This window comes from Gossypium arboreum, chromosome 13 (genome assembly GCF_025698485.1).
Source record: "Gossypium arboreum isolate Shixiya-1 chromosome 13, ASM2569848v2, whole genome shotgun sequence".
In the NCBI taxonomy this organism is placed as follows: Eukaryota; Viridiplantae; Streptophyta; class Magnoliopsida; order Malvales; family Malvaceae; genus Gossypium; species Gossypium arboreum.
Genome location: NC_069082.1, coordinates 7062132 through 7134220, shown reverse-complemented (window position 1 = coordinate 7134220; position 72089 = coordinate 7062132). Strand labels below are relative to the sequence as shown.

The 72089-nt window shown below is 31.3% G+C and overlaps 4 protein-coding genes across 6 annotated transcripts; all 4 read right to left on the bottom strand.

Moving 5' to 3' along the window:
• Nucleotides 1-21305: 21305 nt before the first annotated feature.
• LOC108463094 (zinc finger protein ZAT10-like) lies at nucleotides 21306-22522 on the bottom strand. The gene has a single exon (XM_017763037.2). It carries the CDS (start codon nucleotides 22294-22296, stop codon nucleotides 21496-21498), a length of 801 nt encoding a protein of 266 aa, XP_017618526.1. The 5' UTR covers nucleotides 22297-22522; the 3' UTR covers nucleotides 21306-21495.
• Nucleotides 22523-30441: 7919 nt separating this feature from the next.
• LOC108461867 (mitotic checkpoint protein BUB3.2) lies at nucleotides 30442-33418 on the bottom strand. Its single transcript, XM_017761836.2, has 9 exons — nucleotides 33187-33418; nucleotides 32978-33108; nucleotides 32782-32864; nucleotides 32089-32355; nucleotides 31825-31900; nucleotides 31594-31674; nucleotides 31121-31199; nucleotides 30937-31037; nucleotides 30442-30829 (listed from the first exon to the last, which is right to left on the bottom strand). Exons 1-9 carry the CDS (start codon nucleotides 33307-33309, stop codon nucleotides 30742-30744), a joined length of 1029 nt encoding a protein of 342 aa, XP_017617325.1. The 5' UTR covers nucleotides 33310-33418; the 3' UTR covers nucleotides 30442-30741.
• A 2713-nt stretch (nucleotides 33419-36131) lies between these two features.
• LOC108463890 (vacuolar-sorting receptor 3-like) lies at nucleotides 36132-41030 on the bottom strand. The gene is made up of 12 exons (XM_017763879.2): nucleotides 40362-41030; nucleotides 38843-39535; nucleotides 38638-38726; nucleotides 38451-38520; nucleotides 38296-38379; nucleotides 37956-38032; nucleotides 37793-37874; nucleotides 37389-37471; nucleotides 37227-37293; nucleotides 36974-37102; nucleotides 36767-36876; nucleotides 36132-36616 (listed from the first exon to the last, which is right to left on the bottom strand). The coding sequence occupies exons 1-12, from the start codon at nucleotides 40663-40665 to the stop codon at nucleotides 36518-36520; spliced, it is 1887 nt and encodes a 628-aa protein (XP_017619368.1). The 5' UTR covers nucleotides 40666-41030; the 3' UTR covers nucleotides 36132-36517.
• Nucleotides 41031-64227: 23197 nt separating this feature from the next.
• On the bottom strand, nucleotides 64228-69156 carry LOC108463892 (uncharacterized). 3 transcript variants are annotated; one of them, XM_053023833.1, is made up of 15 exons: nucleotides 68589-69156; nucleotides 67865-67935; nucleotides 67204-67333; nucleotides 66973-67053; nucleotides 66693-66775; nucleotides 66488-66597; nucleotides 66274-66384; nucleotides 66049-66155; nucleotides 65647-65908; nucleotides 65490-65567; nucleotides 65335-65388; nucleotides 65184-65273; nucleotides 64993-65082; nucleotides 64795-64875; nucleotides 64228-64549 (listed from the first exon to the last, which is right to left on the bottom strand). In XM_053023833.1, exons 2-15 carry the CDS (start codon nucleotides 67881-67883, stop codon nucleotides 64520-64522), a joined length of 1326 nt encoding a protein of 441 aa, XP_052879793.1. In that variant the 5' UTR covers nucleotides 67884-67935; nucleotides 68589-69156; the 3' UTR covers nucleotides 64228-64519. The 3 variants fall into 3 exon arrangements, with proteins under 3 accessions (XP_052879793.1, XP_052879794.1, XP_017619369.2); XM_053023834.1 differs by lacking the exon at nucleotides 68589-69156 and adding an exon at nucleotides 68035-68152; XM_017763880.2 differs by lacking the exon at nucleotides 68589-69156 and adding an exon at nucleotides 68030-68164 and having other exon boundaries at nucleotides 64229-64549.
• Between the last annotated feature and the right edge of the window lie 2933 nt (nucleotides 69157-72089).

The following is a 72089-nucleotide window of genomic DNA, read 5'->3' as shown; positions in this document are numbered from 1 at the left end:
GGCAAATTCAAACCTTATTATGCTTTTTAAGGGAGGGTGACTCCTTCAAAAGAAGTCTTTGAACTCTTGGCAAAGATGGGGGACAAAACCCTGATACGGGAGCAATACTTTCAATTGTTGGGAGACCGGACAATTACTTGGTGGACTACACTTTAATACTTCTCCCAAAGGAGTCCTCCTCAACAATGCTGAAAGATGAAAGAAATAAAAGTAAAATAAACAATTAAATTAAAAAGAAAAGCCTCTCAAAACGACAACTATAAGGTCAAAGAAGAGAAAGGGGGAGGGATCGAAATTATATTTATATCAAAAGATGAAAGAAAAGAAAGAAAAAAACTGCTAAACAAAAAAGAAATAGCACTACTTGTATCTTTATAGATGGGTTTTGTGTATAGGAATAATACACGGTAAGTGAGTTTCATATATAATCAATGAATAATAACATAACACTTCATTATTAGGTAAAATAAATAGTAAGTTTCAGCGTCATCAAAAAATAAATATTATTAACTTTATTTAAATATAATTAGATGTTAATTATAATTATTATATTTTTTTCGAGTTTCAAGTTTATGGGTTAGGGTTTATATCAGATTTCGAGTTTGAGTTTAGGATTTATGGTTTATATCGAGTTTTAGGTTTGAGTTTCATATTTTAGGTTTAAGATTTATGTTCAAATAAAGTTCTTAGTATTTATTTACAAGGCCACTATTTTTCTTTATTTCACTAGTGATGAGGTGTCATATTATTATTCATAGACAATGCATGAGTTGAGGGTGCATCAAATATTCACCCATGTATAAACTAAATTAACAAGTAAATAATGATAATAACTATTAGTGAAAATATTAAGAATAAGCTCAAAATTCTAATATTAGTCCCATACTACACGTAAGTTGTGGATTTGATCTTTGTGCTTTAATTAGGTCATTTTAAGAACTTGTATTCTTTTTTTTTGAATTTTAATCTTGACTTAAATTATAGGCGTTAAATTAGTTAAATTAAATTATGCTCTTTCCTAAATCTTATATAGTAAACATATTAGCATATAAATAGTCCAACTTGCTATGTCCATATAATATTTACAAAAACAAAAAGTCACACTATTTTAATTAATGGATTTAACTATTACCTTCCGAGTTAAGACTAAAATTTCAAAAATTAAAAAGTATAAAGACTATAAATGATCAAATTAGAGAACAAAGACCAAATCCACAACTTAAGCATAGTTTTCATCTACAGTTTGGGTCAAGACTAAAATTTTAAAATTTAAAAAGTACAAGTATTAGAATTGACCAAATTAAGATACAATGACTAAATCCACAATTTATATATAGTACATGGACTATGTAACATCCCTAACCTGTATTCGTCGTTGAATTAGGATTATAAAGCATTACCGTACAAATGAAACATTTAAACATACATTTCATTCATTAACATAAACATATTAAAACTCAATCATTCACATTCATATTGTCCCTAAATCGAGCCTTCGAGGCCCTAATTATACCTTAGAAACAATTTGGGACCAATTTAAAAACATTTAGAAAGTTTATGAAAAAGTTACAAAATTTTGACTACAGGGGTTACACGATCGTTTGGTCAGGCCATGTGCCTCACATGGCTAAGACACACGCCTGTGTCTCAAGCCGTGTAACCTTCGAACTAGGGACACGCAGCCGTGTCCCAGCCCGTGCCCTCACTAGTGTAACTCTTTGAGCAAGGTCACATAGCCGTGTCACACACCCATGTGCTAGGCCGTGTAACTCACTGACTTGAATGCAAATGAACCAACAGGGGACACACGCCCGTGTCTTAAGCCATGTAGACTAAAATCTACCTATAAACACCATTTCGAATCCATTACATGCATAATCATTCAGCCTATTTTAGCACACTTTAAAAAGGACCTTAAACAACATCAACACACAATTAAACATGCACAAAAGCATATCAAAACAAACATCTTAAGTGTCTAACCAATGTGCCTTCATTGACACCAAATTTAATTCATCCATCAACAACCAATATACCATTCATAAGTACCTCAAATAAAGTTCAAACATTCAAATATTTGAATATGATAAATGCATAACCTATATTAATCATTCCCAACGAAATTATCAACCAAAAATATGAATAATTTTTTCTTCATTTACTAATCAAGCACCTCAAGTATAATACCAAAATGACCAATTCAATAAAGCAAACACTAAGTTAAAGTATTTCATAACAACTCCAAACATGTATTTACAATCATTTAGAACTTATAAGACTATATTCTCTAGGATTTACTAAACAAAATGACATCATCTTAATATTGACATTTTAAGTACATGCCAAGAGTCAAAAAGAAATACATCACCAACTTTGAGTACGGGATTTGTCGTGGATGTTGAGACGTAGACTGTAACGCCCCCTTTACCCGAGACCGTCGCAGGAGTCGAGCACGAGGCATTACTAAACTTATTTGAGCACTTAAACAAATTCAAACAATTTATATCACACTTTCCAGACAAGCTGTCCAACTGCGTTACAGATGAAAAAAAATCATATCTCAAGTTACAAAACTCGAAATCCAAATCCGTAAATTTTCCCAAAATCTAGGCTCATATATCTACTTACTAAATTTTTTCTAGAATTTTTGGTTGGGCCAATTAGTACAGTTTATTAGTTGAAGTCTCCCCTGTTTTAGGGTTCAGCTACTCTGACCCCTGTTCACTACGAACCAAATTTCTCCATGTACAGAATTCAAATAACCAAGAAATTTATTTTTCTTAAAAATAGACTCAATAAGGAATCCATACATATATCGTATGACTCCTAATTAATTTTTTACAATTTTTAATGATTTTTACAAATCAGAACAGGGGAGTTCAAAATCACTCTGACCTTGTCTCACAGAAATTCAAATATCTCCTGATATGAAAGCCTTTTGCTTACACCGTTTCTTCTATGTGAAACTAGATTCAATAAGATTTAATTTCATATTTTATTCAACCTCTAATTAGATTTTCATGATTTATGGTAAATTTTCAAACTCAAACTACTGCTACTAACCAAAAACTATTTTAGTACAAAATGTTGTTAACTAGTTTATAACATCTTTACTTCATTTCATTTAAACTCTATACATGCCATATAAATCTTCAAACATAAAACAAAAGCTACCGGAATTGATCTGGATAGTGTGCTTTGTTGTGTTGATCCGATCTACCCACTTCACTTCAAGTCAATCTACATAAAATATTAAACACACACAAGTAAGCTTATTGAAGCTTAGTAAGTTCATAGGTTAAAAGTAATACTTACCAAACATAATATTTCCAAACAATACCAAAACATTTACTAAAGTTTCCTGCGATTCACAACCATTGTTATAATAACTCACATAGTTGAGCTCAACAAGAATAACTACTCAATCTCTTTCATTTGGATCACTTCTCTTTGTTTCTTATAATCAAATTAGGAAACGGCTTACGAAATTGAGTACGTCGTTGCTCAATGCCACGATTCACAACTCAGTATGGTTTTCCTCATTGAAATACCATACCTACATTTTTCAACTCGGTATGGGAAATGCCATACCTACATTTTTTAACTCAAGATGGATTTGATAATACCATACCTACATTTCATACTCAAAGATGGATAATACCATACCTACATTTCACAACTCAAGATGGATGATACCATACCTACATTTCACACTTTTCCATGGAACGACCATGGTCTTATCCACAATTCATCACACGCCACGATACAAACGTACTCAATCCTGCTTTTCCTAATTTGCATTTCCACATTTATTCTTTCATTAACAAAATCTACACAATCCCACAACAAATTCAGTATATAATAACACATTATAAACTTCAATCATTCACAAATAAACATCTAATTCCAACCATATGAACTTACTCGCTAATTTGTAGAAGATATTGAAATTTAGGGACTATTCCGCAACTTTTTCTTTTCCTCGTTCTTCTTTGGATTCTTGATCTATAATATAAAATATTTCTACTCATTAGCATTTATTTGATTTCTATTTCACTTCACAATTTATGCTGTTCAAATTTCGAAATTGCACTTTTACCCCAAAATTTACAGCTTTCACAATTTAGTCCTGCTCAATTCACCCATCAATTGAACTAATTTTTCTCAATTAACACTTTATTTTATCATTATAAACTATTTCAAAACCTTTTATATTCTGAATTTCAACAGCAACCTTCAATTCACAATTTTTTCACAATTAGGTCCTAAATATCATTTCCTATCAAAATCACTTAATAAAACCACCTTAATATGAAATTAGAACTTAAATTTCATAATAATTCATCATAAAATTCCCTTATCCATCCAGGGTAACTTCCAATTTCACCCATAAAATCAAAAACTAATGAATTCTACAAGTGGACCTAATTGTAAAAGTCATAAAAACATAAAATTATCAAGAAAAAGCAAGAATTAAAATCACATGATGTAAAAATATGAAAACCAGCTTTCTCCAGACCTTCTATGGCGTTTTGGCTGAGAAAATATGAAGAAATGTCTAGATTTTTCAATTACATCATTATTTAACTATTAACTTTTATCTATTTCCAATTTTGCCCTTGTTCACATTGTTTTCTTGCTTATTTCATACCCAAACCGTCCAGCCATTAACCTTTGGATCTAATTGCTCTTTAAATCCATCTTTTAAATACTTAAGCTATTTACTCACAATTTAACAAATTTTGTGCTATTTTCAATTTAGTCCTTTTAATTAGTTAGCCATCCAAACGTTAAAATTTTCTAACTAAATTTTAATACTAACTCAATGACACTCCATAAATATTTATAAAAATATTTATAGCTCGATTTTAGACTTTGAGGTCTCGATACTTCATTTTTGACCCGCTTGACCTAATAAATTCTTTTAATTCACTAATTTCACCATTTCACAAATTCTTCTAAATTCTTATTTGACTCATAAATATTAAATTACTATCTTGTTCAATCTTATTTGTCGAATTTAGTGATCTCAAATCACCATTTTGACACCATCGAAAATTAGGTAGTTATAACTCTCCCCTTTAAAAATTTCGTCCTCGAAATTTGTTACCTGAAAATAGATTTGGATACTGTGATCTTATTGACTCCTCTGTTTCCTAGGTTGCCTCCTCCATACCATGTCGATGCCATAATACTTTAACCAATGGTACTCTTTTGTTCCGCAATTCCTTAACTTCACGAGCCAAAATCTTCACTGGTTCTTCTGAATAAGTCATATCTGGTTGAAGCTCAATTTCAGATGGGAATTACGTGTGAAGGATCTGACCTATACTGCCTTAGCATAGACACATGAAACACATTATTAATCTTCTCAAGTTCCGGAGGTAAAGCCAAACGATAAGCCACAGGACCAACCCTTTCCACAATTTCATATGGCCCTATGAATCTCGGACTTAATTTTTCCTTTTTACCAAATCGTAACACCCTTTTCCATGGTGAAACTTTTAAAAATACTCGATCACCCACTGCATATTCTATGTCTCTTCGTTTTAAATCCGCATATGACTTCTGACGATCTGAAGCAGCTTTTAGACTATCTCGAATAATCCGGACTTTCTCTTCGGTTTCTCGAATCAAATCAACCCCAACTATTTTTGATTCACTCAATTCAGACCAACACAATGGAGTCTTGCATTTTCTACCATAAAGAGCCTCAAATGGTGTCATTTTTATACTAGACTGATAGCTATTGTTGTAAGCAAACTCAGCCAACAGTAAATACCTTTCCCAACTGTCACCAAACTCGAGTATACAACATCTTAACATATCTTCTAAAATTTGAATCACTCGCTCGATTGTCCATCTGTTTGAGGATGAAATGCAAGACTAAAATTCAATCTGGTGCCTAAAGCTTCTTGCAATTTATTCCAAAATCTTGAAGTAAACCTCGAATCCTTGTCTCGAAATGATAGATATTGGAACTCCATGTAGTCTCACAATCTCGACACATACAATTTCGCTAACTTATTAAGTGAAAAATGCTCGATCGAATAAAGTGTCTTGACTTTGTCAATCTATCAACAATCACCCATATTGAATCTTTCTTTCTTGGAGTCACAGCAATCCGACACAAAATCCATTGAAATATGCTCCCACTTCCATTCAGAATCATAATGGGTTGTAATAAACCCGTTGGCACTTGATGCTCGCTTTAACTTGTCGGCAAATCAAACATTTTGCAATAAATTCGAAATTTCTCTTTTCATACCAAAGCCACCAATATGTCTTTTTCAGATCACCATACATTTTTGTACTACCCGGATGAATAGAATACATACTATTATGTGCTTCAGAAGAATATCATTCTTTAAATCGAATTATTTGGAACACAAATCCTATTATGATAGCGCAATATACCTTCATCATCAATATTGAACTCGAATCTAAATTATCCCGAACCATTTGCCGTTTTCAAAGACCAATTTTGGATCTTCATTCTGCAGCTTCAATTTGTTGAAGAAACATTGGTTTTACCTTCAATTCTACTAATACAACACCTTCTTCATTAAGAGCCAAATGAGCATTCATTGCCCAAGTGCAAATAAGGATGACTTTCGACTCAAGGCATCAAGAACTACATTAGCTTTCCTGGATGATAGTCAATAACCAAATCATAGTCTTTCAAAGAACTCTAACCACCGCCTCTGTCTTAAGTTCGGTTCCTTCGAGTCACTAAGTATTTCAAACTTTTGTGATCTGTATACATATAACACTTCTCACCATATAAATAGTGTCTCCAAATTTTTAAGGCAAAAACAATTGCAGCTAACTCAAGATCATGTGTAGGGTAATTCTTTTCATGTGGTTTTAATTGCCGTGAAGCATAAGCCACTACCTTTCCCGACTGCATTAACACACAACCCAAACCACTTAAAGATGCATCATCAGACACAACATACGGTATACGATTCGGTTGAGTTAAGACCGGAGCTTCATTAACATTTTCTTTAATCGATCAAAACTCTCACGACATTCATCGACCACATAAACTCAACATTCTTCCGTAATAAACGAGTCATTGGTGAAGCAATCATGGAAAAATTATTTACAAAACGGCGATAGTATCCTCGCTAATCCCGAAAACTTCGCACTTCGCTTACATTCTTCTGTGTTTTCCAATTCACCACCGCCAAACTTTACTTGGATCCACACGAATTCCTTCAATGATATAATATGACCCGTAAATCCAACCTCATGAAGCCAAAACTCACATTTACTAAATTTCGCATATAACCGCTTTTCTCTCAAAGTCTCAGTAGTACAATTCTCAAGTGTTGTGCATGTTCGGATTCGTCTTTGAATAGACCAATATGTCATCAATAAATACCACCACAAATCTATCCAAATAAGACTGAAAAATTCGATTCATTAAATCTATAAATGCAGCAGGGCATTCGTTAAACCAAAAGGCATTACCAAAAATTCGTAGTGACCATACCGAGTTCGAAAAGCGCCTTTGGCACATCACACTCTTTAACCTTCAAATGATAATACCCGGATCTAAGGTCTATTTTTGAGAACACTGCAGAGACCTTTCAGTTGATCAAACAAATCATCGATACGAGGTAATGGATATTTATTTTAATTGTTACCTTATTCAACCGCTCGTAATCAATACACAATCGCAACGAACCATCTTTCTTTTTCATAAATAAGACAAAAGCGCCCCAAGGTGATGTACTCGGTCCGATGAACCCTTTATCCAATAACTCTTGCAACTGCTTTCTTCAACTCTTTAACTCACCGGTGCCATTCTATACGGTGTTATTGATATTGAGCTGCATCTAATTACATCAATTGTGAATTCAACCTCACGATCCGGGGTAAACCGTAATTCCTCAGAAACACATCAAGAAACTCATTAACAATCGACAATTGTTCCATCTTCAATTCGAACCCTAGTATCAAGAATATAAGCTAGAAATGCTTCATTACCTTTCCGAATCAATTTTCGAAATGTAGAAGGTGAAATAATTTTGACATCATTCTTTTATCCCCAAACTCACCGAAACTATTTCCCTGTCGACATTTTAAATCAATCCGTTTTTCTCTACAATTCACTATGGCATCGTGTTCAATCAACCAATCCATTCCAAGAATAACATCAAATTCTCGGAAAGGTAACAACATTAAATCAGCAGAGAATTCACACCTTGTATTTTCAAAGGGACAATTCCGACATATTAAATTAACCAACACACTTTGCCCTAGTGGATTAGTGACTTGCAATTCAAGGTCGATGGACTCAATAGTCATTTTCTTTTCTCGACACTAATGCAAAGGTAAATATATGAATGTGTAGATCCGGGATCAATTAAAGCATACAGTAATCATCAAAAGATAGAAATTACCACTATCACATCCGGAGCGTAGCTTCTTCCTTGCCCGGATAGCATATGTACGTGCAGTACTCTTGTCTCGATCGAGTCATAGATCTCTCGTTCCCGAATGAACAGTCCTAGTAGCACTACATTGACCAACGCTTACCTTTCGAGGAGTATTTGCTTGCTTCTCCCTTGTTCTCTATCTTCTTTAATAATTAAGGACAATCCCGAATAAAATGATCGGTTCCACCACATTTATAGCAAGCTCCGCTCTTCCCCAACACTCACCAATATGAAATTTACCACAATTTTTACATCTAATTCTCGAATATTTTGCACACTACTAACACTAGTCGCTAGTTTCTTAGTTACTCCGACATCTTGTTGAGTCGTTTTACTTTTATTCGATCGTTCGGATTGTAATAGGTCCACTGAATCATCTCCGAACTTTTGGCGGAAAAGTCGAAGTTGGTCTAGAGAAACTTCTTTTGTATACCTCTTTACCTCTTCTTTCTCTTTGCATCTTTCTCGTTATACACTTCTTCCATCTTTTGAGCTCGATCGATGAATCACAAATTCTCGAATCTCTGTACCTCCAATCATCATTCGATTTCATCATTAAGCCCTTCTTCAAATCTAATGCACATTTCTTCCTCTGTCGGTACAACATCCCGAGCATATCTCTTGAGATACACAAATTCTCTTTCATATTCGCCATTGTTTTATTCCCTTGTCGAAGATCAAAAATTCTCTTCTTCTTATCTAAATATCTCTTTCCCACATACTTCTTCTTAAATTCATTTTGGAAGAATTCCTGTAAGTTTATCTGCAGTACCACCGCCTCAATGGTTTCCCACCAATTATACGCTTCTTCTTTCAATAGCGAAACCGCACATCCCAAATAGTCCTCCTGAGAACACATCATCTGCTTAAAACTCTCTCCAAACTCTTTAACCAATACTGCTTTTAACCGGATCATCGTCCGATCTCCCTCGAAATTCTTCAGCTCCAAACTTTCTGAGTTTTTCAATAGGTGTTCTTTTGCTAGATTCATCTATTAAAGGAGGAGCAACCGGAGTTGTAACTGATGGTACAGTAGGGGGAGGAGGAGGTTGTTGTGCCTGACTTCTTCCTTGTATTGTTTCATGATACCACTGATTCATTAATCCGTAAATCATATTTTTAAGTTCTTCCTCTCTCATCAAAGAAATCGGGACATTCCACTTATTCCCCTTTCGTAAGTCTCAGATTCTACTATTAACTTCCTCTTCCGACTAGCACCATCGGTCTATCGACATCTTTACAATCTATAACAAAAATTAGTAATTAGATCGGATCATTCACATCACACTATCACGATTTATATGGCATGTATTTTTAAACACTTTACACATCAAATTCGTTCGAGAATCGACTAAACCAGGCTCGATTCCAATAAATGTAACGCCCTTTACCCGAGACCGTCACGAGTCGAGCACGAGGCATTACTAAACTTATTTGAGCACTTAAACAAATTCAAACAATTTATATCACACTTTCCAGACAAGCTGTCCAACTGCGTTACAGATGAAAAAAAATCATATCTCAAGTTACAAAACTCGAAATCCAAATCCGTAAATTTTCCCAAAATCTAGGCTCATATATCTACTTACTAAATTTTTTTCTAGAATTTTTGGTTGGGCCAATTAGTACAGTTTATTAGTTGAAGTCTCCCCTGTTTCAGGGTTCAGCTGCTCTGACCCCTGTTCACTACAAACCAAATTTCTCCATGTACAGAATTCAAATAACCAAGAAGTTTATTTTTATTAAAAATAGACTCAATAAGGAATCCATACATATATCGTATGACTCCTAATTAATTTTTTACAATTTTTAATGATTTTTAAAAATCAGAAGAGGGGAGTTCAAAATCACTCTGACCTTGTCTCACAGAAATTCAAATATCTCCTGATATGAAAGCCTTTTGCTTACACCGTTTCTTCTATGTGAAACTAGATTCAATAAGATTTAATTTCATATTTTATTCAACCTCTAATTAGATTTTCATGATTTATGGTAAATTTTCAAACTCAAACTACTGCTACTAACCAAAAACTATTTTAGTACAAAATGTTGTTAACTAGTTTATAACATCTTTACTTCATTTCATTTAAAGTCTATACATGCCATATAAATCTTCAAACATAAAACAAAAGCTACCGAATTGATCTGGATAGTGTGCTTTGTTGTGTTGATCCGATCTACCCACTTCACTTCAAGTCAATCTACATAAAATATTAAACACACACAAGTAAGCTTATTGAAGCTTAGTAAGTTCATAGGTTAAAAGTAATGCTTACCAAACATAATATTTCCAAACAATACCAAAACATTTACTAAAGTTTCCTGCGATTCACAACCATTGTTATAATAACTCACATAGTTGAGCTCAACAAGAATAACTACTCAATCTCTTTCATTTGGATCACTTCTCTTTGTTTCTTATAATCAAATTAGGAAACGGCTTACGAAATTGAGTACGTCGTTGCTCAATGCCACGATTCACAACTCAGTATGGTTTTCCTCATTGAAATACCATACCTACATTTTTCAACTCGGTATGGGAAATGCCATACCTACATTTTTTAACTCAAGATGGATTTGATAATACCATACCTACATTTCACATTCAAGATGGATAATACCATACCTACATTTCACAACTCAAGATGGATGATACCATACCTACATTTCACACTTTTCCATAGAACGACCATGGTCTTATCCGTCAATTCATCACACGTCACGATACTGAACGTACTCAATCCTGCGTTTTCCTAATTTGCATTTCCACATTTATTCTTTCATTAACAAAATCTACACAATCCCACAACAAATTCAGTATATAATAACACATTATAAATTTCAATCATTCACAAATAAACATCTAATTCCAACCATATGAACTTACTCGCTAATTTGTAGAAGATATTGAAATTTAGGGACTATTCCGCAACTTTTTCTTTTCCTCGTTCTTCTTTGGATTCTTGATCTATAATATAAAATATTTCTACTCATTAGCATTTATTTGATTTCTATTTCACTTCACAATTTATGCTGTTCAAATTTCGAAATTGCACTTTTACCCCAAAATTTATAGTTTTCACAATTTAGTCCCTGCTCAATTCACCCATCAATTGAACTAATTTTTCTCAATTAACACTTTATTTTGTCATTATAAACTATTTCAAAACCTTTTATATTCTGAATTTCAACAGCAACCTTCAATTCACAATTTTTTCACAATTAGGTCCTAAATATCATTTCCTATCAAAATCACTTAATAAAACCACCTTAATATGAAATTAGAACTTAAATTTCATAATAATTCATCATAAAATTCCTTATCCATCCAGGGTAACTTCCAATTTCACCCATAAAATCAAAAACTAATGAATTCTACAAGTGGACCTAATTGTAAAAGTCATAAAACATAAAATTATCAAGAAAAGCAAGAATTAAACTCACATGATGTAAAAATATGAAAACCAGCTTTCTCCAGACCTTCTATGGCGTTTTGGCTGAGAAAATATGAAGAAATGTCTAGATTTTTCAATTACATCATTATTTAACTATTAACTTTTATCTATTTCCAATTTTGCCCCTTGTTCACATTGTTTTCTTGCTTATTTCATACCCAAACCGTCCAGCCATTAACCTTTGGATCTAATTGCTCTTTAAATCCATCTTTTTAAATACTTAAGCTATTTACTCACAATTTAACAAATTTTGTGCTATTTTCAATTTAGTCCTTTTAATTAGTTAGCCATCCAAACGTTAAAATTTTCTAACGAAACTTTAATACTAACTCAATGACACTCCATAAATATTTATAAAAATATTTATAGCTCGATTTTCGACTTTGAGGTCTCGATACTTCATTTTTGACCCTTTTGACCTAACAAATTCTTCTAAATCTTACTTGACTCATAAATATTAAATTACTATCTTGTTCAATCTTATTTGTCGAATTTAGTGATCTCAAATCACCATTTTCGACACCACTAAAAATTAGGCCGTTACATAGACCAACCATAATACCTAACCTGTAGTCAAATAAAAAAAATTCAAGTAGTAAGCAACTATTGATCTCAATAGAACTCACTTTCAACTATTAACTAGAAATTTACATTTCACAACATATAAGTCATCTCATAAATTTAGTTATCTTACCAAAATTTATAATCCAACAAATGGCATACGGTGCCTAACGGTTAGATCGTGAATAAAGTTTTGTGCCTAGCGCTTGTCGTTTAACTTGACAAGATCATTGGTGTGCCTAGCACTAGTCGAACAAATCGACAAATTATTGTGCCCAGCGCTAGTCGGATAACCAACAATAGTTGTGCCTAGCACTAGTCGAACGAATCGACAAATTATTGCGCCCAGCTCTGGTCAATAACCAACGATAGTTGTGCCCAGCACTAGTCAAATAAACTGATAGAAGATTTGCACCTAGCGCTAGTCGGATAACCAACAATAGTTAACCAAAATTCCAAATATTACATTCCTCACTCAATATCTTTTTTTTATATAAATCCATATACTTCCATTCACTTGAATTAGCAATTATGTTAGAGATATAATAAACATGAAGTAGCAACTAAATTAATTAAATCAATTTATAAAGTTCGAGTTCAGGGAATACAAACTTACCTTAACAAAACAGTCGTAATAGTAAGGCCGATAACTACTCTGTTACTTTAGTTTTTCCACGGTTCACGTCCGATCGATTTGTTCCTTGATCTATGTTACAATTTCATTCAATTAATACTATTCCATCACTTTAATAAATACATTTATACAATTAAATCCTTCCATTATTTATTATAAAAGTTTTCCCGATATTTTCTCACTTGCACAATCTAATCACCAACACCAAACATAGAATTGAACAACATTCAATCATTAAATTTCCATAGCTAACCAATAATTTCCAGCCAAATAACAATCCACCAAAAACAGTCCCTAAACTTCACAAAATTAACCATTTAACCCATAATTCTATCAAAACAATTTCAAACATTAAAATTTTCCAACAATGGCAACTTCCACAAATATCATAATTTCTCTAAATTTCCACATTGGTAATCTACTACATGATTTTAAAGTTCCAAAAATATTAAGTTTAATTGAAAATAATCAAATTACACCAATAAAATTAAGCTTAAAAAATGAAACTTAAAGGCCGAATAGTGCTTACCCTTTTTTTTCTTCTCCAAATCGGCATGCAAAGAGATGAAGCTTTAATTTTGTTTCTCTTTCCTTTTTCTTTCCCCACGACTTTTTTGTTTCTTTTATTTTATTCATATTTTCATTTCATTTTTATTATAACTTAACATATACATATACATATATATATATATATATATATATATATATATATAATTCCCCCATAATTATCCACTAACCAAAACTCATCAAATTAATGGACTATTTATTTAAATAGTCCCTTACTCTAATCCCGCTTTTAAAGTTAATACTAATTACTAATTTATCACCCACTTAATTTAGTCATTGTACTTAATTGAACACTAATAATTAAAATTATCAAACTATCATTCAAATCACTACTAAAATAACTCCAAATAGAATTTTTATAAGCCCGATCTACAAAAATGAAGTCCCAAAAATATGCTTCCCGACACTCTTGACTTACAGGTCATTATAGACTAACAATAAAATTTAACCTAAAAATAATTTACTTAAATCTTTGAGTCACATATATTTTTTGTTCAAACACCCATATATGTAGTGTATTGTACTGGTCAAAATAATGGTCATAAAACATGCTCAAATTTGTCCAAAGCTGACCAAATATTGTTTGCCTACAAATTACAAATGCCACTTGCACATAAATTTTGCCAATTTGCTGAGGCAGCTTTTAGATCCAAACAACCACAAGCATCCCAAAGACTTGGTCGATTCACCTTCATTTTGCTTATCCTTACCATAAACTAATACTTTAGGATAAAATAACAATTAGCCTCTAGACTTAGACATCTTACTTAAAATTTGGTCCACATTAGTTTCAGAACTTGACAATTTTCTTTTCTCAATTTAATCACTAAATTTAGATTTCTGAATTATTTTTAAAAACTTTTTGTATTCTTTTAAATTTTATATATATTTAAATTTTCAAATAATAATATATAATAATCTCATAATGTCACATCATCACATTTAAAAGATAAAATTAAAAAATTACAAGACTAAATGTTAGTTTATCCTTAATAATTTTATTAAGTACACTTAGCCACTTTGTTTAGCCTGCCAAACTAGAATGCCCACTTTTAAAATATTAAATATAGTGAAGATGAAAACATTAATCTATTATATTATAAGCTTTTGTGTAACTGATGCTGCTAATTCTTTAATAATTCATTTTTGGCAATAAGCATAGATATTAGGTATTGATAGATACCTTAGCCAAAAGGGTGAGATAAGAAAAACAAATTTATACTTACTTCTATCAATTGGGCAACTTGAATTGAGTCAATTTGAATTTGAATTTTAAAATTTTCAATAAATTTAAATGCAGATTATTTCGATTTTTTATCATTTTAGTTTTCTGGAATCAGATCATTTTGGATCAATTAGTATGTTAAATTAATTCAAGTTATTGATATTTTTATTGTCGAATCAGGTTGTGTCGAGTTTAAATTCTAATTGACTCAGCTAAAATTTAAGGCTCAAGTTAAGATTGCGAATTTAGTTATACTTCATTAATTCTAAACGTAAAGCATGAGATATTATGTTATTTCATTCTCGAAATATGAGTATATGTTTAATATTTATTCAATTAGTTATTTTATAAAAATTATATTTTCATAACTCAGAAATATAAATATTTTTATAAAATTTAATAATTCAAACAACTGAATTAATTAGCTTATAGAGAGTCGGTTATTAGTTGAGTAATACAAATCAGACATCACTGAATTAATCAAATACTTAGATTTATTTTTTATTAATAAAAGATAATGTTAATAATTTGATTGGTACATATAAATTAAAGTTTTAATGTAGAAGTAGCGGACCATATCACTTATATAATGATTTATTTATTCATTCAATTTTATAGAAAAATATTTTATTAATTTTATTTAATTTTTTGTTTTTTAACCTTTTAAACTTGTATTTTTTTATCAAATTACCTCAAAATGGATGCAAAAATAACTTTTTAACTTTGATAATGTGATATACATGTAGATTTTCATATGAATGACACTTCATTATTTAATTAATTTTTTAAAATTTTAAAATTCAGATAAATTTATAAAAATATTTTCAAAAATTATAAATCAGTGAAATTATTAAAATATGAAAATTATAAAAAATATTTTTCTAATATTTTTAAAAATAATTAAATAATGAAGTGTTATCCATGTAGCAATTCACGTGTATGCCACATCAATAAAGTTAAAATATGTTAAAATTTTCATTCATTTTGGGGTGATTGACAAAAAACACAATAAAAATTAAATGGAGGATTATAATGATATTTTTATAAAGTTAAAGGATAAAAAAATTATTATTCCTTTAAATTTTGATTGTAGTTGGCAAATACAGCAATGTATGAAAACTTGGATAGCTGCCATGCCATCCATGACCAGCTTCCCCACACACACACACACACACACACAAGCATTATGGGGTATGGTCTAAATTTACTTTATGTAAGTGTTTATTTTTTTGTGTGTTGCGTTTAGTTTTTTTATTTTATTTTATACAACAATATTGTTACAGTTTTTAATTTCACCATCACAATTATTTTTATATTAATCATAAGTAAATGCATCACTCGTTCAAAAAGGTCCTAGAACGTGTTCTACTCAAGGCATCTCATGTTCTTGTATCGTGGCTATGCCTTCTTTTCTTTTTAATAAAATTTTTCTTTTATGCCGTCTCCTCCTTAATTTGTAATCTAAAAAAAAAATCTTGGGTAAGAAAAATCAAATATCAATCCAAATCAATGTGTTTTCATCCAGAGGCAAATATGAAGGGACAAGTCGGGGCTTTGGCCCCAGAAATGAAAAAAAATTCAATTTAGTTCTCTTATAAATAGAGAAATTATGAATTAATATATTGTGAAATTGTACTTTACCCCCCAAAATGAAAATTTTTAATTCAGTCCTCTTATAAATAAATAATTTATAAATTAATATATAGTATGAAAAATCCAAATCTAAAATCCGAATTATCATGAAGAATTTGAAATTTTCAAAACACGATCCAAACTCACCCATAACTATATCGTAAATGTAGTAGTAAAATATTATGATTATTACATAGATTAAATTGTTTTATTTATTTTGGGTGAAATTTTATTATATATAGACATTTTTTATGAAAGTATCTATTAAATTTTTCGATTATAGAAATCAATTTAATTTAGTCCCTTTATTTTTAAATGAATTAATTTAGTCTTTATACTAGTAAAAAATATTAAATTAATCCATGAACTAGTAAAAAATTAATCAATATCTAATTTTAATAGAGTTAACAATACCAAAGTATAACCCTATACACTATTAAGATAACCACAACCTAATACCTCATGAGGTGAATATTTATTTTTATTTTTAACTTCTTTAAACATTTTTATTTACCCGTTAAAAATATTAAATATTAAGTCAATTAAGTCGATGGATTTAGTTATGTAATTCAAAAATTAATAACCGACTGATAATAGACTATAATCCGGGTAAAGCAAATGTCGTTGCTGATATTTTGAGTAAAAAATCTCTCTTTTCTCTCCGTTTGATGAATGCTCAACTTAAGTTAGAACATGATGGATTTATTTTATCCAGTTAAGGGCTAAACCTTTGTTTTTATAGAAAATTTGAAGTTACAATTTGATGATCCGAATTTATTGACTAAATGGAAAATGGTTAAAAATGGTCAGATAACTGATTATAATATTGGTACGGATGACAATAACAAATTTTGTGTCCCTGATGATTCGTAACTGAAACAGAATATTTTGGATGAAGCTCACAATAGTGTTTAGTACAAAATTATATTGTGATTTTACAATCAACTTCTTAACTGATTAAATTGTTTTGGTTGGTCAAATTGGTGAAATCAATTCTAACCGGCTTATGCTCTCCCCTACTCAGAGTTCCTAACTTTTGTACCAATCATGTTATTCATTGTTTCACGCATTTAGTCGAACACTTAGATTGTATTCTCAGCAAAAGTTTCATCCACATGCTACTTCCATATTTGTTCTATCTTTGTACAAAAATGCTCGAGCTCCTTGCATAGTTTTGCTATTGCCACTCTATGGACCGCTGTTTTGCCATTATCGAAGACCGTTGGTATAGAAAACCAAATTGATACGACCATGTGTTTGAGATTTATAGTTCTTCTCATCAAAGGGAGATTGAAACCTTTCGACTCATAAAAAGGAAACTAAAACTTTAAACACTCATTAATGAGAAACCCATGTGTCTTTTTTAATGTATAAAAGATTATAGGGATAAATCTCAAAATTATGTATCAACTTTGATTCGATGTGTAATTTGATATATAAACTTTAATTTGCTATAATCATATATAAATGTGAGCAAAACTTGATTCGATAAAAAAAATTTTAAAAAAAATTCAAATTTCGAGTTATTCAAGTTAACTCAAATAATTCGATTCGAGTTTCTAGTTTGTGTTGAGTTGAATTTCACAATTCGAATAACTCGAATAATAATAACAGAGTTGTGTAAATACCCTTTTGATTCCTGTCAACTTTGAAATAAACAAATTGTTCTTACTATCAACAAAAATTACAAAATAATTTTAAAAGTTTCAAAATAATTTTAAAATTAAAAATATTTATAGAAATTTCAAATTTTATATTTTAAAAAATTTTAAAAATTCTAAAATATATATAAAAAGTTAAAGTTTTAATTTTTTCTAAAATAATAATTTTGAGGACCTAATTAATTATTAAAATTTATCATACTCAAGTATCTTTTTTTTATTTGAACAATTTTCAAATATATATTGTTTCAAATTTATGTACTCGACATGGAATTAGTCATATCAGAACAATATTTTTATTTGACATGTTTAATTTTTTAATTTAACTCGAACAACTTTACTCGAATTTTATTTCACTCGACCTGATTCAAAAATTTCAAATTGAGTTAGGATGATAAAATAGAACTCGATTAACTCGAAATTTTTTCACTTAATTCGATCGAACACTCACCTCTAAATTTATACATACGAAACTTTGATTGTAATTCAAACGTATACATGAACCTTTAATTTTGATTCAATCATACACATTTAAAGAAATAAATACACTGATTTATTTTTATGTTGGATAAATATAAATATTTTTGTATGTAATATATAAACATAAAATGATGTTATATCAATAATTATGTTAATAATTTATAAAAATTTAATCAAATCAAAATTTCATATATAAAATTACAGATTAAATTAAAATTTATGTATAATTTTAAATTTATTCCTTAAATAAAAAACGTGTAAAGAAAACTATGTGTGATATACGTAACATTTTCCTCAATGTTTATTATGCCTTCCCGGCTTGTTAATGCTTTAATTAAAAATAAATAAACACATGTTGGCACACCTTTTTAAATTTACACACATTGTTAAACAAACATTTTACACATAACCAACTTATGAGCCTTATTTAATTTCCTCCCACACGCAATAAACACTAAATCTATATTATATTCCTCGAATTCAGTCATTTGATATTTTTAATTCCAATTTTCGTAATTTTATGCGGTAAATATATTATTACATGTATTATTATTTTGATTAATAAATTTAATAATTAATTTTTAAAGTAGTAGAAATTAAATCCACAGTTCACGTATAATTCAGGGTTAATAGCTATTTAATTGTTATTGTTGAGGATCGACTCGATTAAGTAACGAACAAGTAAAAATAGCGAAAAAACGAAGAGTACAAAGATAGAGATAACAACTAAATCCCGAAATTCACAAAACCAAAGAATTCTCAAAACGTAAACACAAGATTCTCTAAAAATATTATGAGTTCTAATATCTAATGAGTGTATTTTCTAAAGTTGTAAAAGAGTCTATTTATAAGCTAAATTCATAGGTCAACTAATAATAAAATAATCTAGACTAATGAGAATTTGATTGAAACAAATAAATAAAATTTAACCGGAAAATTATTTCTCAAATTTGACTAAAATAAGAGTTATACTCAACAGTTATCGTTTTGATCAAAACTAAAATTTTGAGATTCGAGAAGTATAAGAACTGAATTTGACCAAGTTATAGATCATAGAAATTAAATCCGTAACTTACAAGTAGTATACGGACTAACAATGGAATTTGCTTTTTACAATTTTTTTCGTTTTTCTTATTCGAGTTCCATAAAAACTATAATTTTAATGTTTAGGTTTAAGATTTAGGGTTAATATGAAAAATCTAGTTAAAAACTCCGGTCCAGCATGCTCACTATCCGATCAGGGAGAAGTAGAAGAGTTCTTGAAGTTGAAGTGTGTTAACGTAGAGAACATACGGGCGTATAAGACAACTGGAAATTAAGGATTGTTTTATTATTTACGTAGAGAAGTAGAACAGACAAACCCTAAAAGTAAACGTGTCTACCTTGAATGTTTCAGTGTTTTGTGTTTGGCCATGTCAGAATATTCAATTCCCTTTTTCCCCAGTTTTCCCCAACTTAGTAACCCCTTTTGACGGCCGTGTTTGGTGGAATAGAAAATGAGAAGGAAAGTAATCACGAAAAAGAGAGAGGGACTAAGATAAGATCGAATTGAAAATACAATGCTTTTTTTACCCTTTTTCTTTTCAAGATTAAGGGTATGAATTTTAATGTTATATTTTTTTAACAATCTCATTATAAGTTCAGATCATATCTTTATTATTTTTTCTTAATTACATTTAGACTTATTTGCGTTTACGTTTTTCTAGCTAATAATATTCATACTAATCGAATTAAAACTCAATCGACAATATTATATTTCATGTGTAAGTGTTTTTTTTCAAAGAGTGTTGTATTTATCTGAATTTTCAAAATACAATCCTACTAAGTTAAGTTTTAAGCTTGGAGGTGATGACTTAACTAAAATTTAATAGCGAGTATCTAATATGTCACGAATGTCAAATCACCTAAGGCACGCAAAAGGCGGAGCAAAAAAAAAAAGTATTATTAGGTGTAATTGTTGGTTTAGTCCCTTTGTTATACTTAAATTCAATATTTAGTCTCTATATTTTTTAACAGTAATAAAGATGAGGAACGAAAGTGATAAGGTTGTGAACCCAAATTAAATGAACATTAAACATTCAACCGATTTATAAATTTATTATTGATTGAATCACTATAATTTTAATTTTGCAATTGAATGACAGTTAAAAATTATTACTTTAATGATTATCGATAACATTATAAAAATAAAAGAATTAAATTATACAAAATTAAAGAGACTAAAACTGTAATTAAATAGATATGATGATGATGATGATTATGATCCACTGATCGTGCCAACATGTGCATTAAAAGCATTAAACCACATGGGGATGGGGTCGAATGATAGTTAGCCCATTTTTTTTTCAACTGTGAACTATATCTTCCCTAACACGGCTGCCTACCTCTCTTGCCCGCTGTCTCTTCGCTGTGTTCACGCGGCAAACCCTTCTCAATTTCCGGTTGGAATCTTATCAATAGAGGGAAGCAGGAATCTTGGCACTGAAAATCGAAAATTTATCTCTTTAATAAAATTCTGAAGAAGTTTAGTTCTGAACCCCCAAAAAGTTCTGGCATAGATTGACTTTTTCCTTTTCACGGCATCCCTGGGAAAATTGAAAAATAAATAAAAGATTCATTCACATCCATAATCGTAAATGCGAGTTTCAGAAAATTATTTGTTTATATATATGAAATGAACCAATGAATTGGCAGCATCTGACTACAATATGGGGATAGATAGATCATAGTTCATAAACAAATGAACAAATTCACTGTACATAACAAATTCATCGAAAAAAAAAACAAATCCCAGAAAAAATATTGAAAATTAAAAACAAATGATCTGAATTTTTCAATTTAATTCTAAATCTTGTGCTAATGAAGAATCCAGTTTCTCTTTCTTGGCGATCAAGAAACGTGGTTTCTTGGTCGGCAATGGGCTTTGGACCTCTTCTTCATCTGGGTACATTTGACTGAACTCCGGCAAGGCTGGCAAGTTGAGGTCAAAGTCAAAGTCGACTGCACGGTGGTTGTGGCTCAACGCGCCCCCATCCGAAGACGTAACCCCGCTAACGCTAACGCTACCGCTGTTGTTGTTATTTTTGTTGTTGTTGTTGCCACCTTCGTAGTGGCAGCGTTTATGACCACCCAAGGCTTGGCCCGTAGGGAAACTCTTGTGGCAGATGGAACACTCGTGAAGCCTACCGCTGCTGGTGATGGTGGTGGCGGTGCTGGTTGTTGATGGGTTATCGACGTTGACGGCGGCGGTGGTGGTAGCGGCGTCGGCGGAAAGGGGTTTGCGGTGGCTGGCTTTATGACCGCCCAAAGCTTGATAAGAAGGGAACGCCTTGTCACAAACACTACACTTGTAAGACAACTTCAAAGCAGGCGGCGGCGGAGGCGGTGACGACGAAGAGGAAGACCGACGAATAACATCACGATCAGCACCGGAAGAGCCGCGAGCGAGCATGATGAGACAAAGAGCGAGGTACTCTTCTTCGGTGGTGGGTTGAAGTTCAACAGCAGCAGGAGAGTCGCCGCGTTGGCGCTTCGAACGCTTGCCTTTCTTCCATGTCTCGACGTAATTGTTGTCCACGTCATCGTATTTGTTGGTGAAAGGCGTCGCCGGCGAGTTCAGAGCTTCAAGCGCCATATCTAATACTTCCGAATCCCTTCGAGTTTGAGAGCAAAAACAGAGTGCTAAAAGTAAGCTTTTTTGGAGGGGTTTAATCTGTGAGGTGGGGCGTGGTGTGAGAGACTGAGTGAAAAGGGTAATATATATATAGGGAAGTGAAGGTGGTAGCTAAGAAGGAAGTGAAGTGGGTCAACTACGAAGAAAAGGGGAGGAGGGTGTATTGGGTGAAATAGTGTGGGGGGATGCTCTCATGAGGTGGAGACTATGATTTCATATGACTGCTTCCAAGTCAATTCAATGCTACTAGTAACGCGCCTCCCCTTATTAATTTCCTCTAGAATTAGTGTCTAAATAAATTACATGTGATTTTAACTATTAATATTTAAATTTAATTTGATAATTATTGAGATGGATTACTGTATATTACAATTTTATATTTTTACCCTTATTATATAAAAAGAGTTTAATTATAAATGAGTTTAAATTTAAATACCTTAATTATATCTCAAGTATTAAGTCTAAATTTTAAATCAAGCTCAAATTAGTTACTATACAAACTCGTCTCTACTTAATTACACCCTTATTTGAGTTTGAGTTTGAGATCACTCCAGCCCCAACAATCAAAGTCTAACTAATGGATGTAAACTTAAAGTGAAGAATTGATTATAACCCAATTGGGGTTAACTTACAATTTAGGGGGTACATGTGTAATTAAGCCGCCGCAAACAATTTAGAAAGGGTAAACGAAACCGCTCGAGTACGGGGGGTCTGTTAGTGCGTGTCCACCACGACTCATTTGGTCAAAATCTGATCTCAATTTGGCTTGTAAGTTGCAAGTGAGTTTCAAACTCTTTCCATATTAATTTTCATAAATATCTTGCCTGTTTTACTTTTGGCGTCTACTTTTCTATTTATTTAAATTTATTTTATATAATTATTTTTTATAAACTTCCCAAACTATATTACCCTAAATTTTTAATTGATTATTTATTCACTTAAAAAAATTAAATAAACTTTGAGTGAAGTTTTTAAATTTTATAATTAAGTTAAATATTAATTCGTAACAAAATGTCTAACTAGACGTGAACCTGACTGAGTAATCCGTAGCCTATTTAGACATTGCATCTACTGCCATATGCGTCGTCCTTAGTATATGCTTAATATCTTGATTTGAACTTGCTAACCCCTCTTCATCCCGTTACAAATTTTTAAAACCACCTTACGAGTCCCCACCTTCCTTGTTCCAAGTATTGAATCCACCGCAATCTTGTTATCACTCTTAACTAACAATTGACACACCCTCTTATCCCACGCTATTTTGACCCCATCCAAAATCGCTTGAAGTTCAGCTTCCAATACCAAGCTCACCCCTAAATTACAACCATAATCAACCACCCAATCCCCCTTATGACCTCTCACCAAAACCCCAGCCGTAGCATTACCAGACTTACCATGAACCCCATCATCCTTAATCAATTTAACCCATCCAATCAGAAGTTTTTCCCAACACAAAGAATTTTGTTGCTGTAATGTCGCACCCAATTTCATTGACACCTTAGCCCAAGACCAACTAGTCATGACAATATTATCTGTGCTCAGATGTTGGTCAGTTAATACCACCAAGTTCATACCTTTCCACAACCTTCATACGACATTAACAAACATAACTTCTCACCTTACCACCTTAACTAACAAATTTATCATAATTCTTGATATTTATCATAAACCAATGCTCAAAATCAAGGGTAATGAAACCATTAGACAAACCATCGGAACTAACATTTTCCTAGCTGCTTGCGCTGATGGACAAGTTCTTAGAGCGTGGTCAATATTTTCTAACACATTGCCACACATATAGCATGACCCATCATCGGATAATACCCTTTTGTAATTGTTATATATTTTAGCCTCGACCAAAATCGCATATAATTTATACAATATTATAAAAATAAAAAACATATATATTAGTATAAACTTGTATAAATATATTTAAAAATAAAATAATATCAACTTTTTTAATTTTACTTGTGAAACTCTCGGAACAAATTCCAATAGAAAAAAAAAAGAAATTCGTTATAACTGTAAAACCACTTGTCTTAACATTCAAGAAATCTAATTTGGCAGCAGCATAAGTTCTTTGTTTCAAATTATAAATAAATAAATAGGTTCCCATTTCTTCTTAATTTCATTTTCCGAATGATTCTCCATGTTGAAGGGTTACTGCATTACTGGCCAACCAAATAATATTTAAAAAAAACAAGGGGTGTTGATGACGTGGCTAAATTTAATTGGTTTAGGGTTAAATTGTGCTAGATTTTGGTAGTTTACAATACATGGCTGGTTGGTGGCATCTAGAAAGACAGCAAAATTAAAATCCCCAGAAACATCCATAATTAGCCACGTGTGGGATCTGGAAAACCCATCTTCCATGTTTTCTAGAATAAACTAACCTTCCTTCTATTTTACCCCCTTTTTGAATTTTCCAATCTTTTTCCAACATCAAGAAATTTCTCAATTAAAGGGATAATATCATTTTTAGTCCCTTAATTTGATGACTACTTCATCTTTGGTATTAAATTTGTCAACCACATCCATTTTGATTCCTAAATTTAGATTATTCCTTCAAGATTTAAAAGAATAATTTTTTTGATACAATGCTTAAAATTACTCATAAACTCTTCTCACTCGTAATAGGAGGATAAACGCGCTCGAACTTATGTCATCCTACCCTGTTAACAATGTCGTTCTAAATCGAGACAAAATTTCAGAGTACCATATCATCAAACTTTTATATTTTTCAAGTTCAGAAACAAATTTTGAATTAATTGCTAAGTTTAAGTACCAAAACAGACAAAAAAAATACATATTTTTAAAAAATTGTTGGTATGTATTTTTCATAAAAATAACTTGTTTAATATAAATTTATTTTTAAAAAATTAGATATAATTTTTTAATTTGGATTTTAATTTTAAGGCTAATTTAGTGTGATGGGTATTTATGTAAATTCGGAGAGGAGTGGAGCTAAGTAGAGTGCAGTAATAGAAGAGAGTGGGGAGCAACAGTGGCTTAACAGAATGCGAAACCGACATGCCATACGGCACGCAACGCGCTTTGATTGGGTGAGACTTACACGTGTGTTACCTTTTTAGGTTCCTTTTTGAACTAACTTTCACATGTTTAAGAAAATACTAAATAATCATCACATAACCGAACTACTAAATCTTTCGATGCCGTCCATTTATTTGGAATCTCTACTATCACGCCACGTGGATTTCTAATTCTTCTATTTAACACGTGGCATCTCTATCCCCCATTCTTAATTTCGGCTATCCACCCCAAAACTATGTTCTAATTTTTAATTTGGTCATTCAATTTCAGAACTTTTTAATTGAGTTCTCAAAACATTAATTTAAGTCCTTGTGTTAGATCAGTTGCCAATTTGAGTATTGAGTTCTAGCTCGGCTTTGGCATCAAACTTATTTAAAAAACACATGAATCAAATTTTAAATACTTATATACTTCTTTTATAGACAAGTTGTATCTAACATATTAAAAAGTCAAATTTTGTTATTAGTCTCTATATTGTTTTAAATTATTGATTTAGTCTTTGTACTTTTGAATTGATCAATTTTTATCTATATTTTTTTAATATTAAATTTTCAATCTTGATCCAAACTGTAGAAGTTAAAACAATTTCACTTATATATAATATATATTATTTAATTCGTTAATTAACTAATTTAAAATTAAATTAACGATATTCAAATTTTAAAAAATCTTTAATCGGCCATCGGCCGATTAATCTAATTAGATCGGTTCTGTCAGTTAATTCAGTTTTAACCGAACTACGAATACCCTTAACTTTAATAATTCAATTAAAATATTTTTAAAGTTTATAAATAAATTTAAAATCTAAGTCATAATTTGAGGACCGATAATGAATTTACCCCTTTTTTTATTTGCATTTGGAAAGGAAGTGAGAAGTGGAGAATTCTAGCGGCTCTAAAGTGTGTTGGATTGGTTTTAAGTTGACGTGTGAGTTTGGCAGTGACGACTTATGTGTAAGTTGGTATAAATAATAGGGTTTATCCAAATTACTTCTATTTCACACTGGTATTAAAAATTAATAATTTTCTAATTTGATCATCGATGAAATTAAATTGGGATTTTAAATTGTGATTACATTTTCATCATCTGAAATTTAAAGATTCATATAAAATTTAAAAATTAAAATATATATAAATTTTATATTTGTTTAATTTTTAAGTGATGTCATGGCATAATTTAAAAATATCCATTATCATATTTTAACGAAATCTAAATTCAGTGATCAATTCGAAAGAAAACTATTGAATTTCAAGAATAATAGATCTAATTATCAAATTTATTGAACAAACTTTACACTAACCCTAAATAATAGGATGAACTTTTGAAGTTTTTATTAAAAATTATGTATTTGACTTTGAATTATGTAAAATGGGCAATTAAATAGATAAAAATATAGTAAAATCAATAAAAAATATTTTAAACATTTTGTGTTGAAAATAAGTGAAATTCTTAAGATTCTAAAGTATGAAAACGTTTTTAATTTTAAATACAATGCCTTACGATATGTTTTTTAATCATATCTTTTTTTGACATAATGCCTAAAATTATTTATAATCTCTTTGTAACTCATAAATAAGAGAACAATTTGCTTCAATGCACTCAAACTCACGTCCTCCTATATTGGTAACAATACCCATACCAATATACTAAGAAACAGAAATATAAATTAGCAATAAGAGTAGTTATGAAAACAAATATACACTTTTATTTATGGTAGGATATAAAAGTAATGCAAAAATGATAAGATATGGTCCACATAGACATGTTATAATTTCAGTGAGTTTTGGCCAATTGGATCAGCATTAAGGAAATATGAAATGAATGCCAACAGGGTTACACGTAAATCAAACTGTGTCTTACCTCCATAGTCTTTAAGTTACGGCATCTATGGCCTCAAACAACAATAAACCATACCATAAAGCATTGCCACTTGAGATATCTTTTTACATCTTATTATTTTTTTAGTTTTGGGTTAATATAACATTTGGTACTTGAATTTAGAATTTTTTATTCGAATTTAATACCTAAATTTTGTTAGGCCCAATTTGGTATCTAAAATTTACATTTTTTTTTAATTTGGTACCTGAATGTGACATTTTTTCCCCTAATTTGGTACGTAAATTTATTAAATGTTATATAAATTTCACAAAACACTAACGGTGTTTTTTTTTTTTTTTGTTATGCTACAAAAATATTGTCAGGAGAAAATTCATGTTAAAAAATAGGTATTGAGCTATGCTTAACTAATTAATATTAAATATGAAAAAAAGAGTTTTAAAACTCAAATTAAAAGAAATTCATTATTTTCAATTAATTAAATAAATAAAACTAAAAATAATTGAACATATAATACCAAGAAATATTATATCGTCATCATATGTCAACTATACATTGATTATTTTTGCTAACTCATAAAAAGATAACATTGTTAGTATATTGGAGCAATTTGTATAATGTTTGACAAGTTCAAGTACCAAAGCAAAAAAAAAAAGGATTAGGTACCAAATTAGGAAAAAAAAAGTCATGGTTAGATACCAAATTGGATCCCAAAAAGGATTAAATACCAACTTAAGAAAAAAATGACAAGTTTAGGTACCAAATTAGCAAAAAGTGTCAAGTTTAAGTATCAAATTAGGAAAAAAGTGTCAAGTTTAGATACCAAATTGGGCCAAACAAAGTTTAGGTACCAAATTATGAAAAAGTGTCAAATTTAGGCACCAAATGTTATATTAAGCCTTTATTTTTCTAGTATTTTGAAAATTTAAATTTAATAACTATATTTTAATATGATATAATTAATTTTTTATTTTTATAATTTTATTATTTTTTTTGGATTCAATTTGATAACACTATTTGTTCTTGTTGTGAAGTTGTGGCGTTTCTTTTTTATTTTTTCAAACGGTTTTAAGAATTTAACTGACATGTGATTTTATCATTATTATTTAAATTTATTGTGACCCAGATCGCGTCATTGAATAAAGGTAAAATAAAAACTCACATCATCACTTTAATGGCAGCAACTAACGGTACTATCAATTTCGAATCATTGATAACATTATAAAAATGGAGGAATCAAATCACACCAAATTAATGTAAAGAGATCAAATCCCAAATTTTAATATAGTAAATAGACTAAAACAGCAATTAGACATTTTTAAATCTAAGCCTTTAAGTAATAAAAACAATAATTTAGGTCGGATCCCATTAGTCTAAAGTACCAAAAACAAAACCGCCCAGCTCTGGTCTAACAAGAATCGAGCTTGGGGTGTAGTAAAAAATTGAATTTCAAATTTTTGAAAAGGATTACTCTACAAATTTGGGATTTTTGACAGGACTAAACTATAATTTTACCATCTTTTGAAGCCAAGATCTTTGATCGAAACTAAAGGAATTATGGGAGTAATGAAGAAATGTAGTAGTCAGCAATGGTTTGGAGTGAAAGCATTAGAAAATGTATGAAGCAAAAGGTGATGAGGTCATTCCTCACATAATCACTTGCATCACATGTGAAACCTAAAGAAGAATGGGTTGCTAAAGTTGATGGGTCAAAATGTGAAATTTGAATTTTAGGGCAATGGGGGGGGGGGGGGGATGGAGGCTTTTGGATCCATAGACTTTGACCAAATGGGGGGTTTTGTTTAATCGGGTTTTAAGGAGACCTTTTTGGTATTAATTTGACTAAAAATCCCATTGGCATGTTATATTATATCCATACATAATTTACTTGTACAAATGAATCTGTTTGAATAAGGGAACACCACCCATCTTACCCACTCTACGTTAAACTTTTCCTATTATAGTTCTAAATCACAGGCTGCTATGCAATGGATTTGATCTAATGTATTATTCTGTACTTGGGTTGAATTTTAAATTAGTTGAACATGTTCAATGTTAAAGCTAAAGATTAGACTAATAAAATGTCTTGATTTGAATGATAATGTAATTTGAGGATTCAATTGAAAAGTTTTGAAATTTATAAATCAATTTAAAATTTAAGAGAGGGCAATTAATGGTATAAGAATATTATTTGATTATAATATACTTTCTAAGGTGAAACTAGAGTACAAGCTCCTGTATTGTACGTCAATCACTTGAAAATTGAGCAAAACGATTATTTTATATATTATATATCTGACCCATTTACCCAAACCCATTTCTCTTATAAAATATTCTAAATATTTCTAACCTCTTTCACATTTCCCTCAAATGTGAAAAGGATGAAGACACAAGGAGATAATTGAACCACACTTCTTGCTCATGGTACTTCGAGAATTTAAGTCAAACGTTTTAAAGTTTATGTATTAATTTAAAATTAAACCCGTAATTTAATAATTATATATGCAATTAACTTTAAAGGTAATAATAGTATTAAAAAATTTAAGATAAACTACACTAATAATCATCTTATTTATGAATAAGTCTCTTTTAATTATTTAACTAAAAATATTATAATTTTGATCACCAACATTTTCAAAATTATTTTTTTTTATCACCTGATGGTTAAGTGACCAATGAAACTATGATGTGATTAGATCTAATAACAATTTAATCCTTAGCTTTTAAATAATGAAGCCTTGACTATGTTGAAAAGGTTGAGGCTCGAAGATTTTTATCCAATTTTATAAATTTACCATGAGTTAACTTTGTCCAAATTTACTCTAATGTAAATCACACCATGTGTGAGTCTTCTACTTGATTTTTGACTTCCGATTTGAAGTCAACGAATTTATTAGTCCAAGCAATATTTGGGGCTACTAGTTTTAGACGGTTAGGGTTAAAAAAAAAAAAAAAAGCTCGTTCTCATTGTGGTTAAAAATATTCGCTATTTGGCTTGGTTTTTTCTTTAATTTATAAAAAACGTGTTCAATGAGAAATTAAAAAATTATCAAAATGTGCTAGCATTCTTCTTTCTTTATGCTATAAATCAGCTAGTAATATTTTTCAACAGAAGTGGAAAAGAAACAATAGCCTATGATTCAAAAAAAAAAAAACTGGAATTTTTTTTATGTGCTTGGTAAGATTTATGAAAAAGTGAAGAAAAAAATTAACTCTTGGTTGAATTAAAAAATAAGATTTAATTTCATTTAAGAAAGATGCACGCTTTAATCTCACTAATTTTCTCTCCTCCTATCATTCCAATTATGGAATGATTTGCTTTTACACGCTTCGATGAAAAATAATAAGTTCTCCTTTTTCTTTCCTCTCACTTTTCTTCTTACCAAGCATACTCAAAATGTATTTTCTTTCTACTTTTTTACTTGACCAAACACACTCTAAGATCATCGAAGACTTACAAAGTATTCAACATATCACATTTCTCAAATTACCATAAATTATATAGAGATCCTTACTTGGCTATGCTGGAGGGTTAGGGTACACTTTTGGTTTTGGCTTGACTTCTATTTCGTTTACACTTCGAACGAAAATGGCATCCGGTTCATGTCTGCACACAAGAAAAAGGATATTAAATTAGTGCTCAGATATGTCTGAATTATATGGTTTACTTTGAGGTTTTTTTGCATTTGAGAGAGTAAGTGGGAGTTGTCTTACGGCTTCTCCCCCTCTTCAAACGTGTAACTTGATGCCACAGCCAACAATCGTCCATCTCTACTGAACGAAAGAGCTGCAATGCTTGTTGGGTACTTTGAGTACTGCAAAAGATCATTTAAAACTGGTGGTAAACTATCGGGCTTTCACTGTGAAAATAAAACTACAGTTCAATCCAATCACTTACCTGATACAGCCTCTTCTTATTGTTTCCATCCCACACATTAACAAAACCATCACAACCTCCAGTTGCAAATGTACCATAGCTGCAGGTTGAAAATCAAAGCAGAAATTAGCAATTGTGCGTGTCGGAAGGAGCAGATATTAATTATTTTTCGAGATCAACTTTTAAGCTTTCAGAAAAATCGCTTAGTTGAGCCTAACTCGAAAGCATTACCAATAAACTGTAACCTCGTGTCTGAAATGCTAAAAGATTGGAAGTTGCTAGTAATACAGATTTGCATTTTATTTATTTATTTCTCAGCAATATTTGAATCAAATAAGAGAAAAATGATCAATCTGTTTTGAACGCTTCCAATTACTAATTCTCATCTGTCCATGTCAGCTACTCAAACACAAACAACGGAAGGACAATACTTGCAACATCATGTACTTTATACCATCTTAGCATACAAATTGAGGACTAATACAGAAACTTACACGGGATGGAATGCAATAGCATTTACTGGATATACAATGTCCCGTCCAGCCTCAGATTTCCGATGGCACTTAAAGGCATATCTACCAATGATCCAAAATACCCATTAATAAAAGCAAAAGATAATGAAAAGTGGGTAGGATCAGCTGAAGAACAGTTCCAAAGTTCATGTTATACACATAACCAGCATATACCTCAATATATACAGCTAAAAGGAAAAGACAGATACGTACTTTTTGGCTTGACTGGCCTCTGAAATATCAAAGAACTCCATTGCCACCCGCCCTTCAACCGAACTAAGAGCGTATCCTGCATAAACTTTTCTAATGAGAAGCAACTTTACCCAAAATAAAAGTGACAGAAGAATAAATGGATTACATATCTAAACATCAAGGACTAATGATTTATTTCAATGCTTGTAAAATCTAAGCCTTCCTTTAAATAGTATTTCCTACCTTATAAAAATTTACAAAAGTTTTAGAGGTTATAACTAGTACCTGTTCCATTCGGATAACATCTCACACACCTAGTTTGATATTTCAATGAAGATTCTCTTCGTTGCTCAGGTTGCGACATATTCCGCAGATCGTAAACATTTACTTGTCTTCCTGCAGTTGCCACAACTAAACGATTTCCAACAAGAGATAATGAGTAAACTCGCTCAGGCTGTGGGTATGTGCCAACAAGAGTACGCTCCTGGCCACTTGTACCTCTTGGATCCCAACATTTCAATGTCTTGTCCCAACTGCCTGTGATAACTTGTCCTATAACAAACAGAATAAAAGATTAAGGATTCAGATATCTCTTAAATGAAACAAAAAGCTCTCCTGTATAGTACATTTAGTACATTTCCACAACTTAAAATCCATAGGATTAGTTTGATATTCTAAATGAGAACTCATATGTTCATTCATACCCAACAGGATTGAGTGGAATTTGCGATTAACATCATTCAATTACGATTCAACTTGCACCAATCCTTAAAAATGAACACTTTTCATCCTCTCATTTTCTTTTTCAGTTAAACCGAAGTATATAATTCTATTTTCTTTTCGACAAACTTGAAATTTCCGATGCACATTCTACTAGCAGGTATAAAAATCCTACTTTGAAGGGCCAAATCAAAGGCAAATTATCTTGAAATCCACATTAAATGAAAAGAGAAGAGAAGGTTTGTAATTTTAACCAACCTGCTGCATAAGAGTACTCTATACAACGCACGGGAGCATCATGTCTACCTAAAATATCCTCCTTTCCATGGCTAAACACTATCCTGCAAAGCTAACAGCTCAATTTTAAGCTTGATTCCAAAATTCATTTTCCAAAACATTCTCGAGAATCAAACAGAAAAAGAAAACGGAAACAGCCAAAGCTTCATTAACTAACCTCCTAACCGTATTATCAGCGCTGGCACTAAATCCAGAGGAATCATCATGGAAGCAACAATCGAGTACAGGCCCACCGTGCATGAACTCTCCTCGTAATGAATCGGCACTCGCGTCATACAATCTCACAGTCTATTATTAAAAATCTGTTAGCTGGAAATTAAAGGAAACTTTAAAGGTTTGAAAGGTATTTTGATGGTGAGGGAGCACCTTATCCCATGAGGAGACGAGTAGGTGATCGCTGTGGTTGGAGAATCGGAGGTTCGAGATCCCATCAGTCGGAGGATTGGAGAGCTCGCGTCCCGGTGCCGGCGGCGGGTGGGCGGATGTCATCGCTTGATTGGGCCGTTGGAGAGGTAAACGGACTGACGGGTGAGAGCTTTTAGGGTTTCAGAGAGTGTGCAGTGTGCAAAGAGAGAGGGAAGGAGATTTGAAAATAAACCATAAATAAATAAGGGTTAATATAATATTTGCCCCCTAAACTTTTAATTAGGTCGATTGTGGTCCTGTATTTTTTCTTTCACTTTGGTACCTAAACTTAACAATTAGACACATTTTGGTTTTGAACTTGGATTTTAATTCATCGAGTTTTGATGATGTGGTACTCTTAACTTTTACATCTTCCGAATCTAAAGGCCAAAATAAACTTAATTGTCAAATTCAAATACCAAAATAGATAAAAAAAAATTGTATAATTTCATGTGAACTCTAGACAAAAAAATGTATAATTACTGATGTGAATTTAGTTTAGGTTCTAAGGTCAAAAATTACATTAGTGCAATAAATAAATATATTTAATAAATTTATAAAAGATCCCTGTACTTTGCGTTTTGATTTATTTAGGGTCAGATTTGTATTGCTTTTCAAAAGCACTTCTGGCTCCAAAAGTACTTTTGGAAGAAAAGCTGTGCAGAACAAACTGCTTTTGGCTGAAAATTTTACCTTTTCAGAAGTGCTTTTGAAAAGTACTCCTAAAATAGAGAAGCTAAAATTTTTAGCTTTTCCTCTCCCAAAAGCATTTTTAGTGCTTAATTACTTTTTTACCCCTCCAATAATATAGTATTTTCTTTTTTTCTTGATACTTAATTACAAATGTGTTAAAATCATTAATTAAAAATAAAAAATATTTTTAAAATACTAATTACAAATATTTAATAATTATATTTAAATATTTAAAATATAGTTTATATATTCTAATTAAATTTTATAAATAATTAATATTTAAAATTTATATTTTATATTAAAATATTAACAAAAGTTATAATAATTTTTTATATTCTTACTAAAATATAATAATATTAACTAATTTAAATATTATTTAAATGTATATTTGTTACTTGATAATAACATGTCTAAAATGGATATTTTATTTCAAAAGTATTTTTGGACAGTAATGCTAAATACTCAAATTTAAAACCAAATTTTTCAAAAACACTTTTCCACAGTACTTTTCAAAAACACTTTTTAAAAGTATTGTCAAATTAGCCCTAGTCTTTGATACTTTTTGAAACATGTATCTAGTGTGGAAGTCAATATTTTTTCATCAATTCTATCAAATAATTTGATATATATATATATATATATATATATATATATATACGTGGTATGTACATGTCTTATAATTATATTAGACCCAACACAAAGATATTGGAATAAAGTGAAATATGATTTGGGTAATCTCCGTGACACATCTTATATGGGCTTATTTTTCCCATGTATATCTTTCTAATCCTCATAAAGCTTGGTCACAAATAGATTATTTTTTTTACATCGCCGTTTGTAAAGCAAACAATAATTTCTACTTCATCTAACCATTCAGAAATATTAGCTTTTAAATACCTTTGGGTACAAACTATGATTCAACATATTAAAAAAACAGGTGGATTGTTTGCTGAAAATGGCAGGCCAACAATATTGCATGAAGATAATGCTGCATGTATTTTACAAATTAAAGTGGAATAGGACTAAATATATGTTTTTTCAAAATTGAAAATAAGTGTCAATTTGTTCACAAAAGCATTGCTAACTTCAATTTTCAAGAAACTCGTACATAATAACTGGTTGCATTTGAGGAGAAAGTTCTTGTAAATATTATATTTTTTTCCCTAGTTAAGTTTATTAACCCAGTTTAATTTCCTGTAATAGAGTTTTAGCTAGACACATTCATAATAAATAATCATAACAACATGATTTATACAAAAGTATGATGAAAAGATTATTAATATAAACTAGTTATTGAAGAACTAGATTTCCACAAACTTGCTTTTACTTTACTCCTTTTGTTCACAGTAGTAATTTAGATAATAAGGATTAAATTTATCATATAATATTATAATATAAACAATAAAATATATTAAATTTTCATATTTAATAAAAAATTCAAAAATATATAAAATTTTAAATTTATTTATTTACAAATATAAGTAGATTAAGTAACTTTAAACTAAACCATAAAATTATATTTTATAGTGATGTTAATGCTATATAAACACATTGGTAAACTATAAAGATACTCACTTTTATTTACCTTAAATTATATTTTAGTCACTTACGTTTAAAATGTTACGTTTTAGTCACTCACGTTAGTATTTTGTTACGAAGTGGTGATTCTACTGTTAAATTATATTACCTCCCTAACAGTAGTTCTACGTGACAATCCAAATAGATTTTAAATGTCAACTTGGATATCTAATTGCTGTTATAAAAATAAATTTTTAATTATATAAATTTAATTTGGATTCTATGTAGGACATCCAAGTTGACATTTAAAATCTATTTGGACAATCACATAAAATCACCGCTAGGGAGGTAACGAAACTTAACAATAAAGTGACCATTTCATAATAAAACAATAACGTAAATGATCAAAACGTAAACATTTCAAACATAAGTGATTAAAATATAATCTGAGGCAAATAAAATTGATTATTTTTATAATTTACCCTAAACAAATCAATAAGTAATTGAGAGAAGTAAAAGTAGATTTCATCCTCAAATATTTGACCGAGTCTTAATCGTGAAATTGACATTATTAAAAAAAATTTACTTAAATTCAAAGCATAAAACAGATGAAAAAACCTAACCATATATAAACCAAACAAAAATGTGAAAACCTATGCTTGTAACACATTTTAAAGATCTACAATGGATCCATATTCAACTAGAAACAGAACAAAAATGGATTCTATCATTAAAACAAAAACAGGGCACATGTTACAGATGCCTTCACGGGCAAGACACATGTGAAGCATAAGCCACAAGAAGTCAAAAGCACCAAAGATGGAAAGGAAGACAAATAACCTAAACAACTTTCCTTCAAAATAAAAATACAGCAAGAACAAAAAGCTCAGTTAAACCCTAAATGGCACAAAATGCATTACAAAGTTGCCACAAATGCTCTTAAATTACAAGGAACAAAGACCACCTTTCTAATCCCAATTTCTTTATCGTCCCATATATTTTACATATCAATACTGTCGGATGCTTGAAATCCAAATGAATTAAGTGTATAACAAGAACCACATCGATTTGAGTTGTTTGTTCATGCACGATCTTCACTTACGTGGTTTGGAACTTCGGATTGACTATCCAAAGGCATGTATTGTGCCATTATAGCTCGGATTTCGGAATCCATGTACGACTGCAAAAGTAACAAAACATTAGAGGAAAAATAAAATATATGCTAAAGGGGTAGCTCAGGTTTGCCTATCAAAACCCTCTATTCGTGGCCTTGAATCGAAGCCAAGCCTCCCCATGGCTTATTTTATAATATAATAATGGAACAACTTACCCTTAATCTATATTTGTAAACAAGATATGCACCACCACTAGCCATTGCCAAGCCAATTAAAATGACCCAAACAGCAGCCCATGCCGATTTTACTTCAGTACCACTCTTACCTGTGGTAGAGCAAGGAGTCAACGTCAAAACATGAACCAAATATTATATATTTGAAAGAAAATAGGTTTCAAGCAAGTCCTAGGATCATCAACTCACTTATGCAGGTATCGTGGTCCCTGATATACAGAAGATCTCCACTGCAAGTGCACTCATAGCTTCCCCATGTGTCTTTGCAGCTACATTCAGGGCACTGGCAGGCTTTCTTCTCTTTGCATTCATCAATATCTGCAAGATGGAAAAGGCGAAACCATTCATACTCGAAGATCCTAGCTATTTGTTTGCATTCGAATACATTAGTTTGAGTCCCTAATAACATATTGAAACATTTATTAATCGTTCGGGAACTCACCATCACAACTGTTGATACCATCACCTCTAAACCCGGGAGGGCACTGGCATTTAACATCTCCAGTATCCTGCTCAAAGCCTTGTTTAGAACATAAACTTATTTACGGAAGGACAGGAACGAAATAGTACGAGGAGCTTAGAGTAAACAAAGATTGCTACTAACCACGCAAGCAGAGTACGTGTGTCCGTCTTGTGATTTATGCCAACAACCTCCATTGTTAATATTGCACCTTCCAGGGCCACTAGCTGAATGGCAAAATGAAAATAGCATGTGAGATAATGTTACGCAGATATAAGATGATTGAAGATGGAAACAAGTGAGAAGTCACGTTTCAAGGAACAAAGTCTATTGCCTCTAGACCAGTCAATTCTGACCTGAATCCAAAAATCCATTCTGAGTAACCCAAATTCGAGCATGACTCAACTCGATTTGACCATAAAAAGTCAACAACCCAAACCCAAAAAATGATCCAAATAAGACCATAACTTTGTGTTCTAAACATTAACTTAGAAGTAAAAGCTAAATCAGGTAAAATGAAATTATTAACAACGAATCTCAATCCTCACCTTCACAGTGACTATATCCATCTCCTTTGAACTGCAGACCATCAACCAAGGGACATTCACAGACTCTCCCTCGAAATGTATCCTAAGCATATCAATATATTGAGAGAGTTAATGCAGTCATAAGCAAGTATAGCAGGTCTATCAAAAAAGTTTGAATTAATACCTTGCAAGCTGTGAGATTGGCTGCTTTATCTTGCCAACAACCACCATTGTTATCCAAGCATTCATTCGTCTCAACATCTGCAATGGAAGAACTCACCATCACTCTTGTTTCAAATAAAAACAGGACCATAAGTTGAACCACTAGACTTTGTCACATCTGCCAGAGCAGGCTGTGGAACTCTAAGAGCCCAGCCATCAGTAATTTCAGCAGGAGTGAACATCCCACCACACAAATTCACTCGATTTTCTCTTGGAAGCTCAACATAGCACTGTATGATGGCCCTTAGAGGGAACAGACCAAAATATTTCACTTCTAAAGAAATGTAATGGGAAAAACATACCATCGCTCAAACAAACAGCTGGTTCAGTAGTCTCTTCGAAACCAGAACAGATGGCCTTCAGAACAGCACCTTTGGCCAGCTTTCCTGTATGCTGATATGTCAGAAGGGAAAGCATTCAAAATGGGATCTTTGGAAATACAGGCATGAATACGAACCTCTGTATTGGCGATTGTTGACAACAAGCGTAGGCAATATAGTAACATCACCTCTAGATCCTTTCCCCACCTATGGACAACTTTCTATTAATTAGCTTCCCACAATTAAGAGCACCGGAAAGACCAAGGATGACAAAAAAATATAAAAGAGTAATAAAATATAAACATCTAAGCACGAGATAATTACTTGGGCATTTTGTTCTTCTTTTAGAACAGGATTATCTGCATCAGCATTAGGGTCTCCCATACACTTTTCAATCTTTTTACTGTCAAGCCCTGAATGGATGGTATAAGAGCATCATGAATCTGTCATAACTAATTGCAAGGAATGTTTTAATTCTTGAGGGTGCTACTATAAGTGAAATATAGGATTCTTTTAATTAACCATTTACCGAGAGATTTGATAACAGCATCGGCGCATTCCTTGTTATATTTTTTCTCCTTCATGGGGCATCTTATTTGAAAATCTGTCACGTAGTCCCACCACAACCAGGACTTATTGCTCTCATTTGCCACTTTGAAAACGCATAGCTGCCTTAAGTTTTCAATCACGACATCTTTCCCCTCATAACCAGAGCTAAAATCTTGTTCGGGATCAGGTGCACAATACCTTCCATGGTTAATGCATTGAGATTTGCACTGTTTGCTTATGGTGAAAGCCTGAGGGCAGTACCAAGTTATATAGTGGGGTGTGAATTGAGTATAGCCACTTTTTTCAAGTATCTGTGCGGCACCCTTGAAATCCTTCACAAATTCCATCAGCATATCACATTTAACTCCACATTCATCGTTGCTGTTGGTCCATAGCTCGTACTCCACGCGATCATCAGGGTGCGGAACAGACTCGCGCCAATCAAGATTAACATTAACCATATCTGCACCACTGATTGCTTTCTTTAGAGCTTCACCAAAAGATTTCTGAATAAGGGCAGATGGAATCGTTATATTTTCAATGTATTTAGAAGATGAACTATCCTCTTCTGGTGTGTCCATGGTTATTAAAGCTTCTTCAATATCATCCGCAACAAGCACCGCAGAAGCACCAGCCTTCTGAACATTCCAAACCTTTAAAGCAAAGAAGCAATCTGGATAGATAATAAGAATACAAAGACATTAAATGCCAACTTGGAATCAACATACTGAGAAATAAAGAAAGATTAAAAGTAAGACCATAACTTAAGTACTAAAGTTTTAGGACAATAAACAAATTTTAAAACCTTAACACAATAGCAGCAACTGAAGAATATAAATAGGCAATTGTAAACTGATACATGTTCTTAAACATACGGAATTATTGCCTAAGATCATGTCGAAGTAACATAATTATCGAATCTGCAGGTAAACTGTAAGCCATTATCACAATGCGCTTATATCATCACCAAGTACTAGCCACTTGAAAGTGAATTTATATTCATACATATATTACAGAATGTGTATTACAAAAGAGCAAATATAACATTTTCATTCCAAATCAAACAAAGGGTAAGTCCAATGATTAATCAACCAATCAAGCTTGAATTAAACACTCTCAAGCACTGAAGTAGAAACCTTTAAATGAAACTTAGGGGTTAAAAAAAGAGCTAAAAAAAATCAACCCCAAATTTCAGAAAAACAACTAGAATTAAAAAGGAAGAAAAGGACATCCTTAGAAACAACTTCAGCAAGCAAAAAACAAGAAAAATAATTTAAAAAGGGTGAATCCTACGAAACTCAAAGCTTACAGGGACAACAAAATTAAAAGTCACCGCTAAAAGATACTTCCCCAAATGAATGAAAGAGCTAAAACCAATCATATACGTATATATATGTAGGTTAAATAAACTCAATCCCATGCTAAAATTTATAATAATAATAATAATAATAATAATAATAATAATAATAATAATAAAAGCAGATTGATGAAAATGGTACCTCCACGATCCACCAAAACAAAAGTAGGAAGAGAACCAGGCTTGGATTGAAAGGAAATACTGAACTCATCAAAAGCTTTACAAGCCTTTTGGTTATCCTTAGGGTAAACCACAGTACCAGCCATGCTTCCCCCATATTGAGGTATCCCAAAGTTTCCAATTGCACTGTCGTAGGTTCCCTTAATCTTCTCCGGCGAAGTCACCGTCAAGCTGTTCTTTTCGACCACAAACCTCCCATCACTACACCCTATACACAACAGCAACCAAAAACTTAGAACAACATGTAACAATCTTTTCAGCTCCATCTCTTTCTTCCTTGTCTTTGACACTTTGGGGGTTAATGGATTTTTGGGTATATCAGTTTAAGGAAGACTGAGGAAGAATTAGAAGATTGTGCAAGAAAAACATGGGAAAGAAAAAGAAAAAACTTGGGTCAGCTCTGGTTTTCTTTTTATCTTTTTTCTTGGTCTGAGAAATGGAAAAAAAATATGGAAATTGCTGGGTAGTTTCTTGACGAAAAAAGCTCGGAACTTTCACTATCTTAAAATCTATTACTCTTTGAAATGACTGTGGTACAAATATAATATTGATATTTTAATTCCATCCGATTATTTGTGATGCTGTTCGTTTGATCTTTTTCTACATTAAATTTTCTTATTTTTGCAGTTTACTTACCCCAAATATATATCATATATATTCTAGTAGATTGAGAGACTTTTCAGATTTTTTAATATTTTCTTTTTAGGTTTTAAAAGTTTGATTGGGTTGGTTGAAAATTTTAAATTAATTTTAAGGTAATTTATAAATAGTAACATTATTATTAGAAAGTTTTTAGTTAAGTTACTCGATTTTAAAAATTATAAAATGATTATTCAATTATTAGTTTTATTTTTGATTCCATCTTCGTTAAATCACAAATAATATAGTAATGTGATCGTTAAGCAAATACATGAAATTTGAAAATTAAAATTTTTAGACACAATTTTTGGGGTTTTTATAAAAATAATATTAAAATTAATTAATACAAAAATTGGGTAGAGAATAAATTGATTACAAAAATAGTGTGTTTGCTATAATAACTTTGAGTGTCACTTGATAAATTGTTGGCATCGATGAACTTTTTAAAAAATTTAAAAAGTGAAAAAATAGTTTTTAATTGATATAGTCAATATGTTAAAAAGAAGGCATTAAAATCTGATTTGATAAATGAAAAAGCAGGGAAAAGGCATTCAAAACCTTAAAATATAAGAAAATAACATTAAATGTAGGGAAAAGACATTAAGACATTAAATGCAAGGAAAATGTTATTGTTTAGTGTTGGAACCACAAATTTTTTGTTTATTATTTTTTTCACTTCTTTAATTTTTTTTTACTAAACTTTTTTCTTAAATTTATCAATGTCGCCCATGTGTCAAGTGACACCACAAAAAAAGAAATTTTCACTTTTTCAATTTTTTTTGTTAAACTATTTTTAAAAAAGTTTACCGTTGTCGCCAATGTGTTAAGCGACACTCAAATTTATTGTAGCAAATACTCTATTTTTATAATTAATTAATTTTTAATATTGTTTTTATAGAAAAAAAAACTAATTTCTATAATTGAGTGACTTAACTAAAAACGTTCGGTGACTCTTTGTGTAGTTCACCCTTAAATTTATAATATAATACTTAATTAATAATAATGGCTTAATATAGCATTTGGTACTTGAGCTTGATAGTTTTTTCTAATGTGGTCCCCATGGTATATTTGGTCCAGTCTGGTACTTGTATTTAACAAAAATTATATATTATGGTACTCAAAGATAACAATGTTAACTTTTTGGTATTTAATTCAGATTTTAGGGTTGATTTAATGAAGTTATTTGCTAATATTATAGGTTTGATTTTTTTTCATGATTTTACTAATAGAATAAATTTAGAGTTAATTATGAATTTGTTCAATTTTGTGTTTAATTTGTCAAATACAGTCTAATGGATCTACTTTAATTCAAATTTTAGGGTTGATTTGATGAAGTTAATTGCTAATGTTATTAGCTACATATATATTTTATCAAATAAACTCGAAAATCCAAATTAAATACTAAAAGGTTAACATTGTAACCTTTGGGTACCCAACTATAACTTTTGTCAAAGACAAATATTAGACTAGACTAAAAAATAACACGATACCAAACTAAAAAATGTTAAACTCGAGTATCAAATTATGTATTAACGATAATATCATTAAATATTTTAAAATTAAAATGCATATTATTTATATCAATAACAAAACTCTTTAATGAGTTTGAATCATGATTTCTAGTAAAATTTTAGTTTAATTTGGTAAGAGTTTGAATCATGATTTCTAGTAAAATTTTAGTTTAATTTGGTAAACTAATATAAATTTGTGTCTAAATATTAATTTGGTAAAAAATAAAGTTTAATAATTGTAATGTCTAAGTATGAATGATATTTAAATATTAATTAGGTAAAAAATAAACTTAAATAATTATAATATCTAATACAAATTGAACATTTAACTTATTTTATTTTTCTTAAATTTTGATATTCAAGATTATCACAAATTTAAAATACATTGTTAAAAGTATGAGTCGTACCTGCTTTGAATATGTATATTTTATAAAAATATCTCCCACCTCTTATCAACAATTTTAACTTTGCCCCTGATGAGAAGGAGGGTGAATTTGGTGTTGGGTGCGAATGATGCACAATCTAAGGATATTGATTATGATGTTGTGTTTTGTCAATAGATTCTTGGGTGAAAGGATGATTAACTTTGCAGCTATGGATCGTACAGTTTTGTCTTTTTGGAGGCCAATGCATGGGACGTGTTTCAAGCCTATTGGGGAGGGCGGCTTGTATTTCATTCAATCTTTTCATGTTCTTGATTTGAAGAGAACGTTCCCAGAGGGCCTTGGTTGTTCAATAACTGTCTTTTACTTATTCATCAGTTGGCTAAAGATATTGATTTTTTATTTGTTGACTTGTGGGTGCAAGGTCACAATCTTCTGCTACGTTTTGTCTCTGAAAGTTTGGCATATATTTTAGGTAATATAATGGGTAGCTTTTTGGATTATGATACTAGTAGTTAAAAGGAAGTATTTGAATAATTATATGCGTATTAGGGTTCATTTGGATATAAAAGAATCTCTTATAAGGAAGAAGTTACGTAAGTAAGGGTATAAGTTTTTTTATGTGTCTTTTAGTCATGTACGAGTGTCTAAACAAATCTGTAATCTTGTAAAAAAATTAAAATAAACGTTTAATTCAAATACTTAGAAAGATTTTTATATTGTCTACAATTTTAATTTGGGAGATGACTAATCTTGACTATCGAAGCAGTTAGCTTCACAGGTAGAGATACAGATGTACTTATTAGAAGAATGATACATTGGACTGGAGCCAAGTTGAATTAATTCTAAATCTGTTTGTGAATTAATTCACTTATGACATTTAATGGCGAATTTAAGGGGCTGGTAGGGGCCTCTATCCCCCTTAAAATGAATTTTTTTTCATTTAGACCCCTTAAAATTTTAAATTAGTAATGGTAAAATTTCACTTTAGCCCTCAAAAATGATAAAAATTTGATTTAATCATTTAAAAAATATAAAGATATAGACTATTAATATGTTAAAATTGCATTTTTTTCCTATCGTAAAAATATACAATTTAATTTCGGTCTCTCCAAAAAAAATTTCTAGCTTCGCCCCTGGTGACCTTCATGATGTGGTTTACCTAAATCTTGAGTTAATCACTAACCATGTGTATGTAACTCATGTGCTTTGATATAAGTGGTAGCTTATGCTTTAAAAATGATCAAGCCCATAGCCAGTATGTTGGGTATATGACTTGTGTATGATATAACTTTACTAACAATAATGAAATTCATAGCTCAAAAGAGTTAACGATATCCTCTCATTGGCATTATGTGTATTGATAATTATAAAACATGGTCATAGGTTGCTTATTCTTGAACAAGCAATTTATCAATAGTCATTTGTTGACAATGATCACATTAATCATTAAGAAGATATAATGGTGACAGTGAGATAAAAGAGGATTGTATTGAGTGAACGAATTTAATTCAATGGATTCAAGAATATCATATGAGGGTAACACACATGACGATGTCATTGGACAAAACAATTGGATGAATTATTTTCGTAAAATGTATACCATAAGAAGTTTCCAATCATGGTATTTCTTGTGGACTGACTCAATGGTTAAGTAAATTACGAATTATTGGAACAATATTTTTGAACATAATTGCAATTATTAGAGCCTAATTTTATATGTCCGGTTGGTCCTTCCGCTAAGTTAACAAAAACTCGATTGGACTGCATTTGAATCAAAAGGAAATTCTATGACTTAGAAAATAATTTAATTGAGTCGATTTATTCGATGTAGAATTAAATTATGTAGTTGTGAAAATTATTCAACTAAAAAGTTTGATTTTATCGACCAAAGTGCATAAATAAGCTTATTCACAATCACCTCGATATCTTGATTTATTCTTTTTCTCTTGAATTTGGAAAAAATATATATTTATAAATATGAAAATAATACAATAAAGTTGAGCTATTTATCTGATAGGTTGTCTTTCATGCAATGGAGGAAAGGGGAACAGAGTGGGAGAAAGGGATGGTGGGAGAGTTTTGGGGGAGGATTTATTTTATTTTATTTTATATTAATATAAATTTTATTTAATTAGATTTTAATTATATGTGTTTGAGAATTAAATTAAAAGAATTTATAAATTTAGAGGTTAAATTTATTAAATTATTTAGAATTAGGATCAAATTGATAGAATATATAAGTATTGATGATTAAATATATTATTATACCAATTAAAAAAGTCTTATCATCACTTTCGTTTACCATTTACCTTAGAGTAACCCAAAAAAGTAAACTATATAAAATATAAGTGATTAAATTAAAAATTTTCATAATTGAATGACCAAAATATAAACACGAAAATAATTTCATAGTTTACCCTATTTTTTGATTTCCCCACCATCCTCATGTGTGGGATATTTAATTTATAACCAAACCATTCAAAGCAAAGCTTAGTCTTATCTTCCACTAAAAAAAAAAACCAATCTAATCAAATTAAAATTTGAACTAGTGTGATGGCTGCTAATTGGAATTTTCCCTTTGTTTTGAATTTTTCTGGCTTTGTTTTTTCCTTCGAAAATCTTCTCAATTAAAGCCATGGAAATTTAAATTCAGATTAGTTATTAAATGCAATAAATTTTTTTTACATAATATCTAGAACTATTTATAATTCTTCCTCAATCGATAAATAAGAGGATAACATATTTCAGCATATTCAAATTCACTTCTTACTACATTGATAACAATACTTAAGTCAATTAATTAATATATAAATCTTATTATAAATTAGGTTAGCCGCCTCTATTTTAAAAATTAAAATAATTAAGTAATATATTTTTAAATCTCAGTTTATTATATATTTTGGAGACATAAGAACATGTGATTAGATTCTTTTTTAATCATACAAAACCTGTGGATTTGGTTACCCTTATTTTTTAATTATGAGATTTTATTTTTCACACTTTTTATTTTTATTAAATATATATCCGAAGGCAATTAAAATTGGTGTTAAATTTTTTATTAGTATGTTAAATAGGGTAAAATTTAATAAAACATACAAAAATAAATCTTTAACTTTAAATATTATTATCTAATCAAAATAATACATTATATTTTGAATATTACACCAATCCAAGGACTGGACTAATATTTAAGAATATTTAAACAAAAATATCAAACTATAGTCATTCTCTTAATTCTTAAATAGGAAGATAATGTGTTTCAACGTACTCGAACTTACATCTTCTTGTATTAATAATAATATCGATGTTAATTAAACTAGTACTCAATCAACTAATCTTAGACTTTTTAAGTAAAATGTATTTATTTAAAGTCAACCGTGAAGAGATTAAATACCAGTTTTGGTAATTAGTTTATAAATAAATCTGGTTTTAATATTTTATTTGGAATGTAAGATAACGTTTTATATTTATATAATATCTATTTAATCCAATAGAGATAATTTTTAAGAAGAAGTACAGACTACCAGCCCGTCTTGATCCGTACGAATTAAATTTTAAACAATATTTTTAATTTCAACTTGTTGAATTTTATTTAGTAATGTTCCTTTTAAGTTTTAACCAACAAAATTTCTCTGCCTCGTGTTTCATGTTTGTGCTTTTTATTGTATCTCTCCTTTTCTGTATAATTATATATTAACGATAAATTATTTTATAAATCTTTTTATCATATTATTTATAATTTTTTAATTATTTAATAATATTTTAGTAATTTTTTCATATTATTGACACGTAATTCTGATAAATTTTTTTTATCTCAAATCCTGAATTTAAAATTTAAAACATTGACCCTGAACTCGAATCCAGACTTCGAACATTAAACTCTGAATCTCGAATCCTGAACTTGGGTTTCAAAATTCAAGGTTTATGGTTCGAGGTTCAAGGTTTTTAATTCAGTGTTTGGGTAGGGGTGAATCGAGAAAAAAAAATTAGGGCGACCGAAATTAAATTGCCTATGTCTTTATAATTTTTAAATGATTAAATCAATTTATTATTATTTTTAGGGGGCAAAGTGTAATTTTATCTTTACTAATTTAAATTTTTTTTAAATTTAAAGAGCCCAAATGCCAAAATTTTCTAACTCCCCCTAAATTTGTCTTTGTGTTTGAGGTTTAAGATTCTGAATTTAAGGTTTAGGGTTCAAAGTTTATGATTTATTAGTGTATAATTATGTATTCACATGTCAATTTATTGGAGGGGCACAATAAGAGGCACAAACATGAGGCAGGGGAATTTTGTTCCCCTCTAACATGCCAATATTATGAAAGAAATCCCCCTACCTCGATAAAATTGATATACTAGTCCCTTTAATTTGTTAGAATTTGATTATCGTATTTTATAAATACTAAAAAGTTAGTCCAATTTGATAACACTGTTAAACATTGTTGCTAAATCGCTAACTTGAAAATCAACAGTTAAGTAATTTATATGTAAGGAATTAGCAAAATTCAATGTTCAACTATTTATGTGCTGCAAACTAGCAAAAATCAATAGTTGGTGTTCATTTATTTACCAACAGCTGGACTAGGTTTTTAATTTTTGTAAACTAAAAGGACTAAATTATAATAAATTAAAGTAAAAGATCTAATCTATCAAATTCCATAAAGTAGAGGGGTGATGTTCAAAATTTGACTGCCAGTAGTGTTTATTTTATGTTTGCTTTGGATTCCGCTTTTAGTAAAAAGTCATTTTTTTATTAGAAAAGAAAGAAAAAAAAATGAAGTGTGATTTTATCATAATTTAATTTAAAAATAGTGTTGCTCCAAATAGAGTGGGTGAAAGTAGTTAAGGAACTATTTTAAAGGGAGAAAAGTATAGGTGAATAATTTTTGTTTTGGCTTAATTCACTAATTAGTATGGAATATAATATATATATTTTCTTTTTTAAGAATTGAACTGATAGTCAAGTTCATCAATCTCCTGTTTTTAATTTTATTTGTTTGTTCGGTTCGATTAAATAAATTATTAAAAAGTTTATAAATGAAAATTTAAAAATTTGAGAAAATTAGTTCAACCAGTTTGTATCAGTCTGTAGATTAAATGATTCAACCCCTATCTCCGGACCAGTATCTCAATTAGTTCTTGATCCAATCAGTTCAATCAAGTTTTGAAAACCTAGTTTTGATCGATGGATTAACTTTTCCGATCCCAAACAAGTTGAGCAAACATGTGGTGAAGTTTCAAAAAACAAAATAAATTGCTAGCGTCTCCATCTTGAGAGGGCAAATTTTGAGTATTACAAGCATTGTTACATAATATAAAAGAAGAAAGAAGGAAAAAATAGGAAAAAAATAAATAAAGGGAGAAAAAAAGAATTTTTAAAATTTATTCTTTTAAGTTTATATGACATGGCAACTTATTATTTAGTTGATATTTTTTTAACAGATATAACATTTTGGTGCAAAATGAATAACAAAAAAATAGATTAATTGTTTGACTAACGAAGGTACCAACTCGAAAAAAAAGAATAGTTTAAGTCCCATTCGTGACCAAAAAAGTTTAGTTAATAAGATAGGAAAAAAAGATGTAGTTTAGATATTTGTGGATTAAATCTAATTTTTAATATATTTAATATATAATGTAATAAATCCAATAGTGGTTTTGATTTTTTATGTTAAGATTTAAAATTAAAATTTGTTTTAAAAATTTATATAAATTATTAAAAACAAAAATACATTTATAATAATATTTTTTATTTATTAAAATAATATTTTAAATTTTAAATTAAATTAATATTTAATTCACTCGTAATATTTATATACAAATATAAATAAAATTATAGATAGATGGCAAAAGATGGATACTTAAATAGTCAACCTTTGTGAATTAAAAAAATAAATTTATTTGGTTAGAATTATTTAGAGATGCGGATTTTGGATTCTGATTTATCTAATTATTTTTAAAGATTTTGAATACATATTTAAATATTGTAATTTTAATTTAAGAGCTCATACAAGTGGGACACTATGGATGGTCAGTCAATAACTTTAGTCCATACACAGGGGACAGTTATGGAGATGGGAGTAACTAAATGTGACGTTGACTCTATTTACACCTACCATTATAAACAAAAATCATTGCTCGGGATTAAATTTGTTCCATGTGCATTAAGTTTGAAGGTTTGCCAATGTATAGAATTTAGATAAAAATACAAGATTTAAAAATAGAGTTGTTTAAAATTTAAAGTTCAGAGACAAGCTTTTATCAAGATTTGTTATCCAAGTCTAGCTCGGTTATATATATATATATATATATAAAGAAAATATTTGGTAAATTTTAACTCTATAAATAAAGTTAAAATTTTATTATGTGTCTTTAAGCTATATTTAAAAATTTATAAAAAAAGGTATGTGTCAAAATCTTAATCTCGCTTGTGGAATAAAAACTTTCCACCAGTTGTATACCAAATTATGACCCTTAAATTTTTTAAGACTACTCGTAGAATAAAAAAGACATATTGTGTACATGTAAAATGATAGGTGAGTATTTGGTACACTTATACTGACATGTACTTTTTATATTCCAGGAGCAATTTTAAAAATTGACGCATATTTTTTTATTTTTTATTTAAATATTTAACTATATTCAGTAAAATAAACTATTAACAAAAATAAATTTTAATTTATGTAAGTTTTGTAATACATATTTGTGCCTTGAATTTGATTTGGAAAACTTGCTTCAGATAATTACTTCGATAATCTCGATAGGGATGATAATAAATATTCGATTTTGATTTTGTGAGTTGGGAGATTATGGATTTTGAATATTTTAATTATTATTCATCATACATGCTAATATTAACTCTTGAATAACTATTATTCATATGGTTATTAATTGATATATTAACGATGAAGTTTTTAACTCTATAAGTGGCCTTGGGAAATCATTATGTGTCTTATTTATTTAGTTTTTATTTTTAAATATCAATTAAGGACACTTGCAATTTATTTAAGTCCGCTTGCAAAGTTAAAAACTTCATCACCCATTTCAAATAATAATCCTTATTCATATTTGTTTTATTTTTATTGATAAGAGATTTATATTCCAATATCTACATCCATTATTTACTTTATTAAATATAAAATCTGTATCGTTTGTTATAAAGATCAACTCTATATGACCTAGTCGAGATACCTGTTCGATGGCTGACAAACTTTGTCATTTGGAAAGTTTCCAATTGTCAAGAATATAGTTGCACTAAATCGAGTTCGCCATTCGTGTGTTGGCCGCTAGTGCTTTCCTCATATCGTCGCAGTAGACATGTTCCGCTGCTATATGAGTTGGTTGTTTTGCCCCTATTTTATCATTAATGTTGTTAGCTTGTAGAACATAGTTGAGAAATGACTGAAATGGGTAGATGTCATGTACGTTTTAAGACGACATTAATAGACTCTGCTAGATTCATGATCATATGTCCATAGTGAGACCCGTCATCAAAACATTAAGCCTATTAAAACAGCTCCATACTATTAAACCAATCCATTACATCTCCATCTTTTGTTTGAAATGATTTTGTTGGAACTTGTTAATTGCATACATATTTTCACAAGTTGTGTTATCATTTCTTTGCGTTTCTAAATGTATACAAAAGATAAAAAATAGGATTGTGGAAGTACTCATGTTCACGACTTGTTTATGCCAATCTGAATTCTTAAAATCCCTGTGAAAGTTAACCGCAATGTGGTGGATGTAGTACACAGATTTCCACATAACTTTAGAAGGCCTAATTGTTGCAATGAGCCCCTTTAATCTATCAAAAATCAAGTAAATGTTGTTTTGTCTAACAACATGCCTCTGCAAGTTTGTTAAGAAAAAGTGTCATGATTCCATGCTCTCTTTCTCCACAATGGCAAAGGCTATTAGCAGTACGTTTCGGTCACTATCTTGTGCAACTGCAATATGAAGGATTTGTGTATATTTCTCATACAGTCAGGTTCCATCAACATGTACAATCGACTTACAGTAAGGAAAGGCCTTAACACATCACGCATGGATTGAATGTCCAAAACAAGTAATGGAATTTTTTTCCCTGGCTCTAGTTGGCTATCTGGGTTATAAGTAGATAGTTTCTGCAAGTCAACCACAATCTTTGACACATACTCTTGTATCATGACTAACCACCCCTAAAGCTTATTGTACAATGCACTCTAATCACCATACAACTGTTCCATTACCATATATTTAGCCTACCATGTTTTCCTGTAAGACACTTTGCATTGAAACTAGGATTGCATCAGTAATCAATATCGATATAGAAATGATAGGCATGTCTTTCACCATTGGCATGATACAGCTTCAAATTAATTTCACATCAAGTTTCCCATGATCTTGCGTCATTCTTGTAGTTGTGATTGTATGGGACCCTACATATTTTCGAATCTCCCATAGTTGTGACCTCTGCATTAATGTAGCTCGTACTTGCCAGTTACACTTTTCTGTGGACCTCCACACTCCCCTATATACAATGTTAGTTTAGATATAATGACTTTGTAATCCACAAACAATTTCATGCTATACTTCTTGACGATAGCTATACATGTCTCCTTATTTGGAAATTGCTGACCTATAGCCAACTCTTCTGATTCAAAATATGGTGCCAAACTATGATAGTATTATATCTAGGTAGTTTGGGAACTCAGATGCATGCACAACATAGAGATTTAAGCTAAGCATATAACAATGCCACGAGTCGAAGTGGCAAGTAGAAGGGCGCCTACATTATCATTATCACATTTGCGTTCGTCATTGATATCATTTGGAACTTTATTGAGATCGAGGTCACTAAATTCCTCCCCTAGTGATCAGGACCATCATCATTACCTGATTTTTCTTCACTATCTGCATGGGTACCGATCATTGACTGATATATCAGTAAATGAGAACCTAAATTAGGATTATTAAACTGAATAGGAGCACTATGTGGATTCCCGCTCGATGTCAATGTCGTTCTATAATTATATGGTGCCACCCACCCAACATTCAAATCAAAGTCAAACTCGTGTACAAAAGATTGTCTATCCATAGACACTCTTAAAACCTTTATATACTGGTCATGAACTCCGCACTATTGATTTAATGGAGTGATATTTTATATCGACTCAACATCCGTCAACTCAACTTGTTCAACATTACTAGTCGAACAATATAGTGCAATCATAGTCTCCACGTCATCATCCTTTACAAGTTGTGTAACAACCCGTTTTCAGTGAAATCGGAACAGTGGTTTTGAGACCACAAATCTGAGTCTGAAAAAATTATTTTAATATTATTTTATGGTCTACAGTATGATAGGAATACTGTATAAAAATTTCGTTAAGAAATTTTACTAATTTCATGTTTAATCTAATAAAAGTGACCAAGTTGCATAAAATGCAAAAGTTGAGTTCTAGTAGCTATAAATATCAAATAGCTATAGAATTTAAAATTTGAGGTCCTTATATGAAAATTAAACCATTAAGAGGAGTTAGTAGATAAGTATGATGATTCATCCATGGAAATTTAATTAAAGAAAATGATGAAATTGTAAAGTTGAAAAATTAAAGATGATAAATTAATAAAATAAAAAAATATCATCATTTACATCATCTTTCCCAAAATCAAAACATGGAAACCCTAGCTAATAGAAAAGAGTTCAAGCAAGCTTATTTGCCTTAACTGGGTAAGTATTCTTGTTCCGTTTTTAGTAATTTTCATATTTCTGAGATCGTAATAGCTTAATCTAGCTATCTCGGGATTAATTTGTAAAGTTATCAAAGTATTAGGGTTTTTCCATGGATGAATATAGTTGAACTATGAAGTTTTATGGTAGAAAATGAAAAGTTGTTGATAGATAGACAACTTTTGTAAAGGAAATTTTGATGAAATTATGACTTAGGGACTAAATTGTAAAAATGTAAAATTCATGAAAAAATTCTAAAATTTATGAAACATATGGTTTTTAAATGTTATATGTAAAAATCGACTAGGCTTAGAATAAGGATTAAATTACATGAATTTCATTTTCTGAGCCTAGAGACGAAATTAAAATTAATTAAAAGTATAGGGGCAAAATGGTAATTTTGCCTAAGATATAAATTGGGTTGAATTGAGTATGAATTATATTAAATTGAGTTAAATTTAATCGTATAGATCCTGAAATAAAAAATACGGAATTAGATCGAGAAAAAGAGAAAGTGTCGGATTAGTAAACAACAAATTAACGAACACTTGTCAATGTAAGTTCGTGTATCTAAATTGAGAATTTATATATGTTAATTGAATTGTATGTATGTGTTTGTATTATTATCATGTATATGAAAGTGTTCACATGTCCGACAATGATCGATAGGTATAAAGTCCCGTTGAATATATAAAATTCGATGGATATAGGATTCCCGAATTGGTTGTGGTCTTGCATATGTTGCGGACACACATAGCTCGAAAGAGTGTCTCATTATAAGCTCTCATGAGCATCCCAAAGTATAGCCCTCTCGAGCTTCCCGTTATATAGTTTTTGCGAGCTTCCCATTAATAGCTCTTCGGAGCATCTCGATCGATCGTGATCCTGCATGTGTTGTGGGCACATCGCAGCTCTTATGAAGGTTCCGTTATATGGCTCTTCGTGAGCTTCCCAATTAAAGGCTCTATTATGAGCTTCACGATATGATTTGCTTGAACTTCCCGATTTATGGCTATTCAGAACTTTCCGTTTATGGTTCTTCGGAGCTACCCATTATTGGCTCGCATGAGCTTCCTGATTATGGCTCTTATGAGCTTCTCATTATACAGCCTAGATATGCTTCCCGTTATATGACTCACATGAGCTTCCAGTTATATAGATCAAGAGAGAGCTTTCCGTTTATGTGCTCGTATGAGCATTCTCGAATATGAATTGACGGATTATAGTTTTGTACACTTCGAGTGTACTACTTATGTATCCATCGTTATTTTAAATAAATTTAACGGGCAAAGTTTTGACATGGGATAATTAGAACTTGAGATGAACTATTATGGAAATGTACATGTTATATGAAAATATGATGTGGAAATCATATATATATGGAAATAGTTACATGGTGAGCTCATCCTTATTTCTTGATATTTACATGAAGTATATGACTGAGCTCATCCTTATTTCTTGATATTTACATGAAGTATATGACTAACATGTTTCTTGAGATTATATATGTTTAGGCAAATTGCCAAATTTCTCTGGATAAATATTTGTATGCTTATTATATGTGTGAAATAATGGTAAGTTAAATTCCATGTTATACGAACTTACTAAGCATTAAATGCTTACTCTATTTCATTTCCTCTGTTTTATAATAATTCGGAAGCTCGTTGGAGTAGAAGCTTGGGGGAGATATCTCACACTATCTATCGACTCGTTTCGGTTTATATAGTAAAATACATTTTGGTTATGATGGCATGTAAATATTGAGTTGAATCCAGCCATTGGCATGACTTGTGGTTGATATAGTTTGGTATATATATATATAAGGCGCTAATATGTTTGATAGGGATTGAAATGGATGAATGATAGAAATTCACATAGGCATATTAAGGAGTGATTTGAGATAACATGATTGATGAAATACGCATATTTGTTTATATAAACAATTAGGTAAGATTGAGTACTTGGACATATGGGGTGTTATGACATGTATTAAACTTGAGTTTGGCTTGATTTGAGTGTTTGGAATTGGTTTGTAAATGTGTTAAAGTGTTAATGTAGGTGGAAAACAAATTTGGGTGAGAAATATGGCTTGGAAATAGCCCTATTTCGTCCACACACACGAGCAGAGACACAGGCATGTGTCTTAGCCGTGTGTGACACATGGCCTAGCAAATAGACGTGTGACTTGGCCATGTGACCCCTGCACCTATACATGACCTAGCACACAGGCATGTGACTTGGCCGTGTGACCCAAGTCAGAGAGTTACACAGGTACAGACACGGGCTGGGACATGACCGTGTTCTCCATTTCGAATGTCCACACAGCCTAACCACATGGGTGTATGTACCCTGCACCTTGGAAAAATTTTGAAATTTCGTGAAAAATTCTCTAAGTACCCGGTTTAGTCCTGACTTGTTTCTAATGTATGTTTTGGGCATCGAGGGATCATATAAGGGACTTTATGAATAATATCTAACATGAATTAATGTTAAATAATTTGAAATGACTGTATTTAATCTGTTTATTTCAGTAATGTTTCGTAACCTTGTTCTGGCAACAAATACAGGTTAAGGGTGTTACAAGTTGCATCTTTCTATATTTGCACGAATTTGTGAAACCGAAAATTTGTAGAATAGTCTGGACAACCTCCTTCCACAATATTGAGCAATTTTCACACCAATCTTTTTTTTGATTTCGTCAAGTTTTACTCCCTTATTAAACCTCATTCCTATTTGATGGCAAAACCAACATATGTATAGCAAATTACCTATCGAAATAGATGAATACAAATAATTGATTATTCATCTTCTATATCGAACATGTAAAAAACAAAATTAGTTGCTATTAAAACAATTTATACCATATTAAAACAATAAAAAATTGTACATCAAACAAAATAAATTACATGTCATAGTAGAAATTATCATCACCATATAGAAAAATAAAATGAAACAACATCAACAATAACTAGAAACTAACATTATCAACTTAAACTTGATTTCTGAAATGAAAACAATTATTATTGATATTTAATATTGATTTTTAATAGTTGTAGGGACCCAAATTTAAGACTTTTGTAACTATTTAGAATCTACGATTTCTCTAAATTAGTTTTAACAACTCAATTTTTTCTCTCTTAATTTGTTTTAAAAATCCCAAACAACCATAAAAAAAGAAAAAAATTGGAAAAAAAAACAATAAACATTTCTGGAATGGCTATTAAGAAAAGTAGGCGGAGGGAGGAGGAGCCATCAGATACTGGAGGAGATGTAGAAACGGTGAGCACTGAGGAAGGTAAACAAGGCTCATTTTGGGATGCTGTTTTGAAATCAGACTCCATAAATTCTTTATCAGACGTTGACTAGAGAGTTGATGATCTTACGTTAAGTGAAAAGAATATGAGGAAAGAAGTAGTTGATGGAATGCCTTCAATAGACTTCTCGGATAGGGTATATGCACTTATTGAAGAAAGTATATCTATGACCTTAGTTGTGAAACTATTGGGGAGAAGAATTGGCTATAATGCTCTGTGGAACAAGGTGTGTTCTTTGTGGAAACCTATGATGAGATTTCATTTGATGGATATTGATAATGATTAGTATCTGGCGAAGTTTGAATCTGCATTGGATTAAAACAATGTTATCTCTGACGGCCCTTGGGTTGTCTTCGGTCATTATCTTACTGTTCAGCCTTGGTCGACTCAATTTTCCACCATGGAAGATTTTCCTAAGAACTTGGTGACTTGGGTTCGCATTTTTGGGTTGTCTAGGTGTTTTTATAAAAGGAGTATTCTTCATGAGATTGGAACATGATTGGAAAGGTTATTAAGATTGACCTTTAGACTAATAAAGGATCAAGAGGTCAATTCGCTAGTTTTGCGGTTCAGATGAATCTCTCACTACCCCTGGTTTCAAATATCAGAATTGCAAACCGAATCCATCAGATAGAGTATGAATCTCTTCCCTCAATATGTTTCCAATGTGGAAGGTTTGGACATATGAAGGATAATTGTCCCCATGCTCCTACAGAGAACGTGATGGATGGTGAAGAAAGGAAGAATCATGGAAAATCGAATCTGATCAGGGAATGAACAACATGGAAGTCCAGGAGAAAGTTGAGAAGGAAAACTATGGTGAATGGATGGTGATTGATCACCGCCAAGAACGTCGACCACGGTAGCGATTTATCAAGTTTGGGAATAGTCAAAGAAAATATTCAGAGTGGATCTCGGTTTAATGTTCTTTCCATGTCTGGTGAGAATAAGAAAGAATCTCAGGCAACAAATCTGGAATCCTCTCGATTTGGGAAACAGAATATTGTTAGAGAAATGGAGGCTGATTTGTTGGAGGTTGATAAAAGAGAAAAATGTGTCTAGAACTAAAAATAATAAGGGGAAGAGACTGAGAGTTTTGAATAAGGCCAGGAAATGAAAAAAGAATGATGTTTATGGGTTGGTGAGCCCCAGAAAGGATGAAGTAAGGAATGATTCAGGGATACTAAAGGAGGCTACTATGGATGGGCCAGGTAAGAGTGATGGTGGAAGGTTAAGTGGGCAGAGGCTACTTGAGCCAATGCATTATATAGTGGTGAACTTGAAAGAAAATAGGAGCCCAAATCTTGAGACTGGTAGGACTGTTAATCAAACAGAAAATTTGGGGCTTTTCAACCTAATTACACCAAGCTCTCTACAAACACTGTTGAAAAACTTTTTGACAAAAGACTTGTTAGAAGTTGGCGAATCGAGCAAAGATTTCAATAAAGGAAATATGGGTGAGTTGATACCTGTTAAACAATCAGTGGAAGGATTAGTGGAAAGTTTGGATATGGCTGAATGGAGAGTTGGGATTCAACCGGAACAAAATCGGGGGAATTCTAATAAAGCTGTTCAGGTTGTGGATATTAGTACAGATGGAATGGACGACTCTTAAGAATGAGTTCTTGGCTCAGGTATGTTGGTATTCCATCTTTATGAAGTCAGATATTATTGTATGGAATTGTCAGGGTGTAGGGCATCCAAATTTTCATAGGTTTCTCAAAGAATATCTAAGAGAGTTTGATCCTGGAGTTGTTGTTCTGGTTGAAACCAGAGTTAATGGGGGTAAGGCTGATAAAGTGATAAAGAGCATTGGTATGGCGAATTCTCATAGGGTGGAATCTTGTGGGTTTTCTGGGGGAATTTGGATACTATAGAAGGATACAATTACTTTTTAGTAGAGGTGAACCATTTTCAATTTATTTATTTGAAGTTGAAATTACCAGAATTGAATGAGTGGATTTATTTTACTAGTGTTTATGGTAGTCCTCGATGGTCAATTAGGAAAGAGTTATGGAAGGAACTTGACTTGATTGCTAAGAATATTAAGTTACCTTGGCTGGTTGCAGGTGACTTTAATGTTATGTTTAGTGAGGATGATAAACAAGGGGGTTGAAGAAAACTAAAAGTAGTTGCCCGTTGTTCTAATAGTTTTGTGATATGTCTGGGCTAAAAGATCTTGGATTTAAAGGTCCGAAATATACTTGAAATAGAGGGCAAGTGTTTGAACGTATTGACCGATCATTGGGTAATTCTCAATGGGAAAGGTTGATGTCGGATACAATAGTCTATCATCTCCAAAGAGTTAAATCTGATCACTGTCCATTGGCTATCTGGTGGGGCAAAGATAAAGATAGTAAACCTTGCCGTCCTTTTCGGTTCTTGAGCAGTTGGTTGTCGCATTATGGATTTGGGCAGTTTGTTAATGACAATTGGAGGAATTATGCAATGGTAGAAGAGTCTGTTAAAAAATTTATAGAAACATCGAATAAGTGGAATAGAGAAGTTTTTGGTAATATTTTGAAGAAGAAACGAACAGTTTTAGCTCGGCTCAGTGGAATCCAAAAGAGTATGGAGAACTATCGATCAAGGAAGCTTGTTGATCTCGAAAGAAAACTTGAGTTAAAATGGAAAGGGTTCTTGATAATGAAGAAATGCTGTGGAAGCAGAAATCTCATTGTAATTGGTTAATGCTTGGTGACCGTAACACTAAGTACTTTCATTCTCAAGCTAATAATAGGCGACGTGTTAATCAGATTAATGCTCTGAAGTTAGAAGATGGGATGTGATGCTATGAAGAGGAGAGGTTAAAGTATGAAGCTATATCCTTCTATCAGAGATTGTACACTGAAGAGAAGGGTAACATGGGCAACTTTCCAGTAAGGCGAATGGTCCCTACAGTGGAAGCTGAAATTATTGAAGCACTTGATCGAAAAGTGACTATACAAGAAGTTCATGACACTTTATTTGGTATGGCACCTCTTAAGGCCCCGGGAGTTGATGGTTTACATGCTCAATTTTATCAGTCACAGTGGAATGTGGTTGGCGAATCTTTAGTTTCACTGGTCAGGAAGGTATTTGAGAATGGTACATTAGAGAGTTTTTTTAATAAAACTTTGTTTGTTCTTATTCAGAAAGTTGTGGGTTGGAATCTATTACGTAGTTCGGACCTATAAGTTTATGCACGATTCCATATAAAATTATTACTAAAGTAATTGTGAATCGACTTAAACCTCGATGCCAACTTTGATTATTGGTAATCAAACCGGTTTTGTTGGAGGACGAAATATTATGGACAATATGGTTCTCGTTCAAGAGGTGATACACTCTATGAGGATTCGTAAAGGGTAGAAGGGATGGATGGTGGTTAAAATAGATATGGAGAAAGCTTACGATCGATTATGGTGGGATTTTCTCAAAGACACTCTCGAAGATGCTCAGCTGCCTGAGAAGTTTGTCCATATTATTATAAAGTGTTTTCAACATCATCTATGCAGATTTTGTGGAATGGAGGGCTAACTGATGAATTCTATCCTTCAAGGGGTGTACGACAATGAGACCCAATCTCGTCTTATTTTTTTTTTTGGAAATGGAGAAGCCTGGTCATGCGATTAATTTGGCTATCTCAGTAGGAAAGTGGAAGCCTATTAAGTTAGAAAGGATTAGGCCGAGTCTCTCTCATTTATTTTTCACTAACGACTTAGTATTATTTGGAGAAGTAAATGTGGATAATGCTTGATGTTTTAAGATGATTCTTGAGCAATTTTGTTTATATTCTGGTTATAAATTCAATCCTAGTAGGTCGAAAGTTTGTTTTACGGCTAATACGGAGGAACCGGTTAAGTAATATGCTTCTTGTTTGTTTTAGGATTTCGGTATAAGTTAACACAGGCACATACGTAGGGGTACCACTATTCCATACAAGAACTACTAAGAGAACTTTTCAATTTGTCGTTGATAATGTTCAGAAAAGATTGAATGGTTTCGATGGTAAAATGTTGTCATTTGCAGGAAGAGTAACGTTGGTAAATTAGTATTGCTAGCTATTCCAGGGTATTTTATGCAGTCTGCTATAATTCCAATAGGGGTGTGCGAGAAGATTGAACAGATAGTCTGACAATTTGTTTGGGGATTGACGAGTAGTGGAAAGAAAGTGTCCTTGATTAAATGGGACTATTGTTGTAAAGATCCAATGAAAGGAGGTATTAGTTTAAGGAAATTAGTGCCTAATAATATCTTCTATTTGATGAAGCTTGCGTATTAGATTCTGACAAAGCCGAACGATTTGTGGATACGTATGTTGCATAGCAAGTATAAAATGATGGAAACTTGTCCTCAATCGATTAGTAGAAACGTATGTTCTTACGTTTGGTGCTCGTTGGCCAAAGTATGGGAAAAATTTCGCCAAAAAGCTGATTGAGTCTAAGAAATAGCAAATCTATTAGCTTTATAAAGGATATTTGGATTCCTAGGTTGGGGCCATTGTTTGATCATTTGCTTCCTAATATAGAAGTCTCAGTACCTATGAAGGTAGCTGACTTTGTTGATGTTAATGGTTGTTGGAAGTGGTCAGAATTAAATAAAATGTTCTGTGCAGAGGTTAAGGAATGCATAGCTGCTTGCCACCAACCTAATGATGCCTTTGGGGAAGATGTATGTCTATGGCAGGCCATTGACAACTGTAAGTTTACTGTTAAGTCCACATATAATAGTATTGTTATGAATGATTCTCTGCCTGAACTCAATGGGTGGAAGGAAATATAGGGAAATTTCTTGCCTCCTAGAATTAAGCATTTTCTTTGGCTTGTTAAGCATAGGAAAATTCTCACAAACTGTGAGAGGGTACGGAGACGGATGACTGATGACTGATGATGCAAGTTGTTTAGTATGTGGAGATGTGCAAGATACTGGTTTACATGTTTTAAGAGATTGCCGATCTGCTGCTGAAGTAAGAGGATACTTTGGATGATGTTCCTAGCTTCTTTGGGAAAGAGATGAGCAAGTGGTTGTCTGCTAACCTTAGAGGTGAGTTTAAAATGGGAGTTGGAAGGGTTGAGACAACAACTATGTTTGGGGTAATGTGTTGGATGTTGTGGAAAAATAGGAACAATTTTATTTTTCAACATGTGAGAAGCGAGCTAAGGAGATACCAAGGGTCACTGAATGCTTCACTATTAATCTATGTGATACAACTAAAACAATAATGTCTTTGGAAACTTTAGAAGTAGCTTGACTAAATGGCGTCCGACCAGTAGTGGATGGATCAAGATTAATATGGATGGAACGGCAAACTTAAATGGGAGTTGGTCAAATTTGTTGGGGTGTTTTGAGAGACTCTGTTAGGAATTGGATTGAAGGATTTCAAAGGTTCATTGGAAGGGGGTCATCGATGAATGCAGAGTTGTGGGCAATCTTTTATGGTCTTGAAATGGCACAGAGCGAAAGATACGATAAGGTTATTCTAGAAAGCAGTTGTATGGCGGTGGAGATGATTAAGGAAGGTTTAAGAAGTACGACTACAACGAACGATGATAAGGAAAATAAATATGATGCAACGACAGGTTCTTGATGTTAAATTCAATTTGTGAGTGGGGAAGGGAACATGGTTCTGATGGTTAGCAAGGTATTGCTCCTCTAATGCAGAAAGTTTAGTCAAGATAGAATTTCCTCCATTTTATGTTAAGAAATTACTTCTAGAAGATAAGCTAGGAGATGATATTGTAAGAACAAATTGAAATAAGGTATTATGACGCTTTCTTTTCTTCTATAAAAAAAAATCCCAAACAACCAAACTTATGTTTTTTTTTGGGGAAGAGGGTTATAATGATAATTCGGGTGTTGTCAACAACCAATGTGACACCATTCAAATTTTATTTACTATTTTTCCAGGTAAGCGTGCATGCGTGTAAGGCTCAAAAAAGTGGTGTTGCCACCTGAAACAACTACACCAACATTTTTATACCATAATATACAATAAGTAAAATAGAAAATAAATGAGGAAATTAATTTTTTTGACATCGCCCATTAGAATAGTGACACTAGTTAATTTTTATTCTCATTATTATCATTTAATAATGATGGGTGTACTTTTTTAAGAAGTGTTATTTGACAACATAACCGCATCATATTTTACTATTTAAAATAATTTATTCTTGTAAAAATCTGTATTACACTTCATTTTCATAATTTTTTTTTTTTGTATTATTGTTGTAAAAATCCTGAATTAATGCGAATATAAAATTGGAAGAAATTTAGGGATTCCAAATTGAATTTCATGAAAATTGGATTGACCTTAGTGGAGCAAGCAGCGGAGGATCCTTAGACTTTATTATTTGCATATATATGGGAACAAATGCAAAAAAGACCTTGTTGCCCATTCCATCTTGAACGAAAAAGAAATGATTGCTTAATCAAAATTAACATTAAAAAGGGTTTAAATATATAAAACAATTTTTTTAAATATGTTATATATATCTAATCCAACGTTTCATAAATATAATAATTGAAAAGGTGTAAAAAACTTTATATAATTTTAAATGGTAATAAAATGTTATCAATGTTTTATATCGGCTAAATTAATCGTATATATAAAAAAAATTTAATTGACTAAATAGATCAATTTTTAAAAAATTTAGGGAGATAAATTGTTTTTAGATAGAGAATGTAAAAAATCGTCTAGTTGGGCACTTTTTCTCTACAATTAGTAGGAAAATTTGTCCAATTGAGCACACTTTCACTCACTCTATCCAAAAATGATTTATTTCTCTAAATTTTTAAAAAATTTCGGCCTATAAAACCAATCATACCATTAGAAATGCTTTGATTTGTGGTTGAGTGAGCGACTTTCCTGTATTTTGATCTTTGAACTCCAACAAGAAATCTAGGAAGTCCTTACTAGTAATTTTCGTACCTTGTCCTATAAGATCACAATTATTTTTATTTCTTTCATCTATCACAAAATCGAAAATTTGTTCTATCAATCGTGATGCCATTTTCATATCTCTTTGTACCCCTTGAATGTCAAAGTAAGCCAGAAATGGGAAAAATTCCGAAATATTTGGTTTCCCCCATATAACAAGGAGTCCCGATACTGCATCTCAGAACTGAGCATTGATGTTAGCTCCAATGTCTCCTTCAAGTGTGCCACCCTAGAACATGTTCGTTGTCATGTTTATAACAGTTGAAAACGCTAGCAACCCGACGTCAATGGCTGTTCCATTCTTGCCATACACACCTCCAAAGCTTTTCTTAACTTGGTTTCTCCGAAGAGCATAAAACGCATCGAGGTTGGCATCACTTTGCATCTCATGGACGAAGATCCGACCCAGCATGCGCCACTTGGGGCCGTAAGGAGTGAATGCGATATGCTTTCCACCGAAAGAGAAAGCCAAGGCTGCAATAATCGGGTTACAGTTGGCGAACGTCATGTCTTGGTCACGTACTACTTGTTTTGCCAAGGTGGGGGAGCTTATTAAGATGAATAGTTTGACCTATAGAAAGTTTGTAGATTGGACTGTAGATGTTGGCCTATTCCATGAAGGTTTGGTAGATGTTTTTGCTGAGAAATGGGAGGTAACCGAGGGGCGATACCCCGTAGGGGCCGGGTGGCAACTTAACCTTTGAGCTCCTCAGATTATTGAATGACAGTGAAAGCAAATACACGGCTACTACTATTGCTATCAAAGCAGTATAAAGAGTTAGTACTGCCATTGCAAAAATTGAATTGTATGCAACATGGCAATCACTAAAGAAAACTTGAATATTTTGAAATTGATTTCTTGTAAAATTTTACATAAATAATAAAAAATTGTTTCACCGTTTTTTTAAATGTTTTGTAGAACAATTGAAAACAGAATTTTTAATTCACCATGATTTAAACTCATTAAGTATAATTTTATTTTTCAATATTTTTTTTAATATCGAATTTCTTACTCTCATCCAACCATTTTTTCTATTTTTGTTATTGCAAACAAAATTTTACAACTTTTTAGAAAATGAAAATTAATTTTACAAATAAAATATTTTTCAAAATCAATGGAAGGATTTTGATTTTGGAGATTTTAAATTTTATTCATAAATTTACAGATATGGTTTTCTTTTATGAATTTAGATATTGCTGATCGAGATAGTATTATTTTGAATATTTTGATTATTATGCATAACTATTGATTTTCTCAATAAGCGAATCCATGTTACTTTTATGAATAATGAATTTGGATTTAGATATCCATTATACTGAATTAACTTTATTTTTATGCATATCTAAACTCATTATCTACTTACTTTTATTGAGAAAAACATAAATTGTAAAACAAACATGAAAAATAAATATAAAAAATATAAAATCAAACTTTATTATGGCAGATATGCAAACAAATACAAAAATCTTACTTGCCATTCATATCAAGAATGAAAGAATAAATAAAAAAATAAAGAAAAATAACTAGTGAATGCCTCCTAAACAAGTATCGCAATGATCATCCTCTAATCAAAGCTATAATTTAAAAAATGCTGCAGCCTGCAAGAATAAATTGCATCAACATAACCTCAACTCATCAGTAGTCAAAGCAATCAAACTCTCTCTCCTGCATATGAAAAAAAAAGGCATATTCAAACAATCAGTTAAGGAGGAGAACATTATTCAAAGAAAAATATTGTGATATTACAACTTTGGAACAGATATTCATAGGTTGTCTTGACGTGGTAAGCTGTTAATGGCAGTTATTACACCTTTTTTCTGGTAATTCAGTTATGTTAAATTTGCATATTGCCTAGCTTCACAGTGACCAGCTTTTTAACAAATTGCAGTAAAGCATCATAAAGAGATTACCTTTAATGATAAGTCTCGCTGTTTTTTAAGTAATTGAGTCCTTGCCTTGCTCAAGTGGGAATTGGGAGACATGGTCTTCTTCTGTTAGGGTGTGAAAGATTCAAAAAATTAGTACAAAACTCAAATCTCTTCATTCATTGAATAATTGCAGAGGTGAATACATCAGAGTAATAACAATAATGAGACAACAAAACCCACCTTTGCTAACTGCTTGTCTCTGGTTAGGGATGGTAGCAGAGAGCAATCATTGTGTCTAGCAACCATAGGTCGGAAAAGCAAAATAGTAACCTGTAAATCACCAAGAATTAGGATGATGGATATCAAAGCAAAAGCAGTATACATGCACATGGAGTTGTATGAACCATTCAAATGAAAACAAGTAAACTAACCTCTTCTCTTTCGGGCACATATAGTACATTGCCCCAATCATTCCTTCTTTTCGGATGGAAGTCGAAAACATTATGGAAGTTTTCATTTTCCTGTTCATGAAACAAAAAGTTAAAAGCATAAAAGAGATGAATTTAAAATCATTAAACCTACCATCATATGCTTCACGAATCCATCATTTCTTAGAAAATGCTTCAAAAACTTTAGCTGCAACAGGAAGCAAACAGTTTAGCTTCTTTGCAAGATATTGAGATAATAAAATAAATTATTAAACCAATTATCGATGAAATTCAAAGGAAACTAAATACCTGTACTTTTTGAGACCATGTTGATAAAATGAGTTTCTGCCCACCAATTGTCACATGAGTATTTGCACATTTCCTATCCTGAAAGTTATTAAGACTATTATGACAGCTCAAGATACAATCTATTAAATATATGCATAAAACAAAGTCAAATCAGAACCTCTAGGAAATCTAAAGCAGCCGAAGCAGAATTGAACCCTGTTCTTGGATCTTGACTAGAAATTCTTTCATTGCCTGTTTCTGACAACCGGCTTCTGAGTTGCTTTATAATGTTGTCCTTAAGTTCTTTGTTTGAATCCTTGGTTGCACTTGAGAATTTCTCCAAACAGTTGGATTCAAATACTAAAGCAAGAGCCTCACATGCTGCTGCACATAGTTCTTCATCGTCACTGTCTATTATGTTGGAGAAATATGTAATTGCCCTGCATCCAAATTTGCAAATCTATCAATGACATTTCAAGTTTGTTTGTAGATGGAAAACAAAAAGAAAGACGATAACTATATAGAGGTTGAAATTGTTAAAAATTTACAATAAATGAGACTTTTTAATTAAAAGGCTCACCCTTGCCAATTTTTGTGACTTAGCCTCCACCCATCAATGGTAGAAAGAAGAAAGGACCAAGCGGATATCATGGCAGTTAAAACGGCTGGTGAATCTTTCCTTTCAATCTGATGAGACATAAAAGGAAACCTATCCTTTTAGGCTCCAATTTACAGTTAACTAAGTTTAGGAATTGACTAAAAAATTACAGAATATATAGATAAAAATATCAGTTAAAATTCATACACTAGAGTCAGTTCCAGGATTAATTAAGTCCCAAAGTAGCTTCATTACTGATTCAGTCTCATCCGAGTTGCTTGCACCGAAAAATGTAACAACAGTCAAGCAACCAAGAATCTGTGCAAGACAATAAACTTATAACAAAAATCCATGAAGCATAATCATGAAAGAGCTATCCAAAAAATCAAATTGCGATTAATTATCTTATCACTAGTGTTACCTCCAAGGTTTTAAGCTTAGGTTTTAGTCCTCCCTGGGAAAGTGCAGTCAACACATCTTCATATGCTTCGTGCACCTTCTCAACAGTAGTAGTAATCATTGACAGCAATCCTACAAGAAGAATACGTACCAAAACCATAAGCTAAATTTTAAAGTTGAACAAATGACATCGAATAATATTTGCACTTCATGAAGGATGAACCTACCAATAATATGTGCTGCTTGCTTCATCTCTGTAGGAGAACCCTTTTTAATGAAATGCAAGCATTGATACACTAGTGTTACAAAACTGCAACAAGACAATTATAATTGTGAGCATTACCTGGTTAAAATGTATTATTAGAAAAGAAGATTGAATTTGCAAGTCTTAGAGACAATGGTTAGGTACTTCTTGAAAATGAAGTTCTGACTACTAAATTCTTTAATGTAAAGTTATTTATCAATTACACATTTATATAAAAACCCTGAAAAGGAAGTAATGCTTACTTCAGTTCTACAAATTTTTGCTCTATGTTGAGAGTTAAAGCCTTGAGAATTGTTGAAAGTGCTTCCTCTCTCACCGATGCCCTGCATTTTAGAAATAAACCAGAAATAGTTTTAAATCGAGTTGGGATGCAGTGTTAGTATCACGTTGAAACAATGTAAACAATTTGAATCTAATGAGTTACTAAAAGTAATTCCGAAACACCAATTTCAGACAAGAGACGTATGATATACCTTTTTCCTGACAAATCTATGAAGTAATCATGAAGAGTCCTGCATGGACCCCAGAAATTCTGCGAATCACCTCTAGCATCATCATCATCATCAAGTAGAATGCCTCTTCTTGATCGTTGGCCGCCTTTACCTACAATTAATGATATCCATAATATAAAATTGATTAAGATCAATGAAAAAAATTGTAAAACTAAACCATATATCCAATGCATATGCATAACTCTGCTATATGCATATATATATATTCAATGCATAACTGTTGGACTTCATTCATTCAAACACCTAGCATTAGTTTTCAACATATTTTCACAAAATTTCCCTCTTATCACATTATCATATAATTTCATGGAAAACATTAACAAGTATCCCTCTAGATATTCATATAATAAAACATAATTATCACTTATCACATTAATCAAAAACATAGGGTTCGGATGCTAGCCGCAGTATAGAAGCAATATTTGAAAACGAAATTTCATTATTTTTCCTACTGAAAACATGAAACACCATCAAGATACATCTAAAAACACAAATTACAATTGCAGGTTCATATTGCTTACAAGCTTCTGATTTGATGTAGTCAGGAAAAAGCAAAGATAGCAATGACAGCTTTATGATGTTGGAAATCTATGAGAACTCGAAAAAAGATAATGAAACTTACTATTTCTCCTCTTGTCCATTATCTTCTTTGACTGAAAGAGATCAAGTAAAACCCCAAACTTTTATAATTGCCTGCAAAGTAAACGTTAACTACTGCATAAACTCTGAACTTTTATTTATGCACTTCTGGAAAACTTCAAGTTCTGAAACAAACAGAAAACCCAACCTCACTTTTATACTTAGCTGCAGAAGTTAACCACCGACTTAAGAATTTTTTTTTTTTCCTTTTTGCCAAAGGTATTAAGTGTTCTAACATGTATCTTTCACTACAAATAACCATTCAATTAAAAAAATCAGTTTTTTAATCAGTTTTAGTTTTAATTTATTTATAAAATCTTTTTAAGATTTTTTTCCTTTTGCCAAAAGTATTTAAGACTTTTAATAAATATCTATCACTACAAATAACCATTCAATGCAAAAAATCACTTTTTAGTTTTAATTTATTTATAAAATCTTTTATAAGATTCTTTTCCTTTTGCCGAAGATATTTAAGAGTCGCAATAAATATCTATCACTACAAATAACCATTCAATTAAAAAAAATCATTTTTAGTTTTAATTTCATTATAAATAATAAATTATGATTTTTACTCAAAGTGAGTAGGATGAATTCTAATTTGATGAATGCAGAAGACAACGAAAATTACAATAGAAAATTGTATACTCTCCAATTAAAGAAGCTGAAAAATTTATGAAAAACCTCAAGAAAAATTTAATGAAACTTACGCTTTCTCCTCTTGTCCGTGCTGTTTAGGAAAAAAAAAAAAAACTTCAACTTCTGAATGAAATAGGACTCCCAAACTTTTCTACTAGCTGGAAAGATAATTACTGCCTTGATGAAGCTCTAAACAAATAAACCCAGAAACCCATTTTTTATTTGTAACCTTGTTGCCCACTTTATCACCAAAGCCAAGTCTCCATCTTTCTATCACTTTTTCTCAGTTGTGAATTTGAGATCGTAAGCTCTTTTGATCTTCTTCTCGAATTGTAATGTGATTTTTTTCTCTCGTGATTGTACTCTTGTCGTTGAGAGGATCATCCAGCTTCCTGCCCGCGTAGTTGTGTTTTTTTCTAGACAATGCTCATGAGATGTTCGACAAAATGCTTCTAAGGAAGATTGCAGCCTATTTTGGGGATTGTTCTACTATAGAATAATGTTGGTTAAAGGGTATCGATGGGGGCTATATCTCAACATATTGGACCCTGGATTTTAGGTAACTGGTTTTATATAGGCTGCTCCTAAGTCAAAATCAAATGCAAATATTTGGTTGGAATTTAAAAATTCATGATGTAATTAGAAAAATGCACTTTATGTGAAATTAGGGTTTTTTACCCAAATAATATTAAAAAAATATTAAAATGGTATGTTGTAACAATTATGTATTAAAATGGTACATTTAGATGGGTGGAGGGTGGTGCATAAGCTGCACCACTATCATTCTGACACAATACAGTTAAAAAATAATAATAAATATTTTAGTAGTGGTGCCAAAAGAATAGGCGACACCACTTTTTCTTTCTGGTATGTATCGGTATAAAAATATGAAGGGGGTGTGGTGCCTATCTGATAGGCGACATTGGTTGTGCCTATCTGATAGGCGGCATTGGTTGTGCCTATCTGATAGGCGGCATTGATTGTGCTTATTTGATAGGCAGCATACCTAGTATATTTTCCCTCCACTCTCCTATCCGCCTCGTATTAGTTTGAAAAAAAAATTAGCAGAGCAAGAGAGGGAGAAGAGAAGAAAGAAAGAAAAGAAAAAAAGAAAATGTATTATTATTTTTATTGTTATTTTCAAATATAATAGATTATGATAAGAAAAAATTATTTTGTTAGTTTTATGTAGTTTGTTTAGTGTTATTTTTATGTTTTGTTTTAAAGTTATTTTATTTATTGTGATTTGTTAGTAAATTTTGTGTTTAGATTATTGAGAATGTTATGTTGTAAAATTTTTAATATATTTGAAAGTTTAACTATTATAAAGTAATTGTTAGTTTGTGATAACAACAGGAAAAATAGATAAATCTGAAAATATTTTTGGCATAGATATTGTTAGAAATGAAAATAAATTTGATATTGTTAGAAATGAACTCTTTTCATTCATTAATTTTTTTATGTAAGTATTTTTATGTTGTTCGAAATTATTTTGAGAATTTTTGTTTATTTTTAACATATTGAGTATTGAAGATGGATAATCAGTTTTTCGTATGCGTTTATTTCGATGGAATCATCTTGACAACAATCGTTGGATGTATATTTGAATATTGGCAACAAATAGCAATGAAACTTAATAGAAATGTCTCGTTCGATGAGATGAAGGAAATGATTAGCGCAAAAATTGTTAGATGTTGTGGGAGAAGGATCTTGTAGACGATGAAGATGTGGAGATAATGATCGTTCTTTATTGTAGGAATCGGAGTGACCAAAATGCACCGATTCACTTATTTGCTAAGTTAGTCGATATAGAGAAAAATGAATATCTCATTGCATATGGTGAAGAACATGGAGCTCAAGAACCGTGCATGGTGGCTCCAATATCGTACGTTGATAGTAAATCGACTATACGCGGGATCAATATCGATCTTAATGTTACACCTGATATTGATGTGGTTGGTGATGATGGATATGATAGTAGTGATCCTTGTGATCAAGAGATCTATAGTGATAGTGATCTTGATGTGGAAGAGGTCCCCGATGATATTGACAAAGAAGACGTGAATGACGATGGAAACATTAGCGCGTCTTCAGTCGAGAACCAGATTCAACGTATTGTGATACACAATAATCCTAGGCCACACATGTCGCTCATAAGCCCCGACGCGGTGCGCATAGCCGAGTTCCCGAAGTACTCTGAAATACTACTTGCTCACTGGCTGGCTATAAATTCTAATCCTGAGGTGTTGTTCGTAGGCTAGAGATTCGAAAGTAAGGAAGAGTGAGTATTTGCTATTAAGCGGTATAGCATGAATATATCAGTGGTGTAACACCCCTTAACCCCAAACCATCACCGGAAAGAGTTACGGAGCATTACCGGACTTATCGGACAATTTACATAAAATACCTATGTTCAACCCATCTAAACATATTTAAATATGCTAAAAACTTGCTAAATTTAGACATTTTATATATTATCTAATACTCAATTCCAATCACTTATCATATATTATCAATATGATTCAAATTCATACTAAATTAGTCAAGTCCTATTATATACCATTACCAAGCTCAATTCTACTTATTTATTCGATACATTAACAATCCAAAATGACACATATATAAAACATCCTAGGTACATGTCATTGCCAACTATTAACACGCTTTACCTCATTGAATTTGGGATCGGCCTGGGATGCTGATTCAACGATCTAGCTTTAACTTAACTTGCGCACGGAAACAACCGTACGCTGAGTATGAACTCAGTGGTATTTCTATAATCTGAATACTTAATAAAATGAAAATATAACAAACATTTAAAAATTATATGTCGTGTACAATTGTATAATTATTCAATTCATAGATAAATCATTTATAACTCGTTCGATTTTTATCATCTATTAACCCAATTAGCTTTCGAAAATAAATTCACAATCATTTAAATAATAATATTTTTCATTCATATGTCTCATTTATACGTCTATTCGCTATTCAATATCAGTAAATAATTTTCAGTATCGATCAATTTTTCAGTTTCATTCAGTAACATTCAATCATTCAATAACAATTAGTTGTTCAATAATATTCGGTCACTATTTAACAGTCAGTTATTCACAAAAGATAAATTATTCAGAAATAATCAATTATTCAGTAACATTTTTTTTAAGTAGTAGCAGTCAGTTATTCAGTAGCAGTTAATTATTCAGTACCTTTATTTACCCCTATTAACATGACTTGGACTCGGACGGATACACGAATCCAACCCATACATCGGGATAGCATACAGTGTTTCATCGGCCGGAACCGGAATATACCGTAATGGTAACAATAATGATAATAATAATGCGATAATGAGTGGTACACGGTGTACCTCATCGAAATAAATCTGAAGCGATGAATGATGAAGTACTGAGTACCTCTTGAAATTAATCCGAATAAGAATAAGAAGGCGACACTTATAGTGTCTCATCGACACAAAGTCGGAATATCCCTAAACACTTCCAATCCTATGGCATGCCAACTATATCCGACTTAGCCCGATACTGTTAATAGGGTTTCTAATTCATTTTCCA

Excerpts from the sequence above, each read along its gene's own strand:
- LOC108463890 (XM_017763879.2), bottom strand. The coding sequence starts at position 40,665 with ATGGAGCTGAAAAGATTGTTACATGTTGTTCTAAGTTTTTGGTTGCTG. Across the intron at positions 37,472-37,792 it reads TGGATATAGTCACTGTGAAG|CTAGTGGCCCTGGAAGGTGC; the intron begins GTGAGGATTGAG and ends TTTGCCATTCAG. Across the intron at positions 37,103-37,226 it reads TGGTATCAACAGTTGTGATG|ATATTGATGAATGCAAAGAG; the intron begins GTGAGTTCCCGA and ends TCCATCTTGCAG.
- LOC108463892 (XM_053023833.1), bottom strand. Across the intron at positions 66,598-66,692 it reads GCAAGCAGCACATATTATTG|GATTGCTGTCAATGATTACT; the intron begins GTAGGTTCATCC and ends TTCTTCTTGTAG. Across the intron at positions 64,876-64,992 it reads GAGACAAGCAGTTAGCAAAG|AAGAAGACCATGTCTCCCAA; the intron begins GTGGGTTTTGTT and ends ACACCCTAACAG.
- LOC108463094 (XM_017763037.2), bottom strand. The coding sequence starts at position 22,296 with ATGGCGCTTGAAGCTCTGAACTCGCCGGCGACGCCTTTCACCAACAAA.
- LOC108461867 (XM_017761836.2), bottom strand. The coding sequence starts at position 33,309 with ATGACATCCGCCCACCCGCCGCCGGCACCGGGACGCGAGCTCTCCAAT. Across the intron at positions 31,901-32,088 it reads ATGTTATCCGAATGGAACAG|GATACGCTCTTAGTTCGGTT; the intron begins GTACTAGTTATA and ends AAGTTTATGCAG. Across the intron at positions 31,038-31,120 it reads ATAAGAAGAGGCTGTATCAG|TACTCAAAGTACCCAACAAG; the intron begins GTAAGTGATTGG and ends GATCTTTTGCAG.